Genomic DNA, 72,089 nt, shown 5'->3' with positions numbered 1-72,089 from the left:
TGAGCAAACTATCCAGAATACCAAAATGCTTTTCATAACCACGGATAATGTATGCAGAGAAATATATGCCATATCCGATCCCATTATGGGACTCGATGAACAAACACAAAATGTGGTCGCCGCCCCATCACTGGTGCCATAGCACATCATAACTCCAGAGTAGGGAATATCTCCGTAACAGATCATATCATATCAGATGGTCATATCAAATCATATCATATCATAGGTGTACATGGCACATCATAACTCCATAATTCCCATGTACAGGTTGTACCTGCCCCCTCACGTCGGGGCACGGCGAACAAAGCAGAAAAGTATGCACGATAACAAAACCTAGCCCGGGCTCGGTGAAAGAAGCAATGAGGCATCCACGAGTGGAGTAGTGAGAAACCAAATACAATTTAAATCATATTTGAGACTCGATGGAATAATCAAAATAAGCTATCATTCAAAATCCAGACAAGGATCATATCAAGTACCTTTTGAAAGTTACTATGGGTTATATCAAAATAGAACTTTTGGGAATTATATAAACATATCAAGGCATAACAAAATATCTTTTGGAAGTCGAGAAGTTGGCCATTCTAGCGGCTTTACGAATAGGAACTTCTTTAAAATCATATGAAAGTTATATACTTGTTTCTTAAAATCCATGCCGAAAAGGAATATTAGCTTTATATACTTATGTCAGAGAAATGCTAAAAGAAAGTATAAGCCTTACATATGTATGCCAAAACATGCCAAAAGAAAGAAACGTTAGCTTTACATACTTATACCAAAACATGCCAAAAGAAGGAATAACTTTACATACCTGTTACGGGTTACTTTTTATCCCGTTCGTCTTGTCGTCCTTTAAACCTAAGTAACATAAAATCAATATGAGTATCAAACCTTCTTAACTTTCCAGCATCTTAGGTTACACCTTAGTATTAATGGAGTATATTTCCTTAGTCGTTTCCTCGACTAGTCCTTTAGTTTGTTAAGGCGTTAACGAAAATTGGGCAGCACCTCCCCTATAATGTGCCCTATCCGAATTTCCAATTAGGTCCCTAATACCTACAGCCAACCAACAACAATAACCTGCAGCAACTCAGACCAACAATATATAATATATACTCCAAACGACCTATCCAAAATACGATATCAAAATGAAGTTTCTAGTTTCCATTTTTGTCAAATCTTTAACCGTGCGAAGCGGGGTTCGTGTGGATGAAACCAGCATCTCCCCCACCTCATTTAGAACATGTTTAGTCCCTGCAACCACAAGCCACACCCCTGCAGCAGCACCTCACAAGAACAACACTTTGTTTCGACAACAATTCAACTATAACGACTACAAATTAGTTTATTCCGAACGCCAAGTATTTCTAAGCCATTTTCATATTTCCAGCCACCAATAGGGCATGTAACACACTTTATAACAACGCCATAAAGTCCAACTTAAAATAAGAAACTTTACCTTACCCGAAATTGGCCAAAATTTTCAAGTCGCACCTCGGAACTTCTCTAGACGTGCTGAAATTAGGAGGACTGTTTGTATGAATTACTTGCTGCCCCAAATTGAAATTTTTGGTTGTCAAACACTATTATATAACCTTGTAACACCTCAAATAATTAATTCACGGAACAAAACTCATAGGCTCACCTTTTGGAGACCAAACCCGTAACCCTCTCTTTTTGGCTTTCTAAGTTTTCCTTCAACTTTTCCTTGTTTGTTCCAAGTGTAAAATTGAAACCATGGTTCCGTAGGCATACTAAGACACATATATACACCTCCACATGTTTAAGAAATACTGTATATACTTAATTTATGGAGCAAAAGTGGAAGCTTACCTTTGTTTTCCTTGTTGCCGCCATAACACTCTCTCTTAGCCTTAGGTTGTTTTTTCTCCCTTTTGTTCACGTTTTTGGCTGAAATTCTGGATAAGTGAATGATTAAGAGTCATTTTAACATGTATATATGGGATGACTTGGAGGTGACACATGTCATCCCCTTAGGGTGACACGTGTCTAGCCATAATTGGCCACTGTATCATGCTGCCAACTAGGGGCTTCCACGTGGCAGTGGGGTCCACACCCCCAAGCAGGTGGGTCACCTACTTGACCCCAAGCAGGTGGTTCACCTTCTTGCTTGAGGTGCTGCCACGTGTCGCTTCTTCATTGGCTACCACGTGTCGTCTTTTTTCCCTTCCTCGCGGGCTCGTAATCTCGTCTTATTTTTTGTACCTATGTAATCCGTGCTACGTAAGTTTGATATATGCTTAAGTAGATCAAGTGCATATGACTTTTAACTTAGTAGCTTACATAGGTAAATCGAGTCCTACGACTCATTACTTGGCCTCCAATTCCTTCCGGACTCTCATGATTTCATCTCCAACCTTCTCTACTATGGGGTATTACATCCTCCCTTCGTTGGAGTCATTCAATAGTGTCGTAGCATATATGGTTCATATGATAATGTCCAAGGAACTTATGAGACATTCCGAGTTTTAAAAGCGTGGGGTGTAACAGTTGTTGTTAAGGAAACTGAGGGACAGAGTAGGTGTCACATGCATTTTGTATATGGTGCAGCCCTGACTTGAACAGCTGGTCAGAAGTCTATTAGTGTGTGCCTTGAACTTTGCATGGTTCCATTGTTGTCGACTGATCAGAGATGTACCTACACATCCATAAATAAACCAAGAAGGAGCTCCTAGGGTGCAGCCCTGGCTTAAATGTTTAACTGAAGGTGCCTTGTACTTTGGAAGGGTCCATTGTTGCTGTTGGATATGCCTGCACATCAGCAAGTCAACAAGCAAAGAGTTCCAGGTGGTTGTTGTATAATTAGCATTGTGTTTGTTGGAGCTCCATCTTCTTGTCTTCTCCTCAATGAAAACAGTCAAGGAGTTCCAAAAGACTTGGATGAAAGAGGGCTGCTGCAGGTGTTAAAGAACTACAGCAGGTATGCATGGAGAGTTAATGGGAGTAGGTGAGGCCCTTGCAATTATGGCTTTTATGTCCCTTTGTCTGTGACTTTGTTTACCTGCACAAACAAGCAAACAAAGAACCAAACAAGTGTGATAGTTGTGGGGGTTGTTACAAACCTGTAGGCAGCTTCTTGTTGCCTCCAAAGGAGAATTGAGTAGCTCCTTTGAAGGTATCTTATGTGCCTGCACATAATAATTAAAGGAGCAAGGAGTTTCAAGAGTTTTGGGAAGCAGTGGATCTGCTGCAGGTACTGCAGGGATGGAATATGTATGGGTGTAGGGCTGGTGTGTTGGTGAGGTCCTATCTTGGAAGGCTGTAGTCTCTATGTTGATGCCTTTCATTTGCCAATATTCCCCATCAGTTGTTGTACCTGCACAAAAACCATCACAGAAAAACAAATAGCCAACCAGACAGAAAAACCAGGATGGGCCTTGTGCAGGGGTCTTGGAGATTCTATTTGCTTTGATGGTTGTATCTGTGATGTATTCTATGTAGTTATTATCAGTGCATGTTGATGAATCAATCCACCAACCTGCAACAATACAACAAACAACCAAAGGTAAGAAAGAACTTGCACCAGCCAGCAAAAAGGAAAGGACCTCCAAGAGTGCTTTGGGGTCTGTTAGATTTTCAACGTCGCTCGACTAACATCTCCAATTATCCGATTTAGTTGAAACTTCTTGAGATATACCCAAACATCCCTTTCTTTAGTTCTGCAAGATTTGGAGGCTTTTTGCACAAGTTGGAAAAAAGGCACCCTCTTTAGGCTTAAGGCAGTTGACTTTTTCAAGGTCGCTCGCCTAATGTCTCCAATTGTCCGTTTGTGATGAAACTTCTTGGACCTTATCCCTATAGTATTTTTTGCAATCCTGCAAAGTTTGGAGGCCTTTGGACAGGTCCACATGGTTCAACTCACCCTGCATATCATACCCTGCTGTAGCTGAGTTACAGATGTTGCAGGGAAGAGGTTGGCTTGAATGGGATGCTGAAGAGAGGTCCTAGCATGCCCTGTTGTAGCTTCTCTTCTGCTGAGGTGCTTTGAACCTGTAAAGACAATTGGTAAGGAGTACCTGCACCCACAAACAAAAACAGAAAAACCCACAAACAAACAATTCTGCAAAATGACTTGTAAGTGTTCCCTGAGAATTGCATGATGGTGGAACTGCTGCTGGAGGATGTTGTTGTTGATAGAGGTAAGATGCAGGCTGAAGTTGCTATACAAAGAGTCCAAGAACAGGATCTTGTGTTACTGCAACCCTTAGAGTAAATCCAAAGAGGGCCTGCATCAGGTGAGTTAGGCAAGCTCCCAGTTGTGGCATGTTGCATCCTGCTTCTACTGTTGCTATTAGGTTGCTGCTGATGATGATTAGTGGCATTCACTTCTGCTGATTTAATGGAGCTTTTGCAATTGATGTTGTTGAGTTGATGCAGGTCTATGGTGGGTTGTTGGTCCTTAACCATTGTTCCTGCAAAATTTAAACCCACAAGAAGGGAACTCCTAGAGTTGAATGAGCCTCCACCTGCTGTTGATGTACTGTATTTGCTCCATGTGCTGTTGTGGAGTTGTTGTATGTATCTAGATGGTAGGTAATGCATGAATTCCAGGCTCAGCTGCTGCAACACCACCACATGGCTCAAAGTTGCATGATACCTGAACAATGAGACACCCAACAGTAACCAGAATTGGAACTTAAGCTTCCTTTTTTATGGTTGTTGAGTGTGGATCCATGTGTGTGATGTTGTGTTGCTGGTTTGGGTTGTTGTTGTTGTATGCTCTTGAGTGTTGTGATAGGTGGAGGTTCTTATTCTTGGAGGGTGCAGATGTGTAGAGTACCTGCACAAGGCTTCCACACAAGAGGGTACTCCTACTCTATCTTTTACTTCTAGCATTGTGTTATTATTTCTACTGAAGCAATAAACAAGGGAGACTCTCCCCTTACAATAGGAAATAACTAGGTGGAATAAGAAGAAGTAAAACAAAATATAGGTAAATAGTCTATTACACATTGGGAATGAGATCAGTCAAGAGGGTAGTTTGATTCTTTTCAGAGTTTTCCTTCTGAAACTTGCCATTCCTAGCTTGTCCATCTTGATGTAACCTTTTGTTTCCTGTGGTAGCTGCTGGAGGTTGTAGAAGTGTTGTGTATCATTGAACATGTGGCTGCATTTTGATAAGGTATCTGCAAAATGGTTTGCTTCTCTGAATATATGTTTGCACTGAAAGAATTCCAATTGTTAGACTAGGGATTGTAACTTTGTAACATATCTGTGAATACTCCAAGGTGGCTTAAGGTCCTGTTTCAGCCACTTAGTCAATAATTCAGAGTCAACTTCCAATATCACTCTATTATGTCCATGTTGAATACACCAAGTGAGGCCAATAGTTGCTGCCTGCACCTCTGCTTGGTTATTAGTACCCATTCCCAATGGAGTTGCAAAGGCATATATTAAGTTACCATTATGGTCTCTTAATACTACCCCTGCTCCAATTTTCCCAGGGTTGTCTAATGTACTCCCATCAGTATTCAATTTCACAATGGAAGATGGAGGTCTGATCCACATAACTTTGGTCACTCTCATGTCTTGTTGACACTGTTCTATCATAGGAACCAGTTCTTTCCAGCTCTGTGGCCATTTAATGTAGGGGAAAGCAGTATGTATCAGCATGTAAAGGTCCTTGACTATGGAGAATTTAACTCTAGTAGTACTAGATTTCTTTCCTCCATACTTACTTGCACATCTATTCTTCCATATATGCCAACATACAAAGATAGGAGTGGCCTGCAACATGAGCTTCTGAGCCTCATTACTGGACTTGGCAGTCCACCACTTCATCAGTATGCTTCTCAGTGAGCAGGTCCCTTGTATTATCCCCCATGAGCTAGAGAAATGTTGCCAAATTTGCTTGGCAAAATTTCCTGAAGCAAATATATGATCTACATTGTCCAATCCTGGTCTGTAACAACAAGAACATGCTGCTGGTACTACTCCAAATTGGACAAGTTTATCATTAGTAGGGAGTTTCTGTCTCAGAGCTCTCCATAGTAGAAAAGACACTTTGAAGGGAATGTTAGTGTGCCAAGTGCACCCATCAGTCAGGGTCTTGGCTCTTTTCTTCCTAACTAGTTCCCAGGCTGATTTAGAAGTGAAGTTGCCATGTGAAGTCAACTTCCAGCAGGCTTGATCAGCTGTGTTAGGGTGATAGTCTATCTCAGTGTCTAGTATCTACTGCACCAGCTGAGGTGGGGCATATTTTCTGATTTTCTGCATATTCCACTCCCGATTCTCAATATATTCAGATACTCTAGTATTGTTGAGTCTAGGTAGATGGTTGTTATGATAAGCTAAGGGGCCAATACCCAACCAATCATCCCACCAGAAACTACTTGTACCTAAGTTGATGTGCCAGTGTATATGTGGCTCAATATCAATTTTATTAGCCATCATGTGCTTCCACATAATAGACTGACCTGTGTACCATTTTTTTATCACAGGATGAGCCTTCTGGCAATACTTAGCCTTCAGAAATTCTCCCCATAAAGTCTTCTTAGACCTGAAGGTCCACTATTGTTTATATTGCAAAGCTAAGCACATATCTTGTATTTTGTTCATACCAATACCCCCTTCCTCCACAGGATAGCTGAGGGTCTCCCATGATGCCCAGTGATATTTCTTCTTCTCCTTGTCCCACCCCCAGAAAAAGTCAGCTATGAGGCCTCTGATCTGATTCATAGTGGTAGCAGTAGGTCTGATTGTAGACAACAAGTGGATTGGTAGTGATTGCAGCACTGATTTCACCAATGTTGCTCTGCCTCCATAGCTCAACACTTTAGTCTGCCATCCTCTGATTTTGCTTAGAACTTTGGACACCATACTTGTATAGTAAATGATTCTCTGCCTTCCAATATAGAGTGGACAGCCCAGGTAAGTAATGGGACCATGTGTACACTTGAAGCCTGTGATCGTGCTTATCCTATGAATAACATCTGGATTGGTATTAAGAGGAAGCATGAACTGGCTCTTGTCCTTGTTGACTAGCTGGCCTGAAGTTGTTTCATAAACCTTCAAAGTCTTGGTAATAAGAGTCATGGACAAGTTGTTGGTAGCAGTGAAGATGATCACATCATCTGCAAAGCTCAAGTGGTTCACTTGGGGGCCCTTTCTTTCCATGTGGAATCCAGTATATAGGTAGTGTTGGTTAAGATTATTCAGCATCCTAAATAGTACTTCTGCTCTTATAATAAATAAGGCAGGTGACAAGGGGTCTCCTTGCTTGAGACCTCTTGTGGAATGAAAAAATCCATGTCTTGCCCCATTGATGATGACTGAATACCAGTTGTTAGACATGATCCTCCACACCATATCAATAATGACTTCTCCAAATCCCATCCTTCTCATGACCATACAAGTGAAGGACCAAGAGACCCTGTCATATGCCTTAGCCATATCCAACTTGATCACTACATTGTCCCCTACATTGGGTTTCTTAATGTTGTGAATAATTTCCTGTGCCAGCATTATATTTTCTGATATGCTCCTACCTTTAACAAATCCTGACTGATTGTCTAAAATAAGCTGAGGTAGAATGGGAGCAAGTCTGAGACAAAGTAGTTTGGATATGATCTTGCTAGTGAAATTGCTGAGGGAGATGGGCCTGTACTCTGACAGTTTGTTGGGGTGTTCAGTTTTAGGAAGTAGAACCAAACATGCATGATATATGTACCTGGGAATATAGTGACCATTGAAGAAGTGTTGCACTAGCTTCAGCAGATCATCACTAATGATATCCCAGTATGATTGAAAGAACTTGCCACTCATGCCATCTGGCCCTGCAGATGAAGTAGGACTCATAGAAAATACTACCTTCTTTAGCTCCTCCTTTGTAGGTATGGACTGTAGTAGTTCATTCTGCTGATCAGTAACTATCTTTGGGATGCATTTAATCACATCTTTATTAATTTGTTTCTCCTCAACAGTAAAGATTCTCTCAAAGTGTGCACAAGTTGCACTTGCAATATTGTCATCACCCTAGATAGAGTTTCCTTGTTCATTACTGATCTGATGGATGAACAGCCTTCTTCTTCTCCCTGTGATGATGGCATGGAAATAATTGGTATTAGCATCTCCATCTTTGAACCAGTGCAATTGAGTTTTTTGTTTCAAAATGGACTGCTCTATCTTCAAATATCTGATATACTGGGCATTTATCTGACTTAGCTTGGCTCTATTATCTTCAGAATTGTCATTGATGATATTTTTTTCAGCTTGTATCACCTGTTCCTCAAACTGTTTGACTGAAGCAAATATATCACCATATTTATTTCTAGACCAGTGGCTAAGGGTATTAGAGACTCTTTTCAGTTTTTGATGGAAAGTCCTCATTGAATTTCCATCCACAGGTCTTTCCCAGCAAGATCTTACAGTATCAAGGAAGTTTTCATTTTCAACCCAACAGTGTAAGAACTTGAAATATTTAATAGTATGACTTTGTCTTTCAGTACATTCCAGCAGGAGAGGACAATGATCAGAACCTGTAGAGGCTAGGTGATTAAGAGTGCTCACAGGCATGACCTCCAACCAAGCATCATTGACCATGGCCCTGTCAAGTCTCTTCCATATTCTGGCATCTGCATCTCTCTTATTGCACCATGTGAATTATTGTCCATCAAAACCAAGATCAGTGAGTCCACAAGCTTCTATGACACTAATGAACTCAAAGCTCTTGTTCATGTTGTAAGGTTGGCCCCCCATCTTCTCTTCAACATGAGTAATTACATTGAAGTCTCCAATGGTGCACCAAGGTTCTTCCCTATTAGAGAATTGAAGCATCTTGTCCCATAGTTCTCTTCTCATGTAGTCTTTGCATTTGGTATATACAAAGGTAATGAGATATTGTTTAGGCCAAGCTGCATGGCTGATCTTACAGGTAAGTTGTTGTTCATCCTGATCCACAAGATTGCACACACAGTCTTTGTTCTAAAATAGCCATATTTTGTTGTTGAAGTTGGACATGGCATTATCCATTCCCAACTGAATTCTGTAGAAGTGGAGTTGTGATTTGTTGGAGAAAGGTTCCAGCACTGCAATCATAGAGAGCTTGTGGTAGTCTTTCAACCTTTGAAGTTTGTCTAAGGCACCTTGAGTATCAATACTCCTTACATTCCAACAGAGTGTACTGATCATAATAACCTGTGTGATTTAGACCTTGTGTTGATGTTGCTTTTGACTGCAACATTATTTGGGTTGCTGATTAAGCTTTGTTTACTCCTCTTCCTTTCTTGCTTACTTTTGGATACATTCTTCTCCTTTTCTTGCTGATTTTCCTTATGCAATGAGGCTGTCATAGTGGATCTGAATGCCTCCAGTTGGTTTTCTTGTTGTTCATCCTCCCACTGGTCAGGGTCTTCCTCATTTTCAGAGTGAGTGACCCTATATTTATCAGATAAGTCTTCTGAACTGCCTTCTTTACTCAGCATCTGCCTCTCATTGGATACATCATGAATTTGCAGAGGTATGGCATGATCAGTAACTGAGTACTCTTTTTCAGAATTATCTGATATGGTTTTCTGATTAAGTTCACAATGCTCTATAGAAGGCACCTGAATCCCTGCTTGGTTTTCAGCCAGGACATAATTTACTCTTGGCGGAGTCTCAAGCTGTGGTTGTATAGTCTTTCTCTTTTTTAGTGCCTCCCTTTTCTTTTTACTCAGTGATAGAGTAGATTTGTTATTCAATGAATGAGGTGTTGCACACTGATTTTGTTCAGTTTCCCCTTTATCTGGCACCTTGACTTGCAAACTTTGCTCTGTAGTATGTTGCACATCTATTTGTTGACTGAGCAATGGAGTAGCTTGAAGAGTGGTTGCAGGGGTTTCATAGTCTTGCATATGGTCAATCAAATTAGATTCCCTCCCCTTGGTACCCCCTTCCTGCAGGTTAGTAGGGATCTCCTGACTTCCCCCTTCCTTACCTCCTTCAACTACTTCAGCAGCATCAGCAGATAAAACTTTCAATAAAGTAGTGGGGGAGCCATGGGGGTGTGGGAGCATTAAGTCAATACCTGGGTTTGTAGCATTGATTTCATTGGCTTCCACATTGATAATTGAATTAGTAGCATGCCTGGTGATCTCATTACCATGAGTTCCTTGATTCTTTGGATGTTGGGAGTTGGTAGCATCATTTCTATGAAGTTGTCTCTGAACTTCAGAGATAACATTACCTTTTTGAGTACTTTGTGGTCCTGCATTTGAGTTAGTGGGCTGATCTTGTGGAATAAGATCAGTATAAGTATTGGAGATAATGGAAATAGCTTTAGGGTTAGAAAACTTACCTGAGCTTGTGTTGTTCTGTTGCACTGGCACATATTTACCTTTGGCTTGTGTTGCTGTAGTTTTGATGCTCTGGTTCTGCTGAACAGTATTGAGTCCTTTATTTTGCTTTCTTTTTTGAATTTGCCAACCATTTTCCTCCCTATTAGCATTGGCATTTTGTGGTTGAGGTGGTATATTAGCTGCTGAATGGTTGTTCTGGACTTGAATTCTGTCAGCTTGTGGATGTTCATGGTCTTTAGACTTGGCTGCTGCAGTTCCTGCTTGCCACACATTCTCATTTGTATTATCATTCATGGTCTGTGTTTGGTTTGGAACTTCAGTTGGTAATGTGTGGTTCCTTTTCTATACAACAGAAGTTTGAGGGTCCTCTTGGTCATTTCCATTTCTGTTCTCCCTGGTCTTGCTCTTTTTAGCAGCTTCTTCATCCTTTCTTCTCTTTTGTTCATCATCCCTCCTCTTAATATTACAAGCATGCTGCATATGTCCCTGGTGTTTACAGTACATACAGTATTCTGGGACATTCTCATATTGGAGAGTTTGCCATCTTCCTATGTTGGGATCCATTTTATCATGGCCAAGCCACACATGAGGAGGTCTCTCCTTAGTAATATCAACCTGAACTCTCACCTTGGTAGTGCTCCCTCTAGTCTTCTGAATGGATGCTGCATCCATGAATAATACTTTGCCAACAAGAGCAAGCAAAGTAGTCACAAACTCCTTAGTGTAACAATGCCAGGGGAGCTCAAGAAGGGCCACCCAAATTGGCACAATAGGAGTCTCTTCCTCAGGCCTGAATGTTGGTGTCCAGGTCTGTATTCTCATACCTTGTCCCTCAATTATCATTCTCTGTTTGGTCTACACTGTGGTGTAGTCTATTTCATTATCCAGGTCAATGTACACATGCCTTGCATTAAAATAAGCAATCTTAACTCCTCCTACAAGTTGAGTTTGGAGGATGAAGCTTCTCCTGATAAGCTCTATTTTGGGCATGGTATTGGTGAATTTACCCACTAGAGTAAATTTACATTTTTCAGCTAATTTGACCATGAAATCATTGTTGTCATATAGCACTGCAGGAAGACCTTGTCTAGTGGTGTATATAGGTGTAGATAATTCTACAGGGGTCTCAGTTCTTGCTTGATTGATTCTCAATTTAGCAGCAAAGGTTTGAGTTACAGTATAAGGGGCTGGCTGAGGGACCTGTTCTTTTCTGCTAGGGAACTGAGTCTTCTGAGCATTTTAGTTGGTATTGTCATTATGATGAGTTTGATTATTGAGAATTTTGGAACCTTGATTGTTAGGAGTATGCCTATCAAAATTATTAGAAATCTTAGGGAAGTTATTTTGATAGGTGGTAGGTCTGTTGACTTGTGGGAGACTGTTTTGCTGAGGATTATTATTGATATGAACCTTGGTAGTTTTTTCAGGATTGTTTTTAGCCATAGTATCAGTACCCTGCATAGAAGTAGCACCAGCAGTACCAGGGTGCTCATTTGCATGAACATCACTGGCTTTCAAAACAACATCATCTTCAGTACTCAAAATAGAGGGAATAGCATTACCAGGCACCCCCATATCAAGTTTCCTTGTATCAGCATTAGGCATCAAATTATTTTCTAAACATTGCCCACTATTAGGAAGTTCAAGATGATTAGGATATAGTTGAGTGTCCTTAGGAGAACAAACAAACTGATCCTGCATATTGAAGTCAAGAGATTGAGAAACATTACCTGGAGCTCTTGTGCTTAAACTACTGTTGTGGTGATGGTTCAAGCTTTTTGGCATTTGGTCATTGCAAGTCATTTGATTATTGTGGGAATGACTACCATTGTCAAGATATTGATGTTGAACATTAGCCAATGTAGGTTCCTCAGTTCGAACACCACTGTAACTATAACTATCTCCATCAATTGCGTCTTGACGACTTTTTTGATTTGAACTTATTGGAGATAATTTGGGGTCTGTGGTTTGTTCAGAAGTCTTCACAATAGCCTTGGGAACGTTTTGGCATTGGTCACTCATCGTTTGAATCGCCGGAGCTCCGGCAGTTCCTCTATAATTGTCGTCTTGACGACTTTTCACATTTGAGCTGATTGGTAGTGATTCGAGACTTGGTATATAGTTAGGAATAATCTCTACATTGTCACGAACCTGTTGGGATTGAGCTTGGGGCATTTGGTTCGCCGGAGCTCCAGCGACACCAATATGTTCAGAGGTCGAAGTGAAATTCGATGCACCATGGCATGATTCGAACTGGCGCATGTTGCTAGGGAGGTCCGCAAGGACTTCTCGAACATTTTGGCATTGATCTTGAATGGAATACGTTATCGGAGCTCCGGCGACAACCACAATTTCTTCGCCGGAGATGATTTCTCCAGTGAACTTTGTTCCTATAGCTGCTTTAGGTGTTTGCGAACAAACCCCAGATGGTGCAATGGATCGAATCTCGCCGGAGTTGGTTCGAATTTGAAGGCGCACCGGCGAAGGTGCTGCGGCTGTTCTTGTAGATTGCGCCTCTTCATTGTGCGCACTGATATCAATTTTTTCTTGTGAAATTTGGACTGTATGTTGTCCTTTTGATGAGGATTCATTTCCTCCAATTCCTTTTAGTTGAATCAATCCACGACTTTGAAGATAGTTGATTTTTTGAAAAATTTTTAGCTCCTCAGCAGTGACACAAGTATTGATCGCTTCATTGTTTTACTGATTAGAGGAACTATACTTGGAATTAGAAGCTGTAATAACTTGCGTTGAATTCGTATTGACGGGATCTTTGATCCCATCTTTGGATCGAAATTTTCCGACGTCCGGTGGTGGATCCACCGGCATTTTTGTTTTATGACTAAAATGCCCTTCCTTGAAAGCTCTTGCTAGATAGAAGTTTTAGAGAGAGAAGCGATTTGGAGTGATATGTGAAGATGATATACTGATGTGAAATTGTGAGGAACTCTTGTCTGGTTGTTTTTAAAAAAAAAATTATGTACTAAAAAGTGGCAAACTATACTAATATATATGAGTCAAGTGGTATATAGTATTACATAAATTTTAAGTCTTGATTCATTAACTATTGATTAAATTAATTATTTAAAATTTATCGGTTAATTAATTAACTATAGTGAAACGAGTAGTTCAAAATTCCTAAACCAATATTACTGACTAATTAAAAGTGATTCCGAGCAACTATTAAAAGAGTTAAAACGATGATTTTTATAAAAATATTCAAAAATGACCTATCTGGTCACTGCAGTTGCAAGCCAAGAATTAAAAAGGCTGAGGATTTGCACACTTGGCATACATATTTGGCTCTGTTGGAGCTCTGCAAGCGAAGAGAATTGTCAACTTGGTTAATCCTACTTTTGTATATTTCTCTCTATTTATTAGTTGCTCCATCCAGCACCTCGACGCCTTCGAACCTGTAGCCACTTCCATCTCTCTTTCTACTTTCGACCGCCGATCAGCCTTGCTGTGAACGTGTCTCATCATCATTCTTCATTAAAAGGTAAAATACCATTTTAATGAAGAATTTTTTATATACAAAAGAAAATTACTTGTTAAATATTAAATTGCACATCATCTATTACTCCATATGTGACGCATGATCGTTTTAACTAGGGTAATGACAGGATCAGAATAAATTGTGAAACATTGACGTACACAAAGCATTGGGATTACCAGACACGCTATTTGCTGCTCTTTTTGTTTTGTTTTTTAGTTAAAAAATGGAGTATAATTCAAAACTTAGTTGGTTTGAACTTGATTAAACTAAAAACTAAGAAAATATGATGATTGTGGTTGTGACTGATTGTGACAAGTTGGGGGTAAGGGGGAAGGTACACTCTCATGGATACCCTGTGGTGCAAACTATAACCATGGCCAGAAATGTTCACAGACGACGTTACCGATGATGGATCTGTAACTGAGAGCTACTGGGAACAGTTGAATGAAGAACAAGAGGCAACTGATGGCAATAGAAAGAGAAGACCCTATAGAATAGAATTGGTTGGAGTTGTTTGTGATGCTTATTTAGCTGTCATTAGAGGAATAAGGTAACACATGCACTTTGTTCAATTCTTTCTTTTATTTATATATATATATATATATATATATATATATATATATATATATATATGGACTATATATGGTGTAATTAATTTCTGGTTGTTTTTCACACAAGAGCTATCATGTGTAGAAGAGCAGTAAGCATTACACCAAAAGAGACCTTTAGCGGCAATAGATTTTTTTTAGCGACAATATTTATTGCCACAAATACATTTACCGACATTTGATTAAATGTCATTGAATTTAATTTTGCTAAAGCCTTTAGTGGCACTTATGCCAAGTGCCGATAAAGACCCTTATTATTGCCGCTAAAAGTAATTTACTTTTAGCGGCATTTATTTAGCGGCCATTACTATTTCCATTAAAGCTACCTTAGAAATTTAATATCAAGCATATTTGTGGCTTTTGTTATTGCCTGCAAAGATAATAATTGTCACTAAACGAAACCCTCTTTTATAGCATCAAAATTAAAATTCACAAGAGATATAAGCTAGAAGGTAGTAAAGACGAATTACCAAACTCAAAACAATGTCATTCACTAAAATATGAAAAGACAACTCTAATACATCCACTTTCTTATCTAGTAGCGGTAAAAGAAAGTATGAATTATCAAAATGAAAACAATGCGTTCAACAATAGAGAAAATAAGGACATAAAGCTACTATTTTTCCCCTTAAGCAAATTGTGTCAGCTTCCTGGATCACGACCATTTGCCATATGTCATTCCTTGAACAAGCTCTCCATTTAAAAGAATATCCCATTGTACACATATAGAGCAGATGGTCAGATGACAAGAAATTGACATACCAGTTGCATACCTTACTAACTAAGAAGTAGGTTGACTAAAATTTGAAACTGAGACACAATAGAAAAGCACCAACCATGTTTCCGTCATGTACCTAGTTCAGATATAATATTTCATATCACAACTAAGGAATCAATTGATAAGCAATAGCCTCCTTAGCAAGAGGAATATATCGCCAATAAGAAACTGTTAGCTATATATTACTCACAATGGTTATTCTAATCAAAATACTCCAATACACACCACTAAATTGACATTTATCTTAAGTAAGCCACTCACCGCAGGCCTCATTTGATTTACCCCTCTTTTGCACGAAATCATAAGGTAACCATTATTCTTGTAAGCTCCTGGATTCAAAATAATCAAGACAACTGTTAGAAGTTAGGAATTCATGAGAATAATTAACAATGTGAAATAAAAATTCGTAACACAACAAGGGAGGAAACAAATATACAAGGAAGCAAATTCTAAACAAATTCCTCTTGCTGTTTCAATTGATGTTGCACAAGAAGCTAGAATAAAAGTACTACAAGAATTTTAATTATTAAATACTGATATAGAAACATTTTATGTTCATAGTACAATATCAAAAGCAAGACATTTTACTAAGCCTTTAGGCTGCAGGTTTGGCCTAAAGGGATAACTCCAAATAGATTTCTTATTCACCAAAAGAAATGTATTCACAAAACCCTCAACCTTGGTTCACGAAGCAAAGGAGCCAGTAGAAAGATGATTTGTTACAAGTAAAGAGACATCAACATTTAGCCCCTTGAAAAGGTATCAAGACAACTGTTAGAATGAAACAAGCGATGGAGGACACCCTGTAGAGTTTAAAATTCCCATCTATATAAGGAAAGACCAAACATAGGAACATTAAATTACCTCAACCTACGAAGAAAGGAAATTAGCTCCTTCAAAGGCCAACCCGAGAGGGAGAGACTACCAACCTTAAGCACGTTCCCCGATTTCTCCGAAGAAGGACGAACTGGTTACAGCACAATTTCAAAAAGGAATACGCTCTTCTAACACAAGGAAATCTCCAGTATTAACTAAGAAACTTCAAGCACAACTGTATACTAATAAGTTAACCTACTTATATAAGATAATACATCAGTGTGAAAAGCATTGTAGATGATTAGTCGAATCATCTTACATTAATGATGTGAATTGACAGCATAAAAGGCCAGCCACAACGGAATTCTAATTCTAAAAAACGCATAAAGTACTAAGCTAACCTACTGATATAAGATGACGCATAAACACGAGAAACATGGCAGAAACTGATGAGCCAAATCATCTTACACAGTGACCTACTAAACCATGTTAATTTCTATCACACATATTCATGAAAGCAATTGCATACCTGTGTGACCTGGCTGAGGTAGAGGAGATTTATCTACAATGGGAGTTATTAAATGGCGTAAGCTTGTGACAAGTAAAAGAAACTTGACTAAGAATTTCTTTATCTACAATAGGAGATACTACACTCCAAAAAAAATAGAAAAAATTGCAGCAGCTTCAAAATAGTTGATATGTACTCACCTTCTACTGGAGAAATTCGAAATATCAGCCCATGTCAATCTCTATCCCATCAACACCACCTCTTACCCAATCAATGTTGTTATGTTCTAAAATTTAAATATTTTCTAAAATAGTTAAATCATTGGTATCACTTTGCATTGATGAATCAAATCGCATGCTATTTTCTTCTCCCATATCAAAAATATCTCGCGGTTTAATTGACCAAGGGACAAACCATTCATGATCTTCAGGATCTTGAACAAATATCACTTGTTAAGCTTGTCCACAAAAAAAAATGGCCCATCACTTTCTCGATCGCCTGAATGTATTAGAAAAGAGAAGTTCACAAGCGTGAAACCTAAGTCGTCTTTCATAACTCCTCGACCTTGAGTTACATCAACCCAATCACATTTAAATAAGACGACTTTAAATTCTTCGTATTAGTTCAACTCCACAATATTATTCAATCTGCCATAATATGTGATATTTGCTGATATCGGAGCATTGTCACTAGTACTTGCATAGCTCTCTGTCATCGAGACAACCATAACCCCACTATTTTGTGTCTACATGAACTCTTCATACTGTTTTGTACGAAATCGATACCCATTATTCATATGGAATGCATGGAATCTTCTTGCGAAGTAACATGGACCTTATGCAAGGGTTTTAACATCATTTGAGATATTAGATGTGAGATCCAACTCGTTAACCTGCCCAAAGAGAAATAAACAACTGTAATTACAAATATTAGTACAAGAGACGATTCTTTAAAGTAGATGTCAATTAAATCTTAGTACTTACTTGCTCCTTGAACCATTCATGAAAATTTTAAAAATGCAAACGGTTAAGCTGATGTTGGGTAAGGCGGCGTTTGCGATGCAATCGTTTGATTTCACTAATATGCGCACTGTACATGTAAACTAGAGTTAACTAAACAAATTAAGAAGCATATCCACAAGAAAAGGCAGTTTGTACATCCAAAGAATATCATATAGCCAAAAATAATATTAATAGGTTAAAATGTTAATAACAAAGACTTGAGAACAAATTTATTGTTTATTATAATAATGAGCTTGTTAGGAACGAAAATAATTAGGTGTCATGCGGAAGTTAGTAATGCAAACCTCGAAAGACCATAAGTAAGAAGACAAAAACGAGAAATATATCAAAAGAGACACAAATATTTAACGTGGTTCGGTCAACCGAACTACATCCATAAGAGGAGATGAGCAATCCACTATAAATATGAGAGTACAAATAATCGAGAGAAATAACCTCACACAATTCACTCGGAATAAAAAGAGGTTCACACAAGTGCTAACGTAACACTTGTATCTCACCGTTTCTCCCCCTACACAAAACTCTCAAAGTCCTTAGGATTACATTGTGAATGTTACCAAGTTAGAAGGAATAAGCCTCTATTTATAGAGTCATAAATATTTTTCTATAAGAAAAAGAACTAGCTAAATATGGAAACATTGTGTTATCCTTTTAGGAAAAAGAAAACCTAATTATACTAGGAAAGTCAGGGCAAATATCTAACAATTCTCCCCCTTGGCCTGAATTTCTGACAAAATAAATTTGTTCCACCTTCTTCACATAATCTTCAACAGGTTGCATCTCCATCTTCAAAATCTCCTCTGCAAAATCTATGCCTCGGCATAGAGAACTTCTCTGAAAATTTTCTCCAACAAAAATCTTCTTTACTATCAAAAACGTAGCAGCTAGAACTGAACCCGCCAAGATGAACACCCAATTTTAACCTTTCTCTGATACCACTTGTTATGACGAAAGGACGCAGACCCAAAACCAGAGAAAATAAATAAATAACACCAAATTTAACGTGGTAAAAAACCCTTCAAATCGAAGGTAACAACCACGGGATCTTCAAAATCCGAACTGCTCCACTATAACAATAAAAGGGTTATAAATATTCTCCTAAATGGCTAAACAACAATTGTCAAGCAAGGAGAAGCAATAGATATACCAACAAAAGTAATAGGAAGAAAATCACCCAAAACAGAGCTACTGTTTGGGACCTAAACTGAGATGTTGATAACCTTCAAATCCGATCTCCACCGTTAAAATAAAACACTAAGATGGTAGAAACACTCCGTAACAGGCCGATCCAACGGTTAATGAATTAAAAAATATAATTTGAACATTTCTGATCGGAGAGGAAAAACTGCTGCGAAAAACACCCTTTTCTTCTCTATTGTTGAAAGCTCTCTCAAAAACCTCTCTTATGTGCCTAATGTCTCTCAAAGACACTACCAATGAGCAATTACATAATTCTGTAAAATCATCCTATTTATAGAGTGATACTTTTTCCTAAAGTCAAAACCAACTCCAAATAGGATTATAATTCCAATCCTTTTCCAAATAGAATTGGGAACCAAATTAGGAGAATTATTCTAATCCTTTTACAAATAGGATTAGACCATGGGACTTTGGTTGGAACATGGGCCATATTCCAACAAATTCCCCCTCCAGTCAAGGGTCCAAATGGAATTTAAGTGGAGGAACACTTGACGGCTTCATGCATGTCGTTGTTCTACAAAACTCTTGTTTTTCTGCGATCACCACTTTTGTAAGCATAACTGAAGGATTGTCATCAGTATGTATCTTCCCAACCTCAAATAATTTCTCTTCCACGACCATTCTAATCCAATGATACTTTCTACTAATATGCTTGGACTAAGAATGAAAGGTGGAGTACTTGGTGAGATAAATAGCACTCTGATTATCATAGAATAAGACGAACCTTGACTGCTCAAAGTCAAGATCTTTCATAAATTCCTTCATCCAAAGTAATTCTTTGGCGCCTTCAATGATTGCAATATATTCGACTTTTATGGTGGATAGAGCTATGCACTTCTGTAGCCTAGATTGCCAGAAAATAGCTCCCCCTACAAAAGTGATCAAATTACTAGAAGTGGATTTTAAATTGTCAAGATTGCCTCCCAAATTAGAGTCTATGTAGCATACAAGTTAAGGCTTGCCACGACCAAAACACAACTCCATATCTGAAGTGCCCATCAAATATCTTAGTATTCATTTCACTGCATTCCAGTGTTCCTTTCCAGGATTAGAAAGAAATCTGCTAACAGTACCAACAACATGTGCAATATCTGGTCTAGTACAAACCATAGCATACATCAAACTACCAACTGCAAAAGAGTATGGAATACATGATATCTCCTTCTTCTCTTCATTAGTAGATGGACTCTGAACCGTACTCAACTTAAAAATTTTAGCAAGAGGAGTACTAACCACTTTTGTTTCTTTCATATTGAATCTCTTGAGTATTTTCTCAATGTACTTCTTTTGGGATAATGATAACTCTTTCTTCTTTCTGTCTCGATGAATTTGTATATATGCCTAAAATTTTCTTTGTTGGCCCCAAGTCCTTCATTGCAAATGATTTTCTCAACTCCTTATTAATGAATATAATTCTAGATTTATTTCTGCCAACAATCAGCATATCATCCACATAAAGTAGTAAGATAATAAAATCATCATCAGAGAACTTCTGAAAGAATACACAATGACCTGAAAAGGTTTTCTTGTATCCTTGATTTTTGATGATTGATTCAAACTTTAAGTACCACTGCCTTGGAGCTTGTTTCAAGTCGTACAAGCTCTTTCTCAATTTGCAAACATAGTTTTCTTTTTCTTTAACCACGAAACCTTCAGGCTGCTCCATGTAAATTTCTACTTCTAAATCACCATGAAGAAAAGCAGTCGTAACATCCATCTTCTCAACCTCTAAATCTAGACTTGCAGTTAATCCTAGAACCATGCGAATAGAAGACATTTTCACAACAGGAGAGAAAATTTCATCAAAGTTAACTCCCTTTCTCTGGCCAAAACCTTTGACAACTAACCTCGCTTTATATCTAGGTGTAGATGTATGTTACTCTTGCTTTACTCTGAAGATCCATTTATTTGTCAAAGCTTTTATATCTTTTGGTAACTCCACTAACTCATATGTGCCATTTTCATGAAGTGACTCCATCGCATCTTTCATGGCTTCTATCCACTTATCTCTATGAGTATCTAGCATGACTTCATCATAATCTTTAGGTTCTTCCATGTTAGTCAAAAGTATATACTCACTAGGAGAATAACGTGTTGACTTTAGCTTCTCCCTAGTAGATCTTCTACAAGAGGTTTCTGGAGAATCTGGAGTAGTCATTTAAATATGAGTTGGTGTATGATCAATCATAACATCATTACTAGGAGCATCTTCAAGTTCTACACTCTGATGATCATTTTGATCTTGATCCCCATCGATATTAGTATCTTGGATTCTTTCATGTGCAAAAGATGTGTCAGTACTAGGAACTGGATCAACATCAACCAAGCTCTCATTAATCTGAGAATTTATTTTCTCAGTCTTGTTAATATCTTCAATTATTTGGTCTTCAAAGAACACAGAATCACTACTTCTGATGAGCTTCTTATCAATTGGATCATAAAGGCTATATCCAAACTCATCTTGACCATAACCAATGAAGATGCACTGCTTAGTTTTAACGTCCAGTTTTGATCTCTCATCTTTTGGAACATGCACACAAGCTTTACACCCAAAGACTTTCAAGTGATCATATGAGACATCATTTGCAAACCAAATTCTCTTTGGAACATCACCATCCAAAGCAACAGTGGGAGAAAAATTAATAACACAAGCAACAGTGTTAAGTGCTTCTACCCAAAAGGAATTTAGAAGTTTAGCCTCTGAAAGCACGCATCTAACTCTCTCAACAAGAGTTCTATTCATCCTTTCTGCTAAGCCATTCAATTGAGACATCTTGGGATGAGTCTTTTGAAGACGAATTCCTTGCGCTTTGCAGTAGTTATCAAAGGGACCAATATACTCACCACCATTGTCAATGCGAATATATTTTAATTTATTTCCAGTTTGTCTCTCATATAAGGCTTGAAACTCCTTACACACATCAAATACTTGATCTTTGGATTTTAAAGGATATACCCATAGCTTGCGAGAATGATCTTCAATGAAAGTTGCAAAGTAAAGTGCACCACCTTTTGATTTTACTTTAAAAGGACCATATAAGTCAGAGTGTAATAGCTCCAATAGTTCAGACTTTCTTGAAGGAGGATGACTGTGAAAAGAAACTCTTTTCTCTTTTCCAGCTAAGCAATGAACACATCTTTTCACCTTTGCTTGTTTCACACCAGCAAACAAATTCTTCTTAGCCAAACATGTGATCCCCCTCTCGCTCATATGACTGAGTCTCTTGTGCCATAATTCTAATAAAATCTCACTTTCTACCAAATTTATAGAGTCCCCAAGAATTGATCCTTGTCACGTATAAATTTGAATGTTTTCTTCCTCGAGCTACAGTCAGTGAGCTTCTATTGGCCATCGAATAAATCATTATGGTAGCCATCATCATTTAGTTGTCCTACAGAGATCAAATTCAAAGGAATATCTGGAGTGTTCTTGACATTCTGAAGGACTAACGTTGTACCAAGATTGGTCTTCAACCAAACCGTGCCAATACCAAGCACCTTAACCTCACCAGCATTACCCATCTTTAACACGCCAGAATTAACAGGAGTATAAGATGAAAAGAAGTCTTTCCTCGATGTGACATGCGATGTAGCTCCAGAATCTACTATCCAACTTGTATCTTAACATACAAAATTGATGACTTTTTATCACAAGCAAAGAAAAGGTCAGTTTGGACAACAGCAACAATATTGTCTCCATTATTTTCTTCTTTCTTTCCTTCTCTAAGGTCTTGCTTCAACTTATTGCAAAATCTTTTAATATGTCCTTTCTTTCCACAATGATGACATGAAACATTTTGATACTTGGATCTTGACTTGCTTTTACTTTTTCCTCTTTTTCTCGAACCTCTTGTTTTACCTCTCCCTCGATCTTCTGTAAAGAGAACATCTGAATGTAAGGATGTGCCTTGAGATCTTCTTTTGACTTCTTCATTCAACACACCATTTTTTGCATATTTCATAGTAACCTTACCACCGAAAGAAGAATTTGTTAACGAAACTCGAAGAGTTTCCCAAGAATCTGGCTCAAAGTCCTTGTATTTCATCATCAAAAATTGACACTCATTCCTAACAACTGATCAAGAACACCTTGAAAATCATTTATGTGATCAAAAATAGGACTGCTCTCCTTGTATTTAAAGGTCATCAATTGCTTTAGCAAAAACAACTTGTTATTGTCAGTTTTTGAAGAGTAAAGCGTCTTCAACTTTTCTCATAATGTTCTATCATGTGTCTCATTCACAGTATGGTTGCGAACATTAGCTTCAACTCATTTTCTTATATATCCACATACTTGTTGGTGCTCAAAATTTTAATTTTTATCTATCACAATTTTGGGTTTATGAGCAGCGAAAATGGAAAGATGCATCTTTTTCACGAACAGTAAATCTTTCATCTTGCTCTTCCATATGTTGTAGTTACTCCCATTTAAACACATCATCTTGCTCATATTACCCTCTATTAAAAAATTCTTGATAGACAACCAAGACTCTGATACCACTTGTTAGGACGAAAATAATTAGGTGTCATGCGGAAGTTAGTAATGCAAACCTCGAAAGACCATAAGTAAGAAGACAAAAACGAGAAATATATCAAAAGAGACACAAATATTTAACGTGGTTCGGTCAACCGAACTACATCCATAAGAGGAGATGAGCAATCCACTATAAATATGAGAGTACAAATAATCGAGAGAAATAACCTCACACAATTCACTCGGAATAAAAAGAGGTTCACACAAGTGCTAACGTAACACTTGTATCTCACCGTTTCTCCCCCTACACAAAACTCTCAAAGTCCTTAGGATTACATTGTGAATGTTACCAAGTTAGAAGGAATAAGCCTCTATTTATAGAGTCATAAACATTTTTCTATAAAAAAAAGAACTAGCCAAATATGGAGACATTGTGTTTTCCTTTTAGGAAAAAGAAAAACTTAATTATACTAGGAAAATCAAGGCAAACACCCAACAGAGCTCACCTTTCTATCCTTTTCCATTTAAATATTAGTCTTTTGATTTAACGCAAAAATTCAAGAACTTAGTAATATAATAAGGAACAACTACAACTATTACCACGCATCAACCCTAAGAAAGTTAGAATCAGCTATATGAACTGTTCACTTATTAAATCCGGCTCAGTCGAAAATACAGCAAGGCATAAATTGTAAGAAACTTAAGAATTGTTAGGACAATTGCATCCTGCTTCAACTTTGTTTTTTGAGAATGGTAACAGTGCATCTCGATTCAACTTTCAAAGAGTGAATAACAGGAAACAGGAAATGTGACACCATAGCAGGAATAAAACAGGGAAAGCTTCCAATTTCAGATATGTGAACCACAACTAACAACTAAGTTCAAATAGAGTAACATAAAGTCAATAAACAGAGATATAATACTCACTTTTTGTAATAGTTGACTACATCCGATTCACAATTGAAAAGCACTCGATGTGCTCGCACCCATGTTTTTTGATCGAACTTAAATACTTCTACAGAGCCATAAGATTTTCCAATAGTAAGGAAACGACATCCCTCTTTATCAACCTCATGTTCAGTATCATCTTTACTTTTTCTAGACCAATAAGACCTTGAATCACCACCTTCCATGTATAGTGAACAAGATTGCAGACATTCATTCGCAATATATGCTTCAGCTATCAAACCTTCTGGACATGAAAAATTGCGAACATACGATTTGAATTTACGCAAGTGCCTGTTGGATAAAATTATTCCATCAATCTAATATTTTAGCTATTAATAACAACCTAACATGTATGATTAATATTTAATCACACAAGAGATTTGCAAGTGCATTCCATACATACTGTCACCTAGTAGAAATGCAAGATTAGTGAACTCCACTAATGCATTGGAGGGCCCTTCTAAGGTACAACCAAACAACTTCCTACAAAATATTTTCTGCTTTTTTATTTGTTTCATTTGTCTCAACATTCTTATAATTTTACTAGCTACCATATGGCTTGTTATTATAATACTAAAGGGGATACTTGATACTATTTCCTTAGTCCATTCTAATATATATATTTGAAAACATCTTAACTATAAAATGAAGGGAATTTCAGTGGCTTTGTTGATGTTGCTAGTAATTGTAGTAGTGCAACTAGGAGAAGCCATTAAATGTGGTGAAGTTGATGGAGCACTGTCCCCTTGTCCATCAGGACCATGTTGTATAATTTTTGCATTATAAGTTGGTTATGATGATGCATGAATATGAGCAGTGTTCAACATGGGGGGTCATCAAATAATTTAATAGAAGTGTAGCAGTGAATAGCGATGTTGCCAGAGACAAAGTAGAATAGTATGTAGGAGCTCTCGCTAGAGCTCTGCTGACCACGTAAAAGGAATCAAATAATAGTAGTATCTGCTTTTCTACATTGTTGTTTCCTAGAAAATATAAAGATAGCAACCACTTTATAGTGCCAATGAAAATTGATTAAAATGATTTGATAACAATAATAATTTCGAGCTAAAATTTAAGATTCATTTTATTTCATACTTGATTTGAAATATTAGTTAATTATCGTATTATTTTATCCCACATTTATACTAAACTAATGAAATAATTATCTCATATAAAAAGTGAGATAACATAATCACATGAAATATCTTTACTTATTCCATTCCGCATGCTAAATAACCCACCACAAAGGTGTCAAAGAATGTATGAAAAGAAAAATTGACTAAATACAAAAAGAAAATTAAAATTAAAATAAAATTTTTGATAAAGAATAAGTCTATACATATATGTAAAGCTATATATCAGGAAAGAAATTTAAAATTAAATAATTTTCAAATAAAAAATTATTATTCTTTGAGACAAATTAACAAAAGTTATCACATAAATTTTAAAAAAATTATTTTATGTCTCACATAATTGACACTAATGTGAAACCTCTTTTTGTCTTACAAGTTAATGAATAAAAATTTGAATTTACCAATTTTCTGCTAAAACTAATGTAAATTATGTATAGAAATTTTCCATGCGTGGGGAATAATTAGTTGGTCATGAGTTTCATCTTTTGAAATGACTTTACATGTGAAGCGTTGTTGTTACCATCCAAAAACGGGTGTGATGACATTCGTCTTATTTCATCAAGATAAGTAAGCCTAAAATCCAAATATAACGATAAAATGTGGAAGAAAAATAATAATGACAGTTTAACAACAAATAATAACGCGGGTAACAATCAAGTGTGATTATTTAACATATGAAAATCAAAGAAAATAAAAGATAGGACAAGCATATCAAAGGTTTGTGTAAGACAGAAAATTATAATCGTAATAGATATGAAAAGTTGAAGTTTGAACCTTGCTCCAAATATTTGTCTTATTTTCAAAGAACTATTGATATAGAAGTTGGTTGATTAGCAAATCAAGAGAGAGATGGAAAGTATTAAAGTATTGTGAGAAAAAAATGCAGAAGAAAGATATTTATAATTAAGAATTTAGGGGAAAATATAATTTAATAAACTTGAGAGTTAAGATAAAATTTTGAAGAGGGAGGGAAGGGCTGGGGGCTATTTGCCCCTTTTTTGCCGTGCCAGCGGCTATTTAGGCTGGGTGGGATGTCAGGCCCAAACCCAACTTGCATTTCACCCATCCTAAATTTTAAACTCGTCCCACCCTTTTGAATCGGCCTGTTCAAGCTATCACAATTCGTTACACCTCATCCTAATATCAAGTGATCGCACTTTTTTTCTCTTTTTTTCTTACATGTAGGGCAATCTTCTGGCCTTCACCCCCGCCTGGAAATAGAGAATCAAGCCCCTTTCATAAAACACACAAAAAGAATGTACCAGCGAACTTGTAAGACTTTTGATTTGAGAACTAGTAAAACATTGAATTACTTGTACACCACAAACACCATCACTTCTGATTAGGGTGTTCAAAGGACAGATTGGGCTATAAGAACCAAAATGGAATAAGTAACCCACTCAAAAATTATTTGAGTTGAAATATACTAAAAATGGATCATAACCCAACCTACCAATTCTTATTAAGTTTTAATTTATTTATTTATTCTTTTAAGAAAATTTAATACCTAATAAAAGAAAAGCTTTATTATTAATATGTAGAACATAAATAAAAAAATGATTTATTGATTCAAGCAAGGAATGTTGATTGAATCTAAGTTTTGTAGAAAGAGGCCTTTGTTTTTTCATTTTTCCTTAAATTGATCAATCAAATTCTTCATATTCAGAGCGCAAGTACAATCTAACTAGAAAGTCATCTTGGTAATGTAGTAGTCCTCTAGGTATAGCCACATTTGTCCCAATTTTTAATGGACTGATACGGACTATCAAACATGAAGGGATTGGATGAGTCATATTTTTATGGATTAATTTTGTCACCCTTTTGATATAACCTGTAATTTAGAGTCATTTAGATGAAAGCATTACATACAGGTCTTCGAGACGCTGCACCAGTATCTCTTTATTTATCCTTACACAATTTTTCAGTGTTTCAACCATTCCACGAGACAACATACAAGAGAAGACTACATAGTAGCACTCCCTAGTTAGATGCAGAAGATATAACCTCGGCAGGACATATCCCATGGCTAGAGGAGTGGCTGCTCTGCTATATTTTGGGAAGGCTGTTATTTATATCTTGAGCTTCTATCTGATATGTGATGCCATCATTGTGTCTAGACTCTAGAGAAAATTCAGGGCCTCCTTCTGTTGTCCACAATCCATACGGGTTGGTGCAATGTTATTTAAATTCATTGTCATCTCATTTTCTTCTGTGTTATTTATGGTACATATCTGTAAACATACTAGTCATTCACATAGATGTACCAAATATCCACACAGATCACTCTAATATATGTTTAGCAAAATTGCGCTTTATCAGCAACACCTACCTCATCCTCCAGAAGTTTGTTTTCTTCTATCAGCAGCTTTTCCTGCAGATAAATACGTTTCCAGTCAAGTTTAGCACGCTAAACATAATGACAATGTAACACCATAAACCTGTGTCCAGAAAATGCTGATAAACGGCACACACAAATATTGCATAAACTTCAGTTGATAAATAGGATTCCTTTAAAAAATCTATAAAGCTAAAAATAACTGTAGACAGCATGATGCCAATCTGCTAGTGAACTTGAAGAGCCAAACTAGCTCCATGATTTTCTCAATTCTATACTGAGTCCAGCATTAAGAGGAGCATTAATGCAATTGTCAGGGAAAACATTCAGCCAGGAGTGGGGAGTTCGCTAGATGATCAAATGATAGAAAATCATTTATCCTTGTCCAAATGATTATCTGGCTAAGTTCACTTCCAGAAAAGTTGATGGCCCTGAACCTTGTACCCTTTCTGGACAACGGGAATTTTTATTTAGAACACTCAGCTGAAGCAGTTTTTGACAGCCAGATGACACCTCACTATACACACCCATACATATTGATAAAAAGAATTGTTATTATTTGCTGAATAGACAGCTAGATTAGAGAAAAAACATGATTGTGCTCAACAATAAAACACTTTATTATAACCGTGGTGTGTCTAGGCCAGTTTGCGCGCACTTCGACTAATTCCACGATATAATTGCCACCTTCTACCGGTAACAGGCACCACATAACTCTGTCCACCAAGGCTAGGACAGATGGGAAGAAATCCCTTGGTATTTTTGTCTCCGCTGGAATTTGAACCTGAGACCTCAGGGTTCTTAACCACTTTATTGACGACCACTTGGCCACACCCCTGGGTGCTCAACAATAACACTCTAAAAAGCCCACACATGGAGAAAACCTTTTGTTGCCATTGGAAAAACAATTTAGTCCCTCTGTTTGACAGCAAGATGGCACCTCACTATATATACAAAGTAGAAGAACTTCGAAAAATTGCTCTCCCCAGAACCCACTTGGTGGGATTTCACTGGGTATGTTGTTATTGTCTCTCAAATTTATGTATTCTGCAGTGGTCTGGACTCGAGAATATCATTCTATTTGTTCAGTCTAGAAGTGGGAGTCTTCTCTGGACCTGGGAAAATCCAACACACTCATGTGGATTTCATCGAGAGAGGCAGCAGCCTCTGTTTAATTATGACATTGGCATGCAAACTTGAAAGTTGAAACTAAGGATGAGTACAGCATTCAAGGTACCATCCGAAAATTCAGAAAAGGGAACTTATATCTCGTGGGGAGATAAAGTTTCAGGTTCTCATTTTACACTGATGAAAGATTATTAGCTGGCCTATATTGATAGACATTGAACAGAGAGTTGAGAATCAAGGGATAAAAGTGACAAGGGCGCCAAGACTTTCATTGATTCAAGGATGGAGACAGATAATACCAAGTATAGTGGGGGACACTTGATGAATATTAAGGTAGCTATTGCTACAACCAGAATGATAAGGCTCTTCAACTTATCATATCATCCAACTTATCTTTACTTCTCAATGCTCTCATATTCCCTCAATCAATTTATAAGCTCTTGACATCAGAAAAATGCACGCTCGTGAAGGAAGAACCAGACCAGCTATGCCAATATTTACGAAGTGCATCAACTAATGAGACCGTTAGGAAGCAGTTCTATAGAAGGCTCCCTGCATACTCTCTGAGAAACTAAGCAAATTTGCTCAGGAAAAATGGAGACCTACCTTCTCACGAAGATTCTTAATTGATTCAATCAACAAGTGTGTCTGCATAAAACAAAACTAGTTAGCTTTTCTTCGTATAACTCCCAAAAGAAATAGGGAATTACAGCAGTCAAACAGTAAAAAAAATTGCACATAATTTAAAAAGAAGGAAAAAATAAAAATTTGCACACATGGGTGTAGGATTGGATTAAAATGATCACACCACTATGGAACTCTTTGTAGGGTCGCAATGTCTTAGAAATACAACTGATGTAGCGCCACCAACAAGACTAATTCAGCTTTAGGCATCCTACTTATGTAAGCTCTAAGACATAAGAAGGTAAGTTATTTCTATAGAACAGCTGGACCAAGTCTGTGTATGAGTAAAGGTACAGAGGAATGTGGAAAATCCAAAACCTTTCTAAATCTGGTTTGTGTCAGAGCAGTCTCGACTTGGTTTTCCAAATGGACAAGATCAGTAATGCTGAGATCATCAACATCAGGCTCCTTGAGTTGCCTGTCAGATTGAGGATCAATACCATGCTTTCCAAGGAAGCTCAAAAAAAAAAAAGAGCAGCAAAAGGTCAGTACTTTTCTACCGTCTGTAGCAGTTCTTCCATTGTCATGAAACTTGCATATTTTGATTCCTGTTCCCATACAATGATAGAATAATTTCAGCAACTAGAATTATATATAGTTACTCCAGGCATATTGGATAACTCACAATGGAATGACTATAGCTATTACTCATAAGTTGCATGATGTATGTGACTGAACTACTGTCACGCCACTTTCCTGATTTTGACGATGTACAACCTATGTTAAAAACAACACATTCCAGAAAAACGAACAGTAATATATTGTATATGATTCATTTATGATGTAAAATGACCATCCTTAATTACCACATACTAAATTGGAGCTTTTAACTATAGCGGGACAAAAGCTGAGAACATCATATAACTTCACATATAGATTTAGTGTCCTAGGATCTACTCACAATAGATAAAGAAGCATTACAAGCCTCAAAGTCACCTGAAAAGATTTGTATTAACTTAGCATCTATGGTTTTGCTTTTGGGTAACCACAAAATTATAAAACATTAATAATTTGACATGGTAATTAAAATTGTATCAACTTAGCAGCCAATGAGTTGCTTTCTAAGATCCAAAAACATTTAGTGTCATATTTATTCATTATGCAGTACCTCTGTCAAGAGATAAGAGGACAGTGGAGTAAACTAGATATATACCTCTGTGTCATCGACTTCTGCAGAGACCTTATCTTCTGCTTTCATGTGGTTGGTGTATCGGTGAATAACTCCTGTCAGACTGAAACACATATATCATGTGGTTGTCATCAGTTTTTAGCCAATCTACTCAAACAGGAAATGGACTCCACAATATTAAGTTCATACTTGAGGAAGGAAGAATAATCTTAGTTCAAAAACACAATGCATCACACAAATTCTCCACATATTTGTAGTTTCTCTTAAATTTTAGTCTTGCATTAGGGACCACACTATCAAAACACAATTACATTGGACAGTAGAGTTGGAATATTTACAACCACTGGTTGATCACTAGAAAAATAAGAATTGTGGGAAACAAGTAGAACAGCGATAACTCACTTAGCCGTAAAAGAAACTATAGCTATTTTCCAATTTCAAGAAATTGTTGGGTGTCAAGCACTTAAGAAGAAAATGAATAGATAAGAAAAGCTATAGGTCAGACTACTGCGGCAGAGAGGGGGACATAATGGTTCAGGAAATTGTTCATAGGTATCCAGACACACCAACTTGGCCAAAACCATCCTGTTGCCTTTCAATAACTGGGAGATTTAGACTACAACAGTCTGCATGGTGACCGAATAGATTTAACAATCGATCATCAATCAGTTGAATACACCTCAATGAAAATAAGTAGAAAAGATTAAGTGAATCCTCTATATTCATTCCACACTATTAAGCTCCATTTCATTCAGATACAAGATCGGGCTTGCCAAAAGCTCACCCATATCCTTTAGAGTTAACTAGTTAGTTGAGAAGAGTAGAACAAATCCTCATTGGGCATGCTGCTTCATTTGTATCTGTATCAATATAATATTTGAGGATCTCGGATTCCAATATCTGAAGAATGACACCAGTAACAAGTTAATCTCAACTAACTGGGTATCATTTAGACGGATCCTTCTCTTCCATCATATTATGTCTTAATTGAGTCTCAATTGATTCCAGATATCTAGAACCCTTGTGATATAACCTCCATAATCTTAACTTGTGTTACTTGCACTCTCTATCAGCTGTTACCGTTTATAGTACTGGCCACAAATTTATAATATCACATATTCAAGATTAGATTCACATTTTAGAATTTCCACAGCACATGTGTTTGGCCTAATCAACATTAAATTCACATTTTCAAATCATTAGACACAAGTTCAACATGTCCCACACGTTGTCCATTCTAACCAGTGGAAAATTGATAATTCCATCATCTTCTTGATTAAAGTACATGTCTCATCCTAAAGAAAGAAAGGGCAAAAGTAGGACTATTGCCTGCCGCTTCCCAAATCCAAAAAGAGGATATGGGATAAGAATTTGTAGGAGTCATTAGACAAAAGTTCAACATGTCACCCCCGTTCTCCGTTCTAAATATAGCTAAGAAAACATTGAAATTCCCCCAAGACCATTTCGGTCAATTTGACAAGTGTTCTAGTGATTTCCGTCCATAAATTTGTAAATGCTCTTTCAGAACCAGTGGTTGTATGGAAGTGGCCAAAACTTCATCTCTTAACAGTTATATAACCTAGCTTAGAAGTGTCATTGATTACATTGGTTCTCTTGCTGTGTAAAGTGACTGCTAGAAAAAAAGACAATATTACCACCCAGTAACAACTAATATGATCCATTGGAGATAGAGATCCTGAACGTGAGCAAGAAAATAACCAAAAGCCCGACAGAATCACTAGAACCACAAACTTGTATGAAGAAAATCCTTATTTTAGAAGCATCAACTGGCAGTGCTGAGAAATAAAGGCAGGATAAACAATAGTCTAATTGTACAGTGATAAGAAATTGCTGCATAAATATGACATTAGAAGATCACAGTTAACAAGAAGCATAGTCCATATCAACTGTGTGTATTATCAGCATACATAAAAGTGAAATAGGATGCTGCTCTTCAAGGCTTCTTTCTGGTCTCCAGAATCCCCAGGTAGCTTAGCATGACTAGTTTCGTTTAAAATTCCGGCTGCTTTAAGAGTGTCTATAGTAGAGCATGGTTCTCCAGGTAGCTAAGCATGAACAAATTCAGTTCAATATTTTAGATGTTTTATGAGTCTATAATCTTTATTTAGAACATTCATAAGAGAAAAGTCTTATCAGAGCATTCTCAATAAGAATTGGAAAACATACCAGATGCAGATACCTAAGGACAGCAAAACATGGCCAAAAAAGAATTGAGTAAAAGCACAATCAGTTGTACAATGAGATAAACCAAAACACAATATAAAGAAATATTCAAGCAACAAAAACGACATCAATCAAGTTCCTAAACTATTTTAAATTTCAACGGGAGAGCCTCCATCCCAAAGTCCGCTCAGTGCAAGGTGATGTTGTTAGCGAAATATCATACATAAACATGAACTTATCATAATACTAGAAAATGGTAAGAATCTAGTAATACCAAATTCATCATAACATACTTGAATCATAAAAATAGCTCCTTCAACATGTCATGACCTTATAACATATTCATAAAAACACATTTATCTAAAGCATCTAGATCATGATAAGCTTTGCATAAAAAATCATGAAAATCTTTCATGATAAGAATACTTTACTTTTGAAGCAACCTGTGACTTCATAAAATCATAATTGATACTTTATCAATAAACATCCTTAAATTGTAATTTCATAACTTCATTATGCATGCATAATTCTCAAACATAGGTCATAATCATAAAATATGCATAATGCACGGGTTCATGTAAATTTCATCAAAAACATATAATTAAGATCAATTCATGCATAATAAGATCAATTGAAGTGAAATGGATCATAATTAATTGAATCCAATGCAAGATCATCAAAACCTAGGATTTATGAAGATATCATAATAGGAATTAGAAAACACTTCGGGACTCCATGGATGGAAGAAGTCCATGGATGAAAAAGGAATTTGAAAACACTTTGGGAATCCATGAATGGAAGAAGGTCCATGGATGAAATTCACACATACCTTGGAGAATCCTAGCTCCAAATTGGAAAGGGAGACTTGAACTTGTGATCTTGTTCTTGACTTGGAAGGAAAGCTTGAAAGCAAACTTGAGTGAGAAGAAATCTTTTGGGAGAAATTGTGAGAGAATGAAGAGTTAGAGTCCTTAGGAAATTATTTAAACTCTTCTAAGTAAGCCCGAAACGACCTGGTATTTGAATTAAAAGAGTGGTCAAAAACTAAAATACCCCTGAGAAAATAATTGATGCGGCCCTCTTCACGAATCCCTATACAGCTCGTACAAAAGATCACAGACAAGGGTCCGTGAAGACGAAGGTGATCTAGGTGTCCTAAGGGCTGACTTGTACGGCTGGGTTTACGGACTGTAAAAGTCTCTAAACCCCAATTTCTTTCTGAAGCTTTCCTTATACGGACATCTCTAGGGTCCGTGAAACATTCCACGGGCCGTGAAGTCCTCTTGTACAACTTCCCTTGAACCAACATTTCCTGATGATGGTCGACGGTAGGTTCTACGGTCCGTGAACCCTTATACAGACTGTACAACTGTCTGTAAAACTCTGTCCTCAATCTCCCAACTTCCAGTACAGTCCGTACATGGTCTCGTTAAGTCCTGCACCAGCAAATTTTTAAACTCTTTTCTTTCTGTTTCGACTTTCCAACTTCCGAGGCATTACAGTTTGTGAGAGGCGCAAGTACCTGGTGGAATAGATGAGGTACACATCAGTCGGTTGAGACACAACAATCACTAAAAAAAGTTTGTCCAAATTCTTTAACTATTTTAATAATTTATAATTGTTCCAACACAACATCAAATTTCATTTTGCAACTCCAATATTAAACAATTTTCTTGTTATCAAATAATGTCCAAACGACTATAAATCAAGTACAAAACATGTTGAAGATGCCAAGGATAGTTGAAGACTACTTGTCCAGTCAAAAGTTCAAGAGCAAAGGGATAGGAAAATAGTACGATATGTGGTCCCAGACACTCGGGTAAACTATTTGGTAAAATAGAAACAAAAGAGCTTTTCAAATTGTTTAAAATTTGTTGGGTATACTTCTTCACTAAGAAAATTCATCAAGAAATATTAGAACCATGTTTGCTTGGTGCAAATTTTTGGAGCACCAATGAAATTACGATATAAGTTCCAATTTGTAGCATGCGTACCTTTGTTTAAGTTATTTAATTTAGGTGGAATGACCTGCGAGACCCTTGTATTTGGCTCCGTTTGTCAGTTAGACCCTTCTACTTATCGCTTTGCCAACTGAACCCTTAAACTCATCCGAACACAATATTTTAAACTCCTCTGACCATTGACCGACTTTCTGTGGCATTGATGTTGCTGAGTTCGAAAAAAACATGATTACACGCGTTTGAAAACAAGTAAATACTATATTTACATTAAAAAAAATTTAAAAACTAATAATCAATTTTTAAAAAATCAAAAAACATTTCTTCCTCAACCATCCCTCCCAACCCTCTCTCCTCCGCCCCAGCCTTCTCTCTTCTTCTTCTTCTTCTCCTTGGAATTTCATGCACCACACCCACTCTCCTTTTGCTCTTCTTCTTCCTCAACACACACTTCTCTTTTGCTGCAAATCATCCCCCACTCCTAACCCTTTTAAGTTTTTAATTTTTTAGTCTAAAAATATTGAAATCATTGTTTGTGTTAGTAGACTTTAAAGAAAAGATGTAGGTATGGGTTACGGAGATTGATATTTATTGAAAAATTGAAACTCCATTGATAAAGCTAGAGAAAGCTTGAAGAGCAATAAATGGGTTTTGAGAATTTGTGAAATTGATTCAGAATTGTTAATGAGATTCAAACCCATTATATGTGTTGGTTGAATTTAAAGAAGAGATGTGGTTACATGAAAGTTGATTGATGGATATTGAAAAATTGAAAACTCCATTAATAAAATTAGAGAAAGCTTGAAGAGCAATAAATGAGTTTTGAGAATTTATGAAATTGATTCAAAATTATGATTGAGGTTCGTTGGGTTTGCGTTGGTGAATTTGTAGTTAAATTTTCAAGTAAAATGGGGAAAAATTTCATCTATCTAACATGAATTTGGTGCTCACTTTGTGATAAAATATGAAGAACATGCGTTGAAATTTTCCAGAAATTGTAACAGTGCCCTAATTGATTTTTAAATTTATTTTATTTTTTTAACATGTAATTCACATGTGTCATTAAAAATGACATGGAATTCCATGTGTGCTCGATTGTACAACACGCAAACGAATCAAATGAAAAAGGGTTTAAAATATTGTGTTCAGATGGATTTAAGGGTTCAGTTGGCAAAGTGATAAGTAAAAGGGTCCAATTGGCAAACGGAGCCAAATATAAGGGTCTCTCAGGTCATTCCGCCTTTAATTTATAGACACCACCCACAAAAGAGGTGGTCCCTAGTTTACAACAATAAATCAACTATTTTACCTCAGATAAACATTGAAGTTGAAACTATATTATCTTACATACAGAGAAAACACTACAATTAATTGAAAGCATTTAAACTATCAGAACAATTACAAGTAAATGACTGCAAGTTCATGTATCCAACAGGTGACTTAATACATTTGCAGTTCAAATTTACATACAGAATCAAAAGTTTGCCTATCTTAAATACAATTTATGTATTTGCAATTGGAAACTTAACATAGTAAGTGAACCATATCATCCAAAACTGTTCATGGTTGAGTAGCCTCCAATCCATTCTGGGTTTTTATCAAAAAGTAAAAACTCATGTGCAATATCTACAAAAGGGGGAGGGGCTCAAAGTGTCTAAAATTACAAGAGAACAACATCATAAAATAATCTGATATCAGAAGAAACTTAAACATAGTGAGATGTCTTAAGCATATATTTAAGTAAAAATAAAACATGAGCCCCTAAAACTTAAGGGTAACACATATACGACAACATAGAATCAGGTTGATATCTTTTGCTATAGTTCTGAGTCATCACGAGGGAATGACAGACAAAATCATTATGGTGTAAGTACACAACAAAGTCATAAAGGGGGGGGGGGGGGGGAGGTTCTCCTTTGAGTTATAAAACACTATATAATTTAGTTATAAAGCACCTATATTGCTACGAAATCGCTACGAATGCACTACAACTCATTACTATTAACATCTCTCTTATGTTAGCATCGATTTCATTAAGTGAAATGAGCAACAACAACAACAACAACAACCCAGTGAAATCCCACATCGTGGGGTCTGGGGAGGGTAGAGTGTACGCAGACCTGACTCCTACCAATGTAGGACGGCTGTTTCCGAAAGACCCTCGGCTCAATAAAAGCATAGAAAAAGGCCAGACAAGAATATTAGAGTAAATAAGTAAATGACGAAAACGGTCCAAACAATAGTATAATCAAAGCACAAAAAAACAGTAGATATTATTATTAGATAATAACATAAATACCATAAATAACATACATCAGAGTATAAAAAATCATAGTGCGTTAATACGCCTACGAATAAGGGAGAATAAAACCACTATGTACTAGCCTTCTACCCTAATGTGTGTCCTCCACACCCTCCTATCTAGGGTCATGTCCTCGGTAAGCCGTAAATGCGCCATGTCCTGTCTGATCACATCTCCCCAATATTTCTTCGGCCTACCCCTACCTCTTCTGAAACCATCCATGGCCAACCTCTCACATCTCCGCACTGGTGCATCTGGGACTCTCCTCTTCACATGTCCAAACCATCTCAGTTGCGTTTCCCGCATCTTGTCTTCCACCGAGACCACTCCTACCTTTTCTCGAATAGCCTCATTTCTAATCTTGTCACTCCTGGTATGCCCACACATCCATCTCAACATTCTCATCTCGGCAACCTTCATCTTTTGCACGTGGGAGACCTTAACTGGCCAACACTCCGCCCCATACAACATAGCTGGTCTAACGACCACTTTGTAGAACTTGCCCTTAAGTTGTGGTGGCACCTTCTTGTCACATAACACACTGGAGGCGAGCCTCCATTTCATCCATCCTGCCCCAATATGGTGTATGACATCCTCGTCGATCTCTCCGCTGTCTTGCATGATAGAACCAAGGTACTTAAAACTATTTCTCTTTTGGATGGCTTGGTCCCCGAGCCTAACTTCCGCGCCAACCTCTTGAGGTGTCTCACTGAACTTGCACTCTAGGTACTCTGTCTTGGTCCTACTCAGCTTAAACCCCTTAGACTCCAAGTTGCGTCTCCAATCTTCCAGCTTAGCGTTAACTCCGCTACGAGTCTCATCGATGAGGACTATGTCATCCGCAAAAAGCATACACCATGGCACCTCACCTTGAATTTGTCGCGTCAATCCATCCATCACCAAGGCAAATAGGAACGGGCTAAGAGCTGATCCTTGATGCAACCCCATCATAACTGGGAAGTGTTCTGAGTCCCCTCCTACTGTCCTTACCCTGATTTTGGCACCCTCGTACATGTCATTGATCACCCTAATGTACGCTACAGGTACACCTTTAGCCTCCAAACATCTCCATAGTATCTCTCGTGGGACTTTATCGTAAGCCTTTTCCAAGTCGATGAATACCATATGCAAGTCTCTCTTCCTCTCCCTATATTGCTCCATTAGTCTCCTCATAAGGTGGATGGCGTCTCTAGTTGAGCGTCCCGGCATAAATCCGAACTGGTTCTCTGAAATAGACTCGCCTCTCCTCACCCTCATCTCTACCACTCTTTCCCACACTTTCATAGTATGGCTTAGAAGCTTAATACCTCTATAGTTGTCACAGCTCTGGCTATCCCCTTTGTTTTTGTAAAGCGGGATCATGATGCTCGATCTCCATTCTACGGGCATCGTTGCCATCGTAAAGATGACATTAAATAACCTAGTCAGCCATTCCAAACCTACCGAGCCCGCACTCTTCCAAAATTCTCCAGGGATCTCGTCAGGTCCGGTCGCTCTTCCCCAGCGCATCCTACGAACAGCATCCTTAACCTCATCGACCGTAATACTCCTACAACCCCCAAAATCGTGACTCCTTCCTGTATGTTCCAAATCTCCCAACACAATTTCTCTGTCCCCTTTGTCATTCAAAAGTTTATGGAAGTATGACTGCCATCTTTGTTTGATAAGGGTCTCCTTTACCAATACTTTTCCGTCTTCGTCTTTAATGCACTTCACTTGATCCACATCGCGTGCCCTTCTCTCCCGGGCCCTGGCTAGCCTGAATAATTTTCTGTCCCCACCTTTCTCTTCCAGTTCAGCATAAAGACGTTCAAAAGCTGCCATTTTTGCCGTTGCAACCGCCGACTTCGCCTCCTTCCTCGCTATCTTATACAGTTCTCCATTCGTCCACTTCTCCACCTCATCCTTGCTCTCCATCAACTTAGCATACGCCACCTTCTTTGCTTCCACTTTCCCTTGAACTTCTCCATTCCACCACCAGTCCCCTCGATGCCGACTACGACTATCTGTCGAGACTCCTAGCACTTTCCTTGCTACAACCCTAATATAACTAGCTGTCCTATCCCACATATCGTTCGCATCCCCACTACTATCCCAGGCCCCCATATCCTTCAATTTCTCTCCCATCTCAAGGGCACTAACCGTTGTCAAACTCCCCCATCTGATCCTAGGTCGTTCTTCCCCGACCCTCCTCGTCCTTGTCATCTTTATCCCTAAATTCATCACTAAGAGCTTATGTCGGGTTGTAAGGTTGTCGATCGGGATGACCTTACAGTCTTTGCACAAACCTTTATCATCCTTCCTGAGGAGTAAAAAATCTATCTGAGTTTTAGCCACTGAACTACGGAAGGTTACCAAGTGGTCCTCCTTCTTTGGGAAACTCGAGTTGGCTATCACCAATCCGAAAGCTCTTGCGAAATCCAACAGTGCGGTTCCTTCTCCATTTCTGTCTCTGAAGCCAAAGCCCCCATGCACATCATCATACCCTCCCGAAATAGATCCGATGTGCCCATTGAAATCCCCTCCCACGACAAGCTTCTCAGTAGGTGGTATGCCTCCCACTAACTCGTCCAACTCCTCCCAAAAGCGCCTCTTATCCTCCTCGCATAAGCCCGCTTGCGGCGCATAAGCACTAATAACGTTCAACGTGATCCCTTCAACGACCATTTTAATCGACATCATCCTATCATTGACTCTCCTAACCTCCACCACCTGATCCCTTAAATCACTGTCTATTAAAATGCCTACCCCATTTTTATACTTCGATTTACCAGAAAACCAAAGCTTATACCCGTCTACCTCCTTAGCTTTAGAGCCGACCCATTTTGTCTCCTGGACACAGGCTATATTAATCTTCCTCTTCTTTAAAATCTTAACCAGTTCTATGGATTTACCCGTTAAGTGAAATGAGCAAAAAGAAGAAATGATAACATTCCACCGATATCAAGACATGGAAGGAAAGTAATGTCGACAAAAAGCAGCTGAAGTCTTCGATGAATATCTTCAGCTCGCAAGTCTAACAACAAGCTTAAAGTTCCTACTTAATCACAACTCAAGTACTTGCTGCAACCTTGTAAAGGAGGGTTCTCCATCAAAATTCAAAACGCATTCATTTATCCATATATATATTTCAATTGTATATCAATCAGATCGTTCGGCTTCATGGTGTACCTTCATCCATCATTTCAGATCGGGGTTCGTTGTTTACTTCGCACTTTTGGAAAGCATTATAGCATGGTTTGGGTACTAGGCTTGATATGAGTATAGCTTTTCACCCACATACTGACGGACAGTCCGAGTGGACCAGTCAGGTGTTGGAGGATATGCTTCGAGCCTGTGTCATTGATTTTGGTGTTAGGTGGGATCAGCATTTGCCCTTAGCGGAGTTTGCCTACAACAACAATTATCACTCCAGTATTCAGATGGCCCCATTTGAGGCGTTGTATGGTAGACGATGTCGATCTCCTATCGGGTGGTTTGATTCAGCCGAGATGGACTCTTTAGACACGAATTTGCTTAGGGATGCTATGGAGCAGGTTTGTATGATTCAGGGTAGGCTCTTGACAGCCCAAAGTAGGCAGAAGATCTATGCAGATAGGAGAGTTTGACCGTTGGAGTTCATGGAGGGTGACCATGTTTGACTTCCATTGTCACCCATGAAGGGTGTGATGCGGTTCGAAAAAAAGGCAAGCTTAGCCCTCGGTTCATTGACCCATTTGAGATTTTGCGGCGAGTTTGACTGTGTTTTATGTTTCCGTACTTTAGAAGTATGTTCCGGACGAATCCCATGTGATCTCCCTTGATTCGGTAGAGTTGGGTCCAGGTTTGATTTTTGAAGAGGAGTCTATAGCCATTTTTGATAGACAGATCTGTAAGCTTAGGAACAAGAAGATAGCTCTAATGAAGGTTCAGTGGAGGCACCGTTCAGTTGGAAAGGCTACTTGGGAGGCGGAGTCCGATATTCGTGCCTGATATCCACGATTCTTCAAGGCTTTGAGGTACTTTTTTTACTTTATATTTGAGAACGAACATGATTTTTAGTGGTGGATGGTGTAAAGACCCTGAAGGTCATTTTTGAAAATTTTTGCAAAATAACAATTTTGCTCCTCTCAATAATTGCTCTGAGTCATTTTTGATCAGTGTTGTGTGTTAGTTTTGGTAAATTCTTCGAAAAGTTGAGTTCTTGAAAGTTTTTGAGTTTTAAAGGCTTAAGTGTTCAAAAATGTTTTTTAGTACCAACCGAAGCTACGAGTCACGGAACGAAACTCCATCGATTCCATTAGCTCCAGAATGTGGACTTTGCTCTAGAGAGTTAACGCAATTAGTTTTGGAGTTGTATTGTGAATTTGAAGTCCTAAGTTGGAAGTTTAAAGAATTTTAGGTTAAAGTTTGACTTTGGTCAACATTCGGAGTTTCGATGCTCGAAATGGAATTTCGAATACTCCGTTGGATTCAGGGGATGATTTTAGGCCTAGGAATAATCTTGGTTGAATTTTAGAGGTTCCGAACTTGTTTTGGTATTTTTGAGGCTTAAAGTTAGTTTAGTTGCGACTTTTTGGGTTTCGGATCAAGGAAACCTCGAATTAGTTGCGACTTTTTGGGTTCCGGGTCAAGGAGACCTCGAATTCGAATCCTTAGTGTGTCCTGGCATTCTTAATTCGTTGCACAAACTCATCTTCGACTGTTACAGTGAGAGCATACATCCTTTCCAACTTTAACCTACCACACTTTTGCTGCTTTGGCATCAGTTAATGGTGTAGCGTCTGATACACCAACAATATCCCATAATTCCAGGCTGAGAAAATAATATTGCATCCTCATGCTCCGCAACCCTTAGCTGCTTGCATTGAGCTTCTCAATGTTGTTGAGTGCTTGCAAAAACTGTCATTAATCAATGGCTAGTGACTTGTAGATCTCCTTTGAGTTGCTACCTCATTCTTTACTTACTGGATATTTACACCACTAATTGTTGGGCTCACAACTTGAATTTTATTATGTCATTGCAAAGTAAAGATTTGTTTCGGTCTTACAATTCTTCCACTTTATTTTTCTTGCACTCTCACTCTAGCAACTCTCTTTGTTGATCTCTTTTATTTTTCTCTTGATAACTCACTTTTTGCTTGCATACTTGCTTGAGCACTCGCTCTTTACTTGAGTTCAACTTATTTGAGCACTCTCTCTTTATTTGAGTAAACCTTGTTGAGCACGCACACACCTCAAATGAACCTTTATGTTTATAGGTGTTGCTAGAAGAATCTAGTCAAGGGTATTTACTATTCTATTCTAGAATGTTCCTCCAACTATTATTTCTAGAATATTTCTAGACTTTTCTCTCTAGAATACTTATATTAGAGATTATCCTTCAATTCTCTACCATTGTTGAATATTTTAGATTCTTCTTTGAAATATCTTAAAAATTAATTAAGTTGGTGATGAATATTTAACAGAAAAAGAAGCCTTCACACAGTAGATTCATCAAATTCCTATCATCCTTTATATCTTATTGGAGATGCTCTACTATCCCTATCGGGCTTCCAGATCTACAACAAAGATACACCCTTATTCCAAACTTTGCTTTCTTTAGAAACAACCAAATTAAAGAGTCCATTCATAATTTTCATGTATAGTACTAAAATTTCAACTTTGACGTGGTTAATGGGTATTTTAGTACTGGTGTCCACAGCAATATATTATGACATGCAGTAAATTTTTCTGCCCATGTTAAACTACTATTATTAATTTTCAATGCTCAAAGGCAAAGAAGACTTTTCTGAGTTCTGAGGCGTGAAGCAGCATGAAATAAAGACTCAGGGTCGTTTGGTAGAGTGTATTAAAATAATGCTAAATAGAGTACATTAGTAATGTTTGTATTAGTTATGCTTGAATTAATTATACATAGAATATTTTTTATGTATTATTTGGTTTAGTGTATTAAAAAATAGCATACGTTGTATAAAAATATTTATTTACAAAAATATCCTCAATAATTATGATAGAAAAAATGTAAAAGGAGTTTTGAGGAGTAATTGAGTCTTTAACCATAATAATGCAAGCATTAAATGCTCTTGCATTACTAATACCTAGAAATACATTATATTAGTAATGCAAGCCTTAATACACAATAGAGTATATAACTAATGCAAATATTAATTATAATTGTCATGAAAAAGTGTATCAAATAGGATCTTACTAATACAAATAATTAATGCATGCATTATTTTTACAAACACACTCTACCAAACGACCCCTTACACTCCAATTAAAATACGTACAATGTTTTACACTCCATATGACATTGGCATCGGTCGCATCAATGCAGCTTTTCTAACAAACAAACAAATCCTCAAGGAACTTAAACTATTAACTGCAGAACACGTCTGCTTCTGCTTAGATAGCTAGCCGTCTTGCTACAATCACGCGGTATGTTTTAAACCAGAAAAAAAAAGTGTTTTTGCAAATATCTAGGACTCAAAGGTATCATTATTATTATAATAATACTTTCTGTGTTATATTTTTCTATTTTAGTTTTTTTTTTTAAAAAAAAAAGTTTTCCACTAAAGACTTTTTAAAACATTATTACACATAAAAATAAGGCTAGTGATTTAGATTCAACAGTATTATTTATCATCTTAAACTTACATCAATTCAAACTTAACACAAACTAACGGAGGAAGTATTATAATAGAAAAATACGAGATGAGTATTTTGAAGGAAAAAAATAGTAGAAGGGGGAAAATGAAGAAGAACCTGTTGGTACTGGAGAATTCAAAGAAGCGTCCACGGCTGGAGAAGACAAGGACGGCGACATCAACATCGCAGAGAATAGAGAGTTGTTTGGCTTTCTTCATGAGTCCGCTTCTCCGTTTGGAGAAAGTTGCTTGCCTACTGCTATTGTCTTCGATTCGCTTTATTTCCACTTTCCTCCTCCCCATTTCTTCAATCTCCCAAACCCTAGCTAATTCTCTCTATGAAAATGGCCGTATATAATTTGTACCTCCATCTCCATCACTTTCACGAATTTCATAAAGTGCTATGAGTTTTTGGTCTTTCCTCCTTTTTCGAATAGTCGCAATAAAACCCTAATTTCATGTTTACTTATAACTCCCACGCCTTTTCGTCTTAAAATAGGGAAAAGATACATGTTTGAAATCCAGCAACGAGAGAACGACACGTGGCGCGAAAGGGGAGATTCCAACGGCGTAGGCGACTGGTACCGGTGATGGAGGCGAGGTGTTGCTATTGTTTTAAAGATATATAAGCGGTGAATGGCTGAAGGTGACAGAGACGGCCCGGAGGGGGGGGGGGGTTGTTGTTTTGATTTTAAATGTGTAGAAGTAATAATGAAGAAAAAGTTAATAGTAACTTCGTTAATATTTCTTGGTAAAATTACCCTTTTACACATATTCTCCTAATATATTTACTTTTATTCCCATATACACCAAAAAATTTCCAAATTCCCTCTTTTTCCTTTCTCTCTCTATACCTCTCTGATGCATCCGCCTATTCCTTTATTCTTGCCCTAATTTGCTCTAGTTAATTTGTTACTCTTCAACTGTTAATCAATTTCAAGGTTCCAAATAAGGTATATTTCAATCTTTCCTTATATGGAATTTTACTTCATCCTCATTCAATCTGATTTCTCCTAAAATTTGTATATTTTGATTTCTTCTGAAAATCTTTGAAAAATCTTCTAAATTTTTATCATTTATTTTCTTCTGTAAATCTTTCTGTTTTTGTTTCTCATACCTTCAATGGAATCCGTTCATGGTCTCAAACAGTCCACTAAAAATCAACGAATTCTTGTTTCTCCTGGTTCTGATTCGTCTTGGGAAGGTTACGACGAAGTTAGATCCAAACATCGTAACGATCCAACAGTGATGAATAAGCTACGTGAGAAATTGAAGTCGAAAGCTACAGTTAAACATGCACCCAAAGAAATAGACAACAAGATTGAAGGGGTTACAACACGCCCTAATCTCCCAAAGGTATGTGTTCAATTAAGTTTTTTGTTTTAGAATAAAAATTTTCTGAAGGTTTTAATGATTCTGATACATATCATTTATGTATCAGATTCATAATGTATTTTTAAAAGGAATTTTTTTGGAGATTTTATATTTCTGATACATCATGTTTAAGTGTCAGTTTCTGTTGTTTTAATTTTTAATGATTCTGATACATATACATTTATGTATCAGATACATAATATCTTTTTCTAATGTATTTTTTTGGAGATTTTCTATTTCTGATACATCATTTTTAAGTGTCAGTTTCTGTTGTTTTAATTTTTAATGATTCTGATACATATACATTTATGTATCAGATACATAATGTCTTTTTTAAATGTATTTTTTTGGAGATTTTCTATTTCTGATACATCATGTTTAAGTGTCATTTTATGTTGTTTTAAGTTTTAACGAAGCTGATACATATCATTTATGTATCAGATACATAATGTCTTTTTCAAATGCAATTATTTGAGATTTACTATTTCTGATACATTATGTTTAAGTCCCAGTTTCTGTTATTTCAAGTTTAATGATTCTGATACATCTACATTTATGTATCAGATACATAATGTCTGTTTCATATGCAATTTTTTGAAAATTATTATTTCTGATACATCATCTTTAAGTCTCAGTATTTGTTATTTTCAAGTTTTAATGATTCTGATACATATACATTTATGTATCAGATACATAATATTTTTTTCAAATGCAATTTTTTGGAGATTTACTATTTCTGATACATCATGTGTAAGTGTCATTTTTTGATGTTTCAAGTTTTAATGATTCTGATACTTCTACATTTATGTATTAGAATATAATATATAATTGTTTTTGATACATTTTCTGTATGTATCAGATTCTTATCTCATGCATCAGATATTTTAATGCATATGATACATCGTATTTATGTATAAAGTTCAAGTTGTATTTAACCATTTTCATGTCAATGCAGGAAATGAAATACGTCATCAAGAAGATCCCGTCCCACCCATTGAGATTCGGAATGACATATAGGGCTAATTTTCTTGATGATTTTGAATCATCAATAGGTGGAGATATTGTTCTCAGAAGGCCATGGATGGTTATGTTAGCAATAAACAACGATCCAAAAAATACTAGGAGAGACATCTCTCCAAACCAAGGAGAACTGATTGATGTCGAGTAGTTTTTTTTTTTATAGTAAACATTTTAAGTGATTTTGATTCTTTTAATGTATCTGATACATAAACTGTAATGTATCAGATTTAATATGTTTTAATATTTCCATACATAAGATTTACTATGTTTTTCTCTGGTGTCAAAATCGAATATAAAATCAAAGTTGATGTTTTATATTTCTACTGTATCAAACTTGTATCGAGTATAATATTCATAAGTGTCACATTTTGTGAATTCTGATACATGAATCAAGTTTTATTTATTATGATACATCATGCACATGTATCAGATTCTCATTTCTCAATATTTAATGATTCCGATACATTAATTTTTAAAATTCACGTACATAACTGTCGCCTTCTTTAATAGATCAGTAATTGATATAAAGAGCCAATCTTTTATCCATAAATAGCTGATGTGCATTAACTATTCTATAGCTAAAGTTATGTATCAGATACATAACTTATGTATCAGCAAAAGTGAAAAAATAACTGAAATCAAATTCGGTATGAATTGATGCTCTGTTTTTTCCATTCGAGACGACGCTCTGTTTTTTGTCTTGAATCTTCATGGACATAACAATTGATTTTTTTAACAATTGATGTATCAGATACATAACTTATGTATCACCAAAACTGAAAAAAAATTGAAATCGAAGTTGGTTTGAATTTATGCTCTGTTTTTTTGGCTTGAATCTTCAACTTCACAACCGTTATTTTTTTAACCAAATTAATCTCATTAATTAGATTAGTAATTGATTTAAGGAACTAATCATCCCTTATATTAAGATATTATCCATAAATAGATGATCTTCATTAATTACTCATTAGATAATTGATGTATCAGATACAAAACTAATGTATCAGAAAAGTTGAAAAAAAAGGGGATATCGGGTAATTTTGATACAATGAGGGATGTATAGTAATTAGACTTTTCCATTATGGGATTTAGGTAAAGTTTACATATTTCTTTCCCTTAAATGGAAAACCTTCCAAAAGGAATCAATTGGTGAATAGTGCCGGTTATTGTCTTATTTTCTTTATCTTTTAACATGTTTTGAGATTAATTCTTAAGGTCTTCCTAGTGATTCCTCGATGTGATAGCTATGTACCACTGAAATTTCCATGTGTTAACTATGTGGAACATTGAGTGTCACACAGGAATTTTTATTAGTTACAAAACAATACGGGGACTAACTACTATCTCATCCGATTCATCAATCTTCCTACTTACAGTAAGGTTGCTTGTTTTTATTCATTGAAGATTCTATCTACAAAAAAAGGTCAACGAAGATACTCAAATTGCTCTCACTGACACCAGAGAAGATGAGGGTGTCTTTCTTTTCGACCGTCATACAAAGCACTTAGGCGAGTCAGCCAAAAAGAAAGACCATCAAAAGTAACGACCACCAAGATAGGCATAGTAATTCGATCTTTTGATCACCCATTTTTGGAAAACAAAACAAGAAAATCTAAGTTAATCCATTGCAAAATGCCTATATTCTAAGGGTCGTTTGGTTTTGATATAAGTTATAATAGAATTAGTTATATTGGAATAAGTTATGAAGGGATTAGTTATGCTGAGAGTAGTTTTTATTGCTTGTTTGATTTGTCATATTCAAAATTATATTCATCACATAATTTCTAAGAATAAATTGTTTGATTACAAAAATACTCTTCACCTTATTTAATTATTATTTTTACATTTTGTTTGCAAACTTTAGTTATTCATTGTTAAAAATAAAATTTTCATCTTATTTAACTTAAATATTTTTGTGTATGCATTTTCATAATTGTGCCGTGTATTTTTAAAATTAAACTTTCATCGTATTTAACTTAAAAATAAAACTTTCATCTTATTTAGCTGTAAATAAAATTTTCATCTTGTTTAACTTTAAAATAAAACTTTCACATTATTTAGTTTAAAAATAAAACTTTCATCTTATTAACTTAAAAATAAAACTTACATTTTATGTTTATTAAAGTAAAATAAATTTTATTATTAAAACTATCTATATGTTAAAGTTATCTACATTAGAATTGATATATAAAATATAATTTTTAAGTGAGTAATAAACTATTTAATTAAAAATATGTAATTTAGAAGTGAATTGAACAATTTAAGAGAAATCAAAATATAAACATAAGAATTAGACAAATAAATTCAACTTATCATATATTCATAAATAGAAATTGTATTTATAAAATATAATTTTTAATAGAAAAATATATTATCATAAAAATAATGATTAATTAAGGTTGTGAATGTTATTATAAATATTGTTAACAATTATGTTAATATATATGAATGTAAAAACTAGTGTATAAAAGAGAGTTTAAGGGGGTATTTTTGTTATTTTACATAATTTATCCCAAAATAAGTTATCTTGGATTACTATTCCACCCTCAGGGAGGAATAACTTTTCCAGTACCAATTGTTAATCCTATGATAAATCATCTCATCCTTTGCAATCAAACAAAGAATTTAAGAGAGCTTAAAAGTTATCCCGAAATTAACCCCTCTTATCCATCACACCAAACGTCCCCTAAAGATATTGATTGAGTGATTGAAATACCCGTTGCCATTTTTTCTTGTGTTGACCTCTGATGCGAATATGCATTACAACCCCCTAAGGACTTGGTCTGTGCATAATCTTCCTCGCTGAAATCTGATCTTATTCCTTTCTCTCCATATAACATAAACTATCATTACAGACACATTAGTTGCAATTTTGGCTATCTTGTTAGCAATAGTGCTGATTCAAGCTAACTCTGTTCTCCAATCAGAAATACCCTTGTGAAATCCCGACCAGTTGTATAGTCGACCCCATAAAGTCCTAGTCTCCTGGCACCCAAAGTAAAGATGATCAAAGGTCTCCTTGGTTGTGCCACAGAAAACACACAATCAAGTGACACTTGTATGCCAAATTTTTCGAGCCTATCTACTGTTGCTAGTCTTTTTTAAAGAGTCAACCACAAAACAAACTTGAACTTAGGGTGCACTCCATGTTTCAAGGTAATGCTCTTCTACTAAACTCTTGGGAATATAGACATCAGAGAGCTATACATTTTTTGTGTAGAGTACTTCCCACCCCTTTGTACCTTAGCAAACTAAGCCATTAAATCTCCTTGTCTGTAAGGCCCCGAAAGATGAAAAGTCGAACGAAGGAAAAATTTCAAGAAAAGCCGACTGAACTCAAGTCTACGAGTTGGTATAAGGATTTATAGGGTTGTAGAAATGAGTCACAAAATATGAGTTCAGGAATGGAAAATTTACTAAGGCAAAAGTGGAGTAGGAAAAAGACAAAACGTAGGTAGGCTGTCACACGGAGTGAAGGTAACTATTGACGAGTCACTTGAAGACTTACAGAAATGAAGACGACTAGTAGGAATGAGTCATGGTGAAAATTCAGAGAGCCCAAAATTTGTAGGTTTTCAGACCTGCAAGACGAGTCAGTTTGACGACTTGTAACTATAACGATGAGTCATAAACATGAATCGTAGAGGCAACTTCAGAGACTTATTTTCAGGTCTTTCTTAGGACCTACAAGACAAGTCGTTCCTATGACTCATCACTGCTCCTACGAATCATAGAACCTAGTCGTAGGGTTGCCTGATCTGAAATTTAATGAGGGATAGTTTGGTACTTTCTCTATATTCTAATAATGTATATGGACATTTTTAAGATCTGAATTCATTACGAATTATATCCTAAGTACTCCTAAAACTCTTTTATTCCCTCATTACCTCCCCGAACAAATTCTAGACTTCTCTCATAAGGTTTTTCAAGAATTCATCAAGCTTTGGTTATGGTTTCTTCAAGATCGAGTCTTCTTTCTCAAATTCAAGTTCAATTTCAATTAAGGTATATGTGGATTAATTCATGGGTCCCTTTCACCCATGGAGTCCAAAGTTTATTTTAAAAAATCTCACGAAATCTCATTAATTTTAAACTTCATTTTTTATGAACTATGTTGGGCTGATTCAATTTTGTTTTTAATCATTACTAATAATAATTATAAGTATGTTTCTACGTAAATAACATGATTTCAAGTTGAATTTTGAAGGCTCATACATGAAGCTATTTTCTATGGTGAATTATATGAATTATGATTATGGAGTTCAATGTTTTCAAGGTACTCTTATGGTTTTCAATCAAATTGATTATGTATATGAGTTTTTACTCTAAATTCAAGTATGAATTATGATCATGAATTATAAGCATGTTTAAGATATGAATTTCATGCAAAGTTATGAAGAAAAGTGACTTAGGTCGCTATGTGGTGACCTAGGACCTTATGGCATGAATTATGCAAGTATGATTTGTAATGATGAAAGTCCAATTCTCACATCAAAACTATACTATGAAATGAGCTATTCTATGAATTATGAAATTTATGAACCAGATATGATATATGCTAAGTATGTTTACTATGTTATGTATTCAGTGAGATTTGATTTAGCACAGAGTGGACTTGAGATGGGGGCCCTACCAAAAGCCTTAGTAGCAACCTCATGTCTCTTAAATTATGTGCCACCGTAGGTTGCCTTCATGGCTTAGCTATTGGATTCACATATAGCGTATGTACATAACTCGTCTAGCCGGGTGTCACGATCCGAACTAGGGCCTAGTCATAATACGATGATCGAAATCCCGAAGGATCACAACCAAACCTCTTAGCATACATTACATTCATAAGGTAAGATAAAATACTATACAAGCAAGTGGAAGAATAATCTCAAACATGGAAGTCTAGAAATAGAAACGAAATCTCAAGTCATATGTCCAAACGAATTACATCAACTCTATGTCTAACCATGCCTCTATCATACTAACATATATGGGGGCATAGAACAAGTCACTAGCTCCCTGAATAAGAAAAGAACATCTTGAAATAACAACATAGTCTAAAAGTAGCAGGGGAGGAAATAAGCTCGATAGGTAGTTCCCGAAGCATGAAGACTTACCAAATCAAGTGAACACGTCTTCTATCTAGCCACGAGAGTGTGTAGGGTGATCGTCGAACCCTATGTTATAACATAATATAGGCACAAAAGTATGCGTTAGTACTTTGAATGTACTAAGCATGTGAGATATGCATGAACAATGAAATAAGGCATAAATAATATGAATATAGGATGCATGACCAATGTAATGAAAAGCATGAATAAGGCTTGAAAAGCATTTGAAATCATATTAAAAACTTGTGGTCAATGCATCATAAACATCATAGTAAAACTTACTTCATGTCATATAACTTGTGAGATAGTGTCAAGACCCGACCTAGGGCCTAGTCGTAACACGGCAATCGAAACCCCGAAGGTCTCCAACCAAGCTTTTGCACATATCATAAGCATACACAAGGTAAAATAAAATTAGAAACATCATAAGAGAGTCTAAACTATGAATAGAAATTTAAGAATGTCACATGACAACATAGACTCAAAATATTTGTCCAACTGGATGCCTCTACTCATGAACATGGGTGGGGGATAAGACATGTACCTAGCTCACCCTCAATATGAAACATAGGAAAAGTCTTTGAAACAATAACCAACTCGATAACTAGTTCTTGATAATTGAGGACTCACCACAACATAATCGGATAGAGAACGCCTACTAGTTACGTGGATGATTAGGATCTTCAACCTCAACCCCTATATTATAAGACAATGTAGATAAAAAGTATACATTAGTACGTTGGAATGTACTAAGTATGAGGGCGTGATATGCAACGTAAATCATGGAATGTAAAGGTCAAGTAAAACGCATGATAAGATGGAATAAGTAAAGTCTTGAGAAAATCATATTTGACCAAAGCATTTAAAAAGCATAATTTCAAAATCATAACATACTTAAGAGATCATACATATGTGGGATAGGAACCATAACCAACAATAAGATCATGCGAGCTATAACATGGAATCCAAATGTTACCCCTACATCGAAGGAAAGGGGGAGACTACTTGTCAAGGTAGACTCCTACATGCCTAAGTGGATCCACTAAGCGATCGTGTGAATCGGGTACTTACCCCTAGTTCTTAGACTCGGGTACTCACCTCCAAGCCTTGATATTTCGGGTACTCACCTCTTAAAAATTTGTGTATTCACCTCTAATCCCTTTGTTCCTACAGTGGCACGTAGTTTATGGGACATGAGACTGCTACTAAGGCTTTTGATAGAGCCCCACCTCAAGTCCACTCGGTGTTAAGTCAAATTCCATGGAATACACACATAACAGAAAAATCATAATTGACATATATCATAGTTATGATCATAGATTTGAAATCATAAAGTAGCTCATTTTTATAACATACTTGTAATGTGAGAATTGTCTTTTCATCATTACAATCGTATTTACATAATTCATATCGTTAGGCCTTAGGTCACCACATAGGGACCTAAGTCACCTTACTTCGTAACTTGCATGAAATTCATACCTTGAACTTAGAGTAAAACTCAATTGCATAATCAATTGATTTTCAAAATCATGTAATTCACTTGAAAACATGCATGATCATAAACTTTATATCAGCCCATACATAATTCATATAGATAATATCCTTTGGAAGTATAATTCAAAATACTCATAATTTACATCATGAACTCTAGATATCAAAATAGGAGAATTCATGGAAAACTTTTCAATTCAATGCAATAACCATCAATTTGTATCAAAATAGACTCATGATCATACTTTAAACATAATTCATACAATAAGAATAGAAATCATAAAACCCATAAAATACCTTACTTTAATTTGATAGAAAACCTTGAGAAATTGATTCAGCTTCATGGATAAAAGGATCCATGAATCAATACCCACGTACCTTAAGTGAGAACACCAAATAATTGGAAGAACTTGAAAGTTTGATGGAGAAATTGAGTAGATTACTTGAATTCTTCAATGGAAACCCTTGAGAGCCTTTTTGTAGAGAGAGAAATATTTGATAGATGAATTGTAGAAGAATGAATAGAATTAGAGATTTAGGTAAATTTATAAAGTCAGATTAGGCCCTAAAAACATCTAGGTTCATTGACTAATAATTTGGAAAAGGTCTAAAATGCCCTAAAACAATTCAACTCGGCCAGAAAATCTCCCATGTCCTCGACGCAGACCTGTCGCGGGTCCTACTATTTCATAAATTTCTTCAAAAATCTATCTTTCAATATACGTGTCCTAAAAATCCACCGAGACCATTTTCCCTCAGGTTTTGACCTCCTGATCGATATTTCAAACTCGGATTTTCTAAAAAGATTAAGAATAATATATTACATAAGCGGCCTATTCCCAAGGCATTTCTTAAGGCACTTGTGAGCATTTTGAGGGGTGTTACAGATAGGACCTTTAACCTTATAATAGATCATGGACATGTGAAAGATATTAGTAGTCATAGTAAGAAATACCTTAAACATCGAGAGAAGGACATTGTAACTCACTGAGAGCGACCGTTAACCGACATAAATCATGTGATCTATAACATGGAGTCCCAATGTTTACCCATACATCGGAGGAAAGGGGGAGACTACTTGCTAAGGTAGACTCCTATATTCCTAATTAGATCCACTAAGGTACACTAAGGATCGATCCTCAACTACGGGTGACCTTCATAGGAATCAAACCTTTTCTACGGGTGATACTCTAAGGAATCAAGCCTCTTCTTTAGGTGATCCTATATCCTATGGTGGCACGTAGTTATGGGACAACGAGATCTTTCTACTGATCTCTTGCCTTTGCTATGAGAGAGAATGCCTATCCCAAGGTCCACTCAGTGCTAGGTAAACTCTCAACGAAATAGATAAATCATAAAATATAAACTTAATCATCATGTGGAAGGGGCCATATCTACTACCTGTCCACTCTTCATAAGAAATAATCATATAATAGCTCCTTGCTTTATCTCATGTAATGTGAGTGTATATTTTTCATCATCCCATATCTTTATTCATAAAACATCTTTAGGGCCTTAATCACCCTATCATTAACTTGCTTGAACATTATAGAATCATCATTCACAAAACTTCTTTGCAAAAAATACCCTTAAACTCATTTATAGACCTTGTCAAACATTCATAAACCTTTCGTTGCAAATAACTTGGAACTCAAGATCATAGCTTATACTTGCAACTTAGGGTAAAACATGCATACATGATAGATGGACTTATCACACCATAATAACTTCTTTGATCTTAACTTTGATCATCATTATAACTTTCATCATAAAAATCATAATCTCAACTTTAAATCATGGAAACTTTACTTGAAGATCATTGAACTCATAATCTATTCATGAAAATCATCTTTAACTTCATAATCTTAACTTGGAAATAGTTTCATGCATGAGCATTCATAATTCAACTTAAAATCGTGCAATTTATATGAAAACATGCATATAATGATTATTGATAACATCTAAAAATAGAATTAAATCAGCCCAATGTAATTCATCAAAACTAGGGTTTATAATCAATTGAAATTAAAATAAACTTTGAAAAAACCTTGGGAATTCATGGGTGAAAGAAACCTATGAATAAATCCCCAGATACCTTGATTGAATTGTCATGACCCGACCTAGGGCCTAGTCATAACACGGCGATCGAAATCCCAAAAGGCTCCAACTAAGCCTCTTATACATATCATAAGCATACATAAGGTAAAGTAAAAGCGAAAACATCATAAGAGAGTCTAAACCATGAATGGTAAATGAAGAATGTCATATGACAACATAAACTCAAAATATTTATCCAACTAGATGTCTCTACACATGAGTATGGGCGGGGGCTAAGACATATTCTTAACTCACCCTCAATATGAAATATAACAAAACGTCTTTGAACAATAACCAACTCGGTGACTAGTCCCCGATAAATGAGGACTCACCACAAACACTGCCGGATAGAAAAGCTTAACTAGCCACGTGGGCGAATATGATCTTCAACCTCAACCTCTACATTATGAGACAATATAGGCAAAAGTATGCATTAGTACATTGGAATGTACTAAGTATGTAGGCAATGCAATACATAGAAAACCATGTTTGTACAAATGACCATTTTAAATAGGATGATAGGAGAAGTAGTAAAAATCATAAGTTGTCTTTAAGAAGGATCAATGTATAATAAATCATAAGAGTATTATATAAAGTAAAAGATATGATTAGTCATTTAGAACATTAAAAGGACCATATGGGATAGGAACCATAACCGACAATAAGACCATGCGAGCTATACCATGGTATCTCATTGTTACCCCTATATCAGAGGAAAAAGGGAGACTACTTGCCAAGGTAGACTCCTACATGCCTAAGTGGATCCACTAAGCGATTATGTGAACTAAATACTCACCCCTAGTTCTTAGACTCGGGTACTCACCTCCAAGACTTGATATTTCAGATACTCACCTCTTAGAGATTTGGGTATTCGCCACTAATCCTTTTGTACCTATGGTGGTACGTAATTATGCGACAAGAGACTTTATATAAGGACCTCATATTTCGATTCCCCACCTCAAGTCCACATTCGGTGCTAAGTCAAATCCTATAAAATATATATATATATAGCATAGAAATCATAATTGACATATATCATAGTCATGATCATAGGTTTGAAAATTATAGAGTAGCTCATTTTCATAACATAAGTGCAATACGGGTATTGTCTTTCCACATTACAAATCATACATACATAGTTCATATCATTAGGCCTTAACACTACATTGGACCCTAAGTCACCCTTTCCATAATTTGCATGAAAATCATCATTCAAAACATACTTATAGTCCATGATTATAGTTGAAATACATAATCATAATTCATACTTGGAAATTCATGATCATAGCTTATACTTGAAATTAGGGTAAGATATGAATGCATGATCAGTTGAATTAAAAATCATGTAATTGACTTGAAAACATGCATGATCATAAACTTTATATCAGCCCATACATAATTCATATAGATAATATCATTAGGAAGTATAATTGAAAATACTCATATTTTATATCATGAACCTTCGAAATCAAAATAAGAGAATTCATGAAAAAACTCTTCAATTTAATGCAATAACTATCAATTTATATCAAAATAGACTCATAATCATACTTTGAATCAAAATTCATGCAATAGGAATAGAGATCATAAAACCTATAAAATATCAAACTTTAATTTGATAAAAAATCTTGAAAAATTGATTAGACTTTATGGATGAAAGAACCCATGAATCAATACTCATATACCTTAAGTCAGAACACCAAATAATTTAGAATAACTTGAGAGTTTTGATGGAGGGCTTGAGTGAATTTAGTTGAAGTCTTCAATGAAGCCCTTGAGAGTTTTTTATAGAGAGAGAATATTTGAGTAGGTGAATTGTAGAAGAATGAATAGAATTAGGGCTTTAGGTTAATTTATAGAGTTGAATTAGGTCCTAAAAACATCTAGGTTCATTAGCTAACAATTTGGAAAAAGTCTAAAACGCCCTTACTAAAAATCTAACTAGGCCAGAAAACCCTTGCCAGGTTCGCGACGTGGACTTGGCGCAGACCTTTCTATTTTGTGCAGTTTTTTGAAAAATCTATCTTTTGATCTACGAGTCCTAAAAATCCACTGAGACTATTTTCTGTAGGTTTTGACCCCCTGATCGATATTCCGAACTCAGCTTTTCCAAAAGATTAAGGATAAGGCGTTATATGAGTGGCCTAATACCAAGGCATTCTTAAGGTACTTGTGAGCATGTTTGAGGGATGTTACATGAATCCACTAAGAAATTGAAGAGAAACCTTATTGAGCTTGAGACCTTAGCTTGAGTGTGGGAGAAGACCTTTGAAAGGAGCCCTTGGGAGAGAAGAATTTTGATTTTTTTTGAGAGTTAATAAGAGAATAAGAGTTTAGGATTTCTTAGGGTAGTCCATAGTTTAGAACCCAGTCCCAAAAATGTCAAAATACATTGAGGAACTTATAGGAAAAAGACCAAACAACCCCTCATAAAAATCTATTCGAAGGACCCTTGAAGCAACCATACGGGTCGTCAAAAATATTACAGGTCGTAGACCCCTTTCATCCCATCAAACCTTGAAAAAGGCTAAAAATTGAGCCTCTAATCTTTGTTTACGACCAATGTTAATGGGTCATAACTATTTCTACGGTTCTTCACTTGTTTCCACGGGTCGTAACTCAAGGTAGTAATATTTCTTATTTGACAGTCTTTAGTAAAACGGTCATAGCATTTTAGTCCAAACTCAAAATGAGGCAAACTTGTTGGAGTTGAAAAGATGATTCAAAGTTCCTTAATTTTATAGGTCGTGGACTACCTAATTTGTTATATTTTAAGAGATATGATCGTTTAAAGTTGACTCAAGTAAAATCTTTTACCAAAACTCAATCGGTAAAGAAGCTTTCTACTTGACTTTGTGCTAGAGGATTCTTGTGACCTTAAAACATCTCCAAATCTATTCCCACACTTAAATAATTGTTCTTAAAATCTATGCACAATTAAGAATCACCCTTTTACGACACTATAGATGGCTTCTATGACTTGTTAATTGATCTACGGGTCGTCAATATGAGTCATCAAAGAAGTGCTCCAAAATCATAGGTTATTATAATGAAATGTGGTCCCTACGACTCATCGTTATGAGTCGTCGACTCTCATACGAGTTGTACAAATGAGAAAACCGATACACTAGTAAATTATGCAGAGTTGCTGAAACCTGACTCGTCAATTTCTCCCTTCACTTAGTCAAAAGTCAGAACTCAGGACCTAATTCTACCAGCCTATTCTACGACTCATAACTCATCCTACGATCGGTCCTTGAGTCATTTTGAAAGTACTGAGGCTAGTTAAATTCACAAAATCAAAGATCAACTGTATGACTAACTCTATGAGTCATATCCATTGCTACAAGTCGTTAACTTGACTCATTTAACTCATAAACTGTCACGACCCCAACCTAGAGCCTAGACGTGACATGGCGAATGAGGAACCCAAAAGTACCTCAAAAAAACCTCTTAGCCTTTCATAGGTAATAACAATAAATAAACAAGAGGAAATCATAATATAAATATTTAACTTACATATGTCCAACAATACCTAACTTTTAGATTTAAAGGGGCTAAGACAAGTCCCTAGCTCACCATCAATCATAATAGAAAGAAATTCCATAGTAAGTGTCTAAAGATCTCAACATATCATAATCTAGAAAGATAAATGAGTATTGCTCCCGGAACGTGGGAACTCACCAAAAGTAGTCTTCAAATGAAATCTCAACTAGCCATGCAGAGGAGAATGAAGAGGAGCACCGATCCCTACATGATGATATCATGTAGGCAAAAGAGTATGTAGTAGTACTTTGAATGTACTAAGTATGTAAGCATACATGAACATTGACAAAATATTAAAAAATTTATGTAATATGAAATATAATGCAATGTATGTATAATCAATCATATAGATATCCTTTAAAATATTCATTTGTAGAAAGATGACCATAACCGACATTTAAGACCATACGAGCTATTATATGAAATCCAACATAACCCCTTATATTGGCCGGAGAGACTACTTACTGGGAAGAACTTTGTCAACTTCATTCATTTCTTTAACTTTAACTTTAAGAGCTATTTGTTGATCCATTAGCCTAATCCTACCAGTTCTCCTATGTTGTCACATAGTTAATAAGACAAAAGGTTGCTGTTAGGATTTCCTTATCGAATTCCACCTCAATGACCCATTCGGTGCTAAGTCAATCCCATAGTATAGTTTAATACTTCAAAATAGTCATAGCATATTGCTTGAGAATTCAAAACATCATATTCGATAGAATAACTCATTAAAACCTTTGATAATTCAAATATGCAAGAATTGTCCTTATTGCATAAAGAATCCATCATTCTTTTATTTTATAAGATTCCTTTTTGATCATAGATATTGCTTTCATAAACATTCATTTGGAGTGAATATTATTCCTACGAGTCAGTCCTACCATAGAAGTACCTATGACTCGTAGGCCAAGTCATAAACTCTAGGACAGTCCTTTTTCTTGGAATTTTCTTTCATTTCGACTTTTTACTTTTGGGGTATTACACGGGGTAGAGTTTATCTTGGCAAGTAGATTCCTTTTTTCTTCGTTGTATGGGGAGATAATGAGATTCCATGTTATAGCTCGTGTGGTCTTATTGTTGGTTATGGTTTTCATATATATATGATTATTATATTATCTTATGATCTTCAACTATATCTCTTAAATGCTTTGATCATTATATTTTTCTCATGGTTTTACTCATCCTCTTTACTATATATGTTCTTGATTATTATATCGTATGATTTATATTGCATGTCATGCCCACATACTCAGTACATTCAAATGTACTGTTGCCTATATTGTCTCATAATGTAGGTGTTGAGGTTGAGGATCATATCCATTCACGTTTTCGAATTTTGGTTTGAAGTTTCTTTGGATCCTATGTGGTGAGTCCTTATCTATCGAGAACTAGTTTTGAGATATTGTTTTCTTACTTCTATAGACATTTATTTCTTTCATGTTGAGGGTGAGATATGGACATGTCTTATCCCCCACCCATGTTCTTGAGTAAAGGCATTAGTTGGATAAATATTTAAGTCTATGTTGTCAAGTTACATTCTTCTTTATAAATCATGGCTTAGACTCTCTTATTATATTTTCGCATTTACTTCACTCTATGCATGCTTTATTATATGTCAAGAGGCTTGGTTGAAGCCCTTCAGAATTTCGATCGCCGTGTTATGACTAGGTCCTAGGTCAGGTCATGACATTGTCCAACTTATAGTAATACATCTCGAGAACCCAATAACATTCTCACCACCCAAGATGCAGAAGTAGGTATGTGTAAAGTTTCAAGCTCCTTGTTCTTTATGAAGAAATTGTATACCCATTGGATCCATAGGTAGTCTTTCTTCCTTGATACATTCCATAATTGTTTGAGTATTGCCACCTTGTTCCATAGCTTAAGCTCAATGATATTCAGTCCACCTATAGCCTGTGGTTTGCATATTATTTCCTGAGACACTAAGGCTTTCTTGGACATAGATACTGCCCCTGTCCATAAGAAAGTCCTACAGATTTGTTCTATAGCCTTTGTGACTTTCTTAGGGAGAAGAAATGCTTGTGCCCAATATGACTAGACCCTAAAAATCACTGATTTGATCAATTGAACTCTACCTAACAACAATTTAGCTGACCAATATGTTACTTTGGCAGTGATCTTTTCAATTAAGAGCATATACGGATTGTCACTAAGCTTCTTGGAAGCCAAGATAACTCCCAAGTATCCTAATGGCATAGTGCCCTCAATGAAGCCTAGTTTAGTTTGCAAATCTTGTTTAATGTGAGATGCTACTCCAACTTTGTACAAAGAGATCTTATCTGCATTGGCTTGTAATCCTGAAGCTCTGGGAAATCTCATAAATGCTTAATGTAGTAGTTTGACAAATATTAGATCAATCCTATAGTAAATTAATAATTCATCACCAAAGCAAACAACTCTCCAACCTCCCGCACTTAGGATGGAAGTTAAAGTCTCCATTCATAGCTAGTTGTGTCAGTTATCTTCTAAGATATTCCATGGATAGGACAACAATATAGGGGAACATTGGATCTCCTTGTGTTAATCCCCTTTTAGAAGGGAAATGCTCAATCACCCTCATTCAATAGTAGGTGATCTTGGGCGTATTTGTACGCCCAATAGCCAACATAACCCATATCTGTTGTTGAGTTTGAGAACGAATCCCTAAGTTATTTCATTTTAGAGTTATTTGTGAGTTATTTAAGCTAACCAATGTGATTATATACTTTCATGGCTAAACAAAGGAAAATGGACTCAAAAAGGGCATCACGAAGAAAGTTAGAGCTTAAGAGGGAAGTTGGGAGCTAAAATGAAAAATCTATACTAGATGGGAGAAGCTCCACGTCACGTTCATGCTTTCGAAATAAAGGCTTGGATTTTACTGGCAAACCTCGCATAGACAATAAAGTCTATGCCAGGTATGCATCAAAGACCTGGTTGATGCTGAGTGTAATTTCGCCAAGGAAGTAAAGATGCAAAAACTGTGATGGAATGAAATAAGTCTACATTGCTAACTTCAGTGCCAGCTATGGAATAACACATTTTTCGAGGCTATAAATAGTACAATTGTAATTTTTATATTCATTCAGTAGTTTATTTTTGGAGATTATGAACGGGAACGAAGGAAGAACTACTCTAGGGTTACTTTTCTCCTTTCCTTTCATTTTAACTACTCTTGAACCTCATTAATTATTTTGATTATTGTAATTCAAACTATGAGTGGCTAAGTTCCCTATTCTAGGGCTGTAGCCATAAGAGTATGGTGTAATACTAATTTGGTTTGGTTGATAATGGGTCTTTATTTATGAGTACTCCTATATTCTTGAGTTTACTATTTTAATGTCTGGCCAACAGTAGGATGAATATGTTGTCTATCTTGAACTTGGAATATGAATAGGAGATAGAACTTGGAATGTAGGAAATATGTTTATTCTAGGGTTAACTAGGATGATTCATGTATAGTATGCCTGTGACACATACCTATACTCCATGTTTGGTTATCAAACAAGATGATAGTATTAATGCATTTTTGTTGGTTCATGCCTATCCCCGCTCAACGATGTAGGTAGGTTGTCAACAAAGGTAGGCAATTAAAGGCCGGAAGACCATGATTGTAAAATCTACCCTGTAAATCAGTAATTTAACTACCCATTGGATACAAAAGTGAAGAATATTATACCTAAAATCTATAAATGCTACAATCCTGGAATTTATTTTAACTTGATTAAATCTCAGTGAAATCATTGAATCACATTTAGTAGTAGTTTACAAATGTTTAAAATTAGAAGTAACAAACTATCAACTCTTTACAACACACACAGTTAATTTAGTTTATTAAAAAGCTAGTGAACCTTATTAAAGTCCTCTGGGTTCGACAATACGGCTCTGAATGGATTCACTTTACTACTTGTGAGACCGCGCATACTTTCATGTACTTTGGTAGCAACAAGTTTTTGGCGATGTTGCTAGGGATTTTAAATTTGGCAATTGATTCTTTTCGAAGTTTCTTCACTATTTATATTAGTGTTGACAACTTGATCTTAGCTGTGGTTTATTTCAGGTATCCTTAAATAATACACTGGACAGGAGTGGGGAAATTATGGAGTCGCTAGCTGAGTCTAAATGATTTTTACATCAGCAAAGGAGAAGAGAGGCTTTGTACTATCCTGTGACACAAGTCAACCTAGAGTTTGATCAAGAGACACCTATAGAGGTTCTTGTGAATATGATAGCATGAACGGTTAGGGATGCGTCGATCCCTCTAACCACAAATGTTACCACCAGCATCCATAAACCACCCGCTGGAGGTAGATTTGAACTAAAGCAGAATATGGTGCAACTCTTGCACACTAATGGATAGTTCACTAGATTACCACATGAGGATCCTCAATTTCATTTACAGATCCTCTTGGAGATTAGTGACACTTATATACCAACTAGAGTGTCATCGGATTGTGTGAGATTAGCCTTGTTTTTCTTTTCTCTATTGGGGGAAGCAATGATGTGGCTTAAGTTAGAGCCGCCAAACTCAATCCTTACTTGGGATGATTTGGCCAGAAAGTTTTTGATTAGATTCTTCCCATTAGGGATAACAGAAAAGCTGAGAAGTGAAATTTTGAGTTTCAAACACAAATTTGGAGAAAATTTATAGCAAGCCTGGAACAGGTTTAAATCTTTACTTATTAGTTATCCTCACCATTATCAAACTAACGAGGAGTTGGTCCATACCTTCGTTAAAGTTTTGGAACCCAACACCAAAATTCTTCTTGACTCTCCTGTAGGTGGACAGGCTTCGGAGAAGACCTATGATGAGCTCTATGCACTTCTTAATCTCATATCTCAGGGGAATTTTGAGTGGAATAGAGGACCCTTTAGGCCCGTGGTACAAAAACTGGCAGAGATGTTGGAAGTCAATGTTGTGACAACCTTGACTACTTAAATTTTTGCAATGTAGAATATGATGACCACACATTTTAATAACTTGGCATTGGGATAACAACAAGCTCTAGTAAATGTAGTATAATAACACAAAATATGGTGTGAGGTGTGTGATAGCAATGAACATATATCTGAGTATTGTGGAGAAAATTTTGAATTGATAAATTTTGTGGGTAATGCATAAAAAGGTGGAGGTCACCAACAGTATTGTAACACTTACAACCCCAATTGAAGGAACCACCCAAATTTCTCATGGGGTGGAAATTAGTAAAATAAGCACCAAGGGCAAACCCAATACATACCACAAAGAGGTGGACAATATTATAATCAACAAAGCTAGAGTAGCCAACATACATGCAAATCAAGAAATATGAGTGTTGAGGATATACTAAAGAACTCATGGCTGAGCAAGCTAAGTTGGTAGAAGAAATTCGCCAAAATCAGTTAGCAACCCAGAACTTTAAAAAGCAGGTTCGGCAATTAGCTAGTGCTCAAAACTCTTGCTAGCAAGGTGGTCTACCAGGTAACACTAACCCAAACCCTAAGCAGGTAAATGTTGTGAGTACCCGTAGTGGTCTTCCATTAGCTGAGTTGGCTCCTCAAAACAATGTTTTTGAGGGAAAAGGTAAAGAAATGGTTGTTGAAGTAGGGAAATCTAGTTTTCCAAGGGATGACAGGGAACTAAAAGCAAAGCCACCTCCTTTGTTCCCACAAAAGTTAAAAACGAAGAAAGAGGAGGAGTGTTTTCAGAAGTTTATCGACATGCCGAAATATGTACAAATTAACTTACCTTTGATTTATATTTTTCAGAGTATCCCAATGTATGCCAAGTATTTCAAGGACATTTTGGCTGTTGCTACCAAAACACATGAAAGTGTATGCGGTCTCACAAGTAGTAAAGTGACTCTTTTCAGACCCGAATTATCGAACCTAAAGGACTTTAATTAGTCACTTGTTAACTTCTCAACGAATTAAATTACTTGTGTGTGTTGCAAAGATTTGAGTTTTGTTATGTCTAATTCTAACCTTTTGAAAATAATGTTAAAAGTGATTCAATGATTTTACTGAAGTTTAATCAAATTAATAATGAATTCCAGGGTTGTAGCACCTAGAGATTTTAGGCCTAATACTCTTTACTTCGGCATCCAATAGGTCTTCTAATTACTTATTTAAAGGGCTAATATTACAATCATGGTCTCCCGATCTCTAATTGCCTACCTTTGTTGATAGCCTAACTACATCATTGAGAGGGAATAAGCATAAACCAACAAAGATACATTAATCCTATCATCGTGTCTAGTAATCAAACATGATGTATAAGTATGTGTCACAGGCTTCCTACATATGAATTATCCTAGGCAATTTAAGAAAAACATGTTCCCTATATTCTAATATTTTATTTCTTATCCATCTTTTGAGTTTCAGGTAGACAACAAATATATTCTAATGGTGATCAAATATTAAAATAGTAGAAGCAAGAATATCGGGGTAATCATATACAAGAAACCTTTTTCAACCAAAAAAAAATCATATTAAACCATAATCTTGTGTCTACAACCCTAGTATATTGGAATTTAGTCACTCATAGTCTTGATTACAATCATAGAAATAATTAATGGCATTAAAAAGTAGACTGAAATGAAAGAGAAGGAGAAAAGTAACCCCAGAGAAGTTCTTCCTTCGCTCCCATTCGTAAAAAACATCGAATAAAATTAAATGAATAATAAAAAATATAAGTGTGCTATTTATAGCCTTGAAAAACGTGAAGGTTCATTAGTTCTACTAAAGTTCATGACGCGGACTTGTTTCTTCATTGTGTAATTTCTCATTTTTCTCTTCTCGGCGAATTTCCTTCTAGCATCAGCCAGGTCCACGATGCAGAGATGTTCCTTCGCAGCATAATTTCTTCACTTTCGTTTCCAACTTCATCTTCAAGCTCCAGTTTCATCAAGATGCCTTTTTAAGGTCCATTTCTCTTCGTTTAGCCCTGAAAGTGTCTAATCATGTTGGTTAGCTAAAATAACCCACAAATACTCTAAAAATAAACTAAACTTTAAGAATTCATTTCTCAACTGGACTACAAACATTGGTTATGTTGGCTATTGGGCGCATAAATGCACCCAAGATCACCACCCCATACTTATAGTTTTGTTCATCCTCGAACTAGCACCCAATCTTATGTAGGAAATATTGAACACGATGTACATAAGGGAGTCCTACTAAACCACAATGATTGCACAAATCGTTTACATTTCACAAGTTTGTTTAACTTTGTTCGCGTGACTGACTAATCCAACACAACCTAACCTCAAGAGTTGACTCTATAATAAAGCAAACTCATATGATTTGTTAATTCACAACTCATGTAGAATTACTGCTCCTTCATTAAACCTGTGCCCTTACCAAGAAAGATTTACCCATGTTCTCTCACAGTTATATTCAATGCAACAACAATGGGTATTAAGCAAAGTTTGCCCATTCTCCCCAATAAAATCACAAGTTACTCAAGATAAACCATAGGCTTTCCCTTAGTGTAATATGCAGCTCATTTAAGGTAGCTAAGAGTTAAGGGTCACTTAGGACGTTTTGGGTTGTAATGTAGGCTAGGGGATGGGTAGATACTATTTTTGGATAAATAGTGACTCGTTCCTAAGCGTTTTAATACACTACACCTTTTTATTTTAAGCACATTCTTCACAACCTCATTCACACCCTTTCTTCTTTTGAAGTTCACCCATTTCTTTTTTTAAGAACTTACCACTTTTGCTACGGAGTTCTTTTGTTCTTATTTTTCTTTTATTCAACCATAGCATGGTTTTATTTATTTCCATACATTATTTCTCTTTTGTTTTTCTTTTTTTTTTCACTTCCTAACAACAAGAATTAATCTCTCACGCACCAATGGTTCCCTATTCTTTCACTTTCTCTTTCCTAAAGTGCTTGGGATTTTTGGATCAAATTTAAGGTCTCAAGAAAAAATGGGAAAAGGCTTCAAACAAGGCTACCAAAGAAACAAGTCAAATGCTCAGAAGGGGTTAACTATGAATTTACATCAAGGTGGTTATCACAAATGGTCTAAAATATGGCTACCAAGGAAATACCTAGATCCTTTTCCTAAACTCTAAATTCCCTTTTTTTGCTATACACACATCGAGAAAGTTCTAGCAATCAAGAAATCAAAGATTATACAATCAACCTCACACACACAGCACATGCTTAATTTAAGAATGACAACTTTTATGAGATTTTAACCCAACATTCACATGAATTCAAAATTAAGCTTGCATACTCAAAGTCTAACAAAAGAGCTTTAGGTGTCTCAACTTAGCCAGTGCTATTGATTTCATGCTTTTCAACCACTTCATTTTCTACTTATACAATCCTATAGTCTAGAAAAACACCTCATGTACATACCACAAAAATAGAAAAAAGACGACCAACACCCTTAGGACGATTGTCATTCGTCCATCAGGCAACATCACTCAACTAGGACTTCTACTTACTTCTATGACACTCTATATTTTTGTACGATTCAAAAGGACTATCCACGACCAAAGAACCAAAAACAAATACCATGGAACCCAAACAAAAAAAATCAGTCCAAATAAAACAACTTGAAAATCAAAACACGATAGAATATTTACACATGTAAACAAGCATCCTCCACTCTACACTTAAAATAATAGCACTGTCTCCAATGCCATAAAAATGTTAGTACAAATCAAAAGTGAGGTAGGAGACTACCCAGTTTCCTTGTCTATACCTCTGCATTGTCAAGATCCACAAGGGACAAAGGTGGAGCCTCATCTGCCTCGAAATTCGATTTCACATCAGGATTAGTCCTCCTCTTGTCCTCATCAGTGGGGACATCATCATAAGTTGGCTCAAAAAAGTCGGGCCCTTTTCCAAGTACAAATTTAGCATGGTCATTAAGGGGTACTTGTTTTCTACCTTACATAGTTCAGCCTTGGTGGATGGGAGGTAGCTTGTGTGGTGTCGGAGCATTTCCAGTCCATACATGCGCGCCGTTATCATCTCATGAAGCTTCGCCCACTCCATGGAAGTGAGGGTGGGACCGTAAGTAATGTCTGGCCTCTTAGTCTTTGTGATGTCATAGGATCAATAGTGAGAGGGACCATGTAGTCAAAGGGCTCCTCAGGTACCCCTGCATGTCGGAACAGTAGCATAATTAAGACTCCAAAGGAATAGCCCCTGCTCCTATGCACTCTCGACTTTTGAATAGTGGACTTTATAACAATGCCCACATTAATCTCCATGCTCTTCATAAGGGCATACACCAGGCAGACCCTGTCCCATGTAACTCAATAAAGTGTAGTACTAGGATGAGGCTATGCATAATAATTTCCACCAAACGTAAGCCTTTCTATTCATATTTGCATAGGGGTAGGAGAGATATAAACCTTTGTGCCTATGGCGAACCCATTTATCAGTCAATCTGGGCCCGCATAAAGTATTCGGGATGTCCTGGTACAGAGGGAGAATAATCAGCTCCGTTAAAGTAGCAGGAGGCATCTTTGGAGTCTCCAAGAGCACGTTGATCACTATAGGAGATAGTAGGACATCCACTCCCCACACAATAACATAGTGGGTGTGGTTATCCGATAGAAAGTTCACGTAGAACTCCCTCTCCATGTGCAGGTTACATGGCTGTGGGTCTACAAATATAAAGCTCATGTTGAGCTCCATTAGCCTCCTCATGATCTGAGGAAATTCTTTGGCCAAGCTCTCATCATCAATTGGCATGTCTGGAAAGTACCTGAATTCAGCATGTCACTTGTACTAGTTTTTTCCATCTTGGTACACTGCGTTCAAGCCAAATCTATGGGTCTTGCCTTGTGGGATAATAGGAGCAGGTGGTATGGAAGGAACACCTCTTTCCCTTTTTTGGCTATCCATGGACGGTTCCTTACCTTGTCTACGGCTTGATGATATAATGACTTGCAGTCAACACAAACAACTCATAAGTCTCTTCATATTTGGACTTAAACACAAGGCAAACACTACCAAATAACTACCCAACACTTAACCATTATCATCAAATGCTTATTAATATAAAGTACTCAGACTTCTCCTAGTTTAATAATATGGTCACACATGCAATCTTGAACGTCAAGAACAAGCACAATAATATAGTATATGCATTCCACATTCACAACTTAAAGGCTTAAACACATTTCATGCTTTAAGAATTCCTAACTAATCTAGAATGCTACTCAAGAATTCACATGGCTAATTAATTAAGCACAACCCCCAATAATTACACAAAATTAAGCATATTCATAAAACAAAAGAGTTCGCAATATAATCATAATTCACTATTCAACCCAATTCCACATGTTTGCTACTCAAGAATTCATAAAACATGTTCATAAACTCATAAATTTACCCATTCATCATAGTTTACAACCTAGGGTTTTAGTTCAAGAACTTCACCCAATAAAATCTCCCATAAAAATTCAATCTGAAAGCAAAATCCTCCTACCCATAACAATGAACAACCAATGTCAAGCCAAAAACAAGAAGAATTTTGAAATTTATAACCCACAAGCATACCCATAACAATATTCATCTCCCAAATTACAGAAAATATGAATAAACATAACTTGGTAACTTGGAGAAAAGGAAAAATACAAGAAGAAGTTCTTGAAATCCAAGAGAGTGTCATAGATTGAGAGAAGAGAAGAGAGTTTGGGAATAGGGGAGAGGGATTTAGGTATGATTTGGATGAGGGAGTATGGATTTTGGGGTGGATTTGGATAATAAAAGTGGGTGGGGTTGGGTTGGGCCATAAAAACAGGTTAAAACCCATCTTTTTAATAAAATTGCCTGAAGCTGAACCGAAGTCCGTGATGCAGACTTTACTGTTTGTGCATGAAAATTTGAGATATAAGAGTTGGCTTGAAAGTTTCCAAGTACACGTCGTTACCAGGTTTGTGATGAGGACCTGGCGTGGACTTTTCTTATACTCAAATAAATGCTAAAATTCGATGAAACATACCTAGGCCCATTTGTGCTTGGTGGGAGTGGGTTCGTGATGGGGACCTATCGCAGACTCCACTGTTTTACTAGAGTTGTCTCCTTTTTTTTTCATTTTTCAAGTATAATTTATCGTAAGACTAAATATACAAGAAGATAACATAAAAATTAAACAATCCTCAAAATAAAAAGTACAACATCGAAATAATTAATCTTACATCACTTCACGGGTTGCCTCCCCATTTAGCACCTGATTTATTATTGCGGCATGACTTAGATCCTTTATTACTCATTCTCGAGCTCTATTTCTTCCTTTTCATGGTCCACACCTTTTTCAAAATAATTCTTCACTCATTAACCGTTCACCAAAAATATGGTCATTTCTGTAGTGTTCTATAATTCTACGGCTCCATGCAATGACATTCACACCACATCAAAGGGTCCACTCTACTAGGATCTGAGCCTACCAGGAAAGAGATAGAAATGTGAGTTAAAGAGGAGTACCTTTTGTCTAGGCTCGAATGTGCAAGCAACAATGTGCTTATCATGCCATATTTTTGTCTTCTCCTTACACAGTTTGGCGTTTTCATAAGCGTGAAGCCTAAATTCCTCCAACTCATGTAGCTGGTTCATACCCTTCCTTCCTACTTGTTCCTGATCCAAATGTAACTTCTTTATAGCCCAATGGTCTTGATTCTCTAGCTCAACTGTTTTACATGACACTCTTTCCCAAACACTATATGATACAGCGAGGTTCCAATAAGTGTCTTGTATGCAGTTCAGTAAGCCCAAACTTCTTCATCTAGCTTGATGGACCAATCTTTCCTAGTGGCATTCACAGTCTTTTGAAGGATTTGCTTTACCTCTCGATTAGATATTTTGACCTGCCTACTAGTTTGGGGTGATGTGTTGTCTCCATCTTGTGCCTAACACCAAACTTAGCTAAAAGATTTTTTATAGTCTGATTAATGAAATACTTACCTCCATCGCTAATGGTGGCTCTTAGAGTGCCGAACCTTTTGAAGATATGCTTTTTAAAAAATCAGCTTACCACTTTTGAATCATTGGTGGACAAGGCGATGGAGTCAACCCATTTTGATACTTAATCAACTGCCATAAGGATATATTGATTTCCATATGAAGGTGGGAAGTAACCCATGAAGTCCATTCTTGACACATCAAATATCTCTACCTCTAAGATGTTGTTTAATAGCATTTCATGCCTTCTTGATATTGTACCCATCCTTTGACATTGATTGTAGTTCTTGACAAAACCTGTAGCATCTTTAAATAAAGTGGGCCAAAAGAAACTAGATTATAGTAATTTATGAGTAGTGCGCTCTCCTCCATGATAGACTCTGTAAGTAGACGAATGGCAACTTTGTAACACTTGGTGCACTTCAGTTTTAGGCACACACCTTCTAATCATTCTGTCAGCACCCTGTTTGAAAAGGTACAACTTATCCATACATAGAATTTTGGCTCATACATCAACCTATTCTTTTTTTGGGAGGTTGCTCCTGGGGGAAAGAGTCCACTCATAATGTAGTTGATGATATCAACATACTATGGTAACTCAGTCATTTCCAAAGCTAACAACTGCTCATCTGGAAACTCTTTTTTTATTAACATTTGTTCACTCAGATGTAATGAGTTCTCCAATTTGGAAAAATGGTCTGCAATTTGACTTTCACAACCTTTTCGATCCTTGTTTTCTATATCAAACTCTTGTAATATTAGGATCCATATAATTAGCCTTGTCTTGGCATCCTTCTTGCTGAATAAGTACTTGAGAGATGTATGGTCAGTAGAAACAATAACCTTTCTGCCTATCAGGAATGAGCAAAATTTGTCAAACGCATAAACTAGTGCAAGTATCTCATTCTCTGTGACAGTGTAGTTTTCTTGGGCTAAATCGAGGGTCTTGTTGGCATAGTAGATGGAGTGAAAGATCTTCTTCTTTATTTTCCCTAGAATAACTCCCACTACTATGTCACTAGCATCACACATGAGGTCAAAGGGTAACTCCCAATTAAGAGGTATCACGATTGGGGCTTTGGCCAGCCTCGTCTTTAGGAGCTCGAACACCTGCAAACAAATTTCTTCAAACAAAAAAATTACCTATTTTTCTAGTAGACTGCACATGGGCCTGACGATTTTTGAAAAGTTTTTGATGAACCTCCTATAAAAACCAGTATGCCCCAGGAAGCTGTGGACACCTTTGGCCAAAATTGGAGGTGGTAGTTTTTCAATCACTTCAAGTTTTTCTTTATCGACCTCTAGCCCTTCTTTGGAAACTTTGTGGCCTAATACAATCTCTTTTTTTACCAGGAAATGACATTTCCCCAGTTTAGGACAAGATTGGTCTCCTCACATCTTAGTAAGACCTTGTCCAAGTTTTGAAAATAAAGATCAAAAGACTCCCCAAAGACTGAGAAGTCATCCATAAAGATTTCTACAAAATTCTCCACCATATCGTGGAAGATTGCTATCATGTATCTTTGGAACATGGTAGGAGCATTGCATAATCAAAATGGCATATGCTTGAAGTCATATATCCCATAAGGGCATTGAAAGTAGTCTTTTCTTGGTTCTCCGGTGCAATGGTGATCTTATTATAGCTTGAATACCTATTAAGGAAGCAATAGTACTTTTTTCCAACTAACCTATCTAACATCTGATCAATGAATGAGACTGGATAGTGGTCTTTTCTTATGGTATCATTCAAATTCCTATAGTCTATAAAAATGCTGTCACAACCCAACCTAGGGCCTCATTGTAACACGGTGATCAAAATGCGAGGGACCCCAACCATAAGCCATCTTAGTATACTTCACATATATAAGGTAAATAAAAACATAAACATGAGTGGAAGTAATCATTAAGTGGGGAAT

At 36.4% G+C, this 72,089-nt stretch overlaps 2 protein-coding genes and 1 long non-coding RNA gene across 3 annotated transcripts; 1 reads left to right on the top strand and 2 right to left on the bottom strand.

The window, feature by feature from the left end:
• Window positions 1-14,952: 14,952 nt before the first annotated feature.
• Window positions 14,953-16,790, bottom strand: LOC129876162 (uncharacterized). The gene is made up of 3 exons (XR_008763328.1): window positions 16,705-16,790; window positions 16,526-16,558; window positions 14,953-15,509 (listed from the first exon to the last, which is right to left on the bottom strand). It is a non-coding gene; the product is annotated as an uncharacterized LOC129876162 (long non-coding RNA).
• A 10,285-nt stretch (window positions 16,791-27,075) lies between these two features.
• On the bottom strand, window positions 27,076-44,354 carry LOC129880566 (agamous-like MADS-box protein AGL27). Its single transcript, XM_055954655.1, has 7 exons — window positions 43,749-44,354; window positions 30,582-30,660; window positions 29,921-29,976; window positions 29,747-29,846; window positions 29,351-29,392; window positions 27,611-27,652; window positions 27,076-27,512 (listed from the first exon to the last, which is right to left on the bottom strand). Exons 1-7 carry the CDS (start codon window positions 43,931-43,933, stop codon window positions 27,402-27,404), a joined length of 615 nt encoding a protein of 204 aa, XP_055810630.1. The 5' UTR covers window positions 43,934-44,354; the 3' UTR covers window positions 27,076-27,401.
• Window positions 44,355-44,504: 150 nt separating this feature from the next.
• On the top strand, window positions 44,505-46,172 carry LOC129871729 (uncharacterized). The gene is made up of 2 exons (XM_055946702.1): window positions 44,505-44,986; window positions 45,960-46,172. Exons 1-2 carry the CDS (start codon window positions 44,753-44,755, stop codon window positions 46,170-46,172), a joined length of 447 nt encoding a protein of 148 aa, XP_055802677.1. The 5' UTR covers window positions 44,505-44,752.
• Window positions 46,173-72,089: the final 25,917 nt, after the last annotated feature.

Source organism: Solanum dulcamara, chromosome 2 (genome assembly GCF_947179165.1).
Source record: "Solanum dulcamara chromosome 2, daSolDulc1.2, whole genome shotgun sequence".
Taxonomy (NCBI): domain Eukaryota; kingdom Viridiplantae; phylum Streptophyta; class Magnoliopsida; order Solanales; family Solanaceae; genus Solanum; species Solanum dulcamara.
The sequence above is the reverse complement of the archived record's forward strand: the minus strand, read 5'-3'. Positions and strand labels throughout refer to the sequence as shown.

Excerpts from the sequence above, each read along its gene's own strand:
- LOC129871729 (XM_055946702.1), top strand. The coding sequence starts at position 44,753 with ATGGAATCCGTTCATGGTCTCAAACAGTCCACTAAAAATCAACGAATT. Across the intron at positions 44,987-45,959 it reads CACGCCCTAATCTCCCAAAG|GAAATGAAATACGTCATCAA; the intron begins GTATGTGTTCAA and ends ATGTCAATGCAG.
- LOC129880566 (XM_055954655.1), bottom strand. The coding sequence starts at position 43,933 with ATGGGGAGGAGGAAAGTGGAAATAAAGCGAATCGAAGACAATAGCAGT. Across the intron at positions 29,977-30,581 it reads CAGAAGTCGATGACACAGAG|GAATCAAAATATGCAAGTTT; the intron begins GTATATATCTAG and ends GTATGGGAACAG. Across the intron at positions 27,513-27,610 it reads ACAAACTTCTGGAGGATGAG|ATATGTACCATAAATAACAC; the intron begins GTAGGTGTTGCT and ends GTATGTTTACAG.